The sequence below is a fragment of the Lactuca sativa genome, chromosome 9, assembly GCF_002870075.4.
Source record: "Lactuca sativa cultivar Salinas chromosome 9, Lsat_Salinas_v11, whole genome shotgun sequence".
Classification (NCBI taxonomy): Eukaryota; Viridiplantae; Streptophyta; class Magnoliopsida; order Asterales; family Asteraceae; genus Lactuca; species Lactuca sativa.
Window position 1 is genome coordinate 133,263,799 of NC_056631.2, and position 72,089 is coordinate 133,335,887.

The window sequence follows — 72,089 nt, forward strand, 5'->3', positions numbered from 1 at the left end:
GTCTTATCTCACTCATAGAATCATGCTAGAGTCGAATCAAGGGCTAAGGAAGTGATTGTGGCTCAAAATGGACACAATAGGGAGTTTACGGTCCTTAGACCACTCCTTGAGGAGTTTACGGCCGTAAACACATGAGTTTATGGTCGTAAACTCATGTTAGTCCATTTCTTTTTTGCTTTGGTGGTTCTAGGCTATGTAGGCAAGGTTCTACTCACTTATATGAGCATAGGAAGGTGTTAAAGGCACTTAAACACCTTGGAAAGGTGTTTACGGTCTATGAAGGTGTTCTTGGTGAGTTTACTACCTTAAACACATGAGTTTACGGTAGTAAACTCATGTTAGTCCATGAATCATGTGTTTTGGTGCATCACATGAAGGATTACAAGGCTCTAGGCACTCATGGAAGCTTTTGGAGGTGTTTGAGGGGTAATTTAACACCCAAAAAGGTGTTTATGGTCCTTGAAGATGGGTTTACTGTCCAAGAATGTTCTTAGACCGTAAAATCATGTTAACTCCCCATTTGTTAAGATTTTGGTGTTCTAAGTCCTTTCATGTAAGCCCCTAAGTCATAACTAAGCTCCATAAGAGGTTTGGAAGGGTTTTTGGGCATTAAAACCCCATTTATGAGTGTTTACGGCCCAAGAGTGTTCTTGGACCGTAAACTCATGATCTTGAGGGTTTTGGGTAATTTAAACATGAATTTGTAAGTTAAATGAGCTAGACAACAAGTTAGGATAAATCAGTTACTAGTTTGGGGCTTGAAAGAGGCGATTTTGGACCAAACCCGATTTGTAGAGAGAGAGACTCCTAAGGTGTGAAAAGGGTTGGAATGAAACCCACTCAACCCTTATATAGGGTGGAATTTATGGCCTGGTTGGGGGTCTACCTGACACCAACCGCGAGCGGGGTTTTTCACGACTACCGTTAAGCACAAAAATTTTAAAATTAGACCGCCTTATTTTGGTTTGCTTGACGAATATTAATTAAAATATTCCAACGGGTTTAATTCCGGTCACAAATATTTTTGGGATAATAAATCACAAAGTACGTACATCTAGATCTCCTTAACCTAAAACTATGGTAAGTGACGAGCCAAACCGATAAAACAATGTTGCATACTCATCGGGAGTGTGTAAGATCCTTAAACAAGGCTTAACAGGGTTTACAGACCTTGCATTGCGAAGCCAGACACCCACAAATGTCACACACAAAACCTCTCTCAATCGTTTTCACTTTATCTCTCTTTATCGAGAATCTCTCCTAAATCTCTCTAAGTATGTGAAATCTCTCCCAAAACTCTCTTTGTATGAGAAATCTCTCCAAGAATGTGAAATCTCTCTTTATATGAGAAATCTCTCTTAGAATGTGAAATCTCTCCCAAATCTCTCTAAGTATGTGAAATCTCTCCAAGAATATGAAATCTCTCCCAAATCACTCTCAAAAGTTCCCGTAACTTTTTGAAGTCATTCGGGTCATTCCGACCCTTAACCGGGTCGAAAACCGCTTAACACGGGGCAAAAACGGACAAAAAGGGCTTAAGGACCCGAAACCCCTCTTAAGGTCCCGAAACCCCTCTTAGGGCCGAAAGTCCTCTTAGAGACCGAACCCTCCTGAACCGAACCTGAAGGCTGCTGAACCGAACCTGAAGGGTCCTCTCAGGACTGAACCTCGCACATGCCTGAGCCCGAAGTCACAATTCACTTCGGTCTATTTCGCTTCTGTTGACTTCGGACCGAGCCTCCTCTTCGCTCCTTGCTGTCTCGCTTCGCTTCGGACCCAGCACCAGAAGGGACCGAGCCTTCGGCCCCCTTACGAGAAGCCTCGCTGGAAGACCTTTTCCTTCCGGTTTTTGACTACGACTTTATTTTAGCTTCGTTTTTAATTATTTTAACGCGGGATTTTCACCCAAAAATTTATTTTAACATATAAGTATTAATTATCCACGTTTTTGAGGATAAACCTTATCCAAGAAGAGTGGGTGAAGTACAAGAGGTGGAGTGTTGGCTTTCCTTTATTCTATGACACAAGCAACCACTCCCATACCCACTCCATGTCACTATTCACCATCATCCCATCCCTAGTCACTTCATAGTCCTTTCTCATTATTTCCAGCCATTTCCCACGTTCTTAGAAGCTGGAACATCCACCCTCTCTCCTCACACTTCACTCATTTTCTCATTCTTTCACCAAGAAGACCAAACTCTTTTCCTCTCAAACTTCCTCCCTCAAATTCGAGATTCAAGGCTGATTATCAAGCTTTCTCACACTCTTGGTAAGTATAATTCATCCACCATATGACTATTTCACTTCCCTCTTTCTCAAATCAATGATTCCTTACACAAACATCATCACATTCTTGTTAGATCTTCGAATCTTCAAGTGATTCTTCAAGTGTTCTTGAGTTGGACACTTCTCTTCTTCAACACTCATCTACTGAAATGACATAAAGTGAGTTCATACCCCTACATTTTCATGTTTTCTCAAGTTTTTAGGGGGGGGGGAATACAAGTTAAAACACCAAGAACATAACTAAACCTTTCTAACAGCCTTCATCAGAAAAGTTCAACTCCATTCACGGACTGTTTTGGACAACTTAAACATTTTTGTTTTCAAAACTGTTTTAGGTGTAAGTAGTTCCAGTTCTTAGCTTTAAAATGACTACTTGCACATCTCCATACAAATTTTCTACAATTTATGGTGATTTTTACAAAACTGCCTATCATTTCAAACACCAATCCGGACCAGTCTGTGATTATGGACTTTTTCACCCAAGTTGGAGGTCATTAAAAATCATGGCAAAAATTATGAGTTAACTATACACATTTTGGGAACTCTCAGAATTTACGGATTTAGTTTTCGACTTCGTATGATTTTTCTATGACTTTTCTAAAACAGCGCAAAAAGGCTAAATTTAGTTAACAGCATATAAATTTCATAACACTTTGTATTATGTTGAGCAAAGTGCCTAACAATGAGTTCTAAATATTGAATGTGTTTCCTTTTTAGTTTATCATCATAAACTGAAACTTAGTCATTCATGATAAGATTATTCATTCATTTAGAACACGTATATTAAGCTATAATAAGCATAGTTTATGGATTCATAACACTAATGCATTTTCATAAAAGAGCTCTTATACATCACAAACATTTTGGATAAACTATAATATGTATAGTTTATGATTCATCACATAACACACTCGTACAAAAAGGGTACATTCATATAAAAAGGTTTTACACTCACGCACACCACACGTAAACTTGTTAACCTAAATTGTGAGACAATCTTTTTCCGTACGTCCGAGTGCGGGATCTAAATTCCTGGTAGTTATAATCAGAGTCCCCTGGAGGGAGAACGTGGTAGTTGTGTATAGATCTATATTGGGTTAGACACCCCACACATGAGCTGCATGCAACAGCTAGACCGGCAGGTCTATGGTGACAAGTGTCATTTCAGTTTCGCGACGCCTGAGAAACGTCGTGGCAGGTTTATTCAGTCATTAGTATGATTATAGCGGCTCACATAGGGATTTAACAACATAAAGTTAACAGGGATTTTCATAAATAAAAAGGGGTTTTATGTCGATTTAAAATCACTTTTTATATCAATAATTACAGATATTATGGTATATTTTCAGTCTTGGTATCTAAGACTACACATCATTCATTTCGGGATTTTTCTCAAATCAGAAAGGGTTTTACGCCAATTTAAAACCACATTTGTATCTTTAAGTCTGACAAATACTTGTTCATTTTCGGTCTTGGTATTTAGGACCACATAACTTTTATAAGGAAAATATTGGATTTTTCTTGGTAACATACATCTCTTTACAAAGATCGATTTTCAAACTCATACTGTCAGAAGCTTATGAACTCACCAACCTTTGTGTTGACACTTTTCAAAACTACTTGTATTCTCAGGAATTCAGTGAAACAGGAAATCAACAATGTTTTGAGGATGGGACGATAAATCGTCAAACAGTTCATTTTGTATCATAATGTAATTGACTTGAATCATGTAAACATGTACTTTGGTGTAACTTTTTCAATTATATTTATGATGGTTGTAATTAGTTTGAGCACTATTATACTCGTTGTTGTGATACTTTACATGAAGTCCTCCACCCCTGGACATTTCCGCCATCCTTGGTTTGGGGGTGTGACAGAGGGTTTCATCGGATAAAAACTTTTTAAGTTTAGAAACGTGGAAGACAGGATGGATGTTGCTAAGCTCTTGAGGTAGTCAGAGTTTGTAGGCTACAGGACCGATCCTAGCAAGGATCTCGAAAGGTCCTACGTACCTCGGGTTAAGTTTTCCGCGCTTTCCAAAGCGTATCATACCTTTCCAGGGTGAGACTTTCAACAGGACACGATCTCCAACCTGGAATTCCAAGGGTTTTCATCGTTTATCGGCGTAACTCTTTTGTCTGTCTCGTGAAGCTTTCAGCCGTTCTCGGATTTGAATGATCTTCCTGGTGGTTACGCGGATGATTTCAGGACCAGTGAGAGCACTATCGGGGACTCGACTCTTAGCTAGCTGCGTGTCCCCTACCTCGGCCCAGCATAGAGGGGATCTGCACTTTTGACCGTAGAGGGCTTCGAACGAGGCAGCCTTGATACTGGTGTGGTAACTGTTGTTATACGAGAACTCGATCAAGGGTAAATGGGTGTCCCACGACTTTCCGAAATCGATGACACATGCTCTCAACATGTCTTCCCAGGTTTGGATAGTTCCCTCACTCTGTCCGTCTGTCTGAGGATGATAAGCTATACTCATATCTAGCTTAGTTCCAGAGTCTTCTGAAGGGACTGCCAAAACCTTGAGGTAAACCTGCTATCTTGATCGGAGATAATGGACACAGGTACACCGTGCAGTCGTACTATCTGTTGGATGTAGATTCGCGTGAGTCTTTCCATCTTGAACGATTCTTTAGTCGGAAGGAAGTGAGCGGATTTTGTCAATCGGTCGACAACTACCCAAATGGTATCGTACCCACTCGGATATTTGGGTAACTTGGTGATGAAATCCATAGTAATCATCTCCCATTTCCACTCAGGTATCTCGGGCTGCCGGAGCAGACCCGAGGGCTTCTGATACTCGACCTTTACCTTGGCGCAAGTCAGGCACTTGCCCACGAAGGTAGCGATTTCGGCTTTCATGTTTGGCCACCAGTATTGTTTCTTGAGATCCAGGTACATCTTATCCGAACCCAGGTGCACAGAGTATCTGGTCTTGTGAGCTTCGCTCAAAACAACTTCCCTGAAACCTCCGAACTTTGGGGTCCAGATTCGATCCATGAAATAGTAGACTCCGTCACCTCTGATCTCAATTTTCTTATCCATTCTCCTCAAAGCTACATTCAATACGTTCTTTGCCTTGTTGCTTGAGCTTTCCTTTCGAATAAGGGCATCTGCTACCACATTGACCTTGCCGGGATGGTAGCGGATTTCGCACTCATAATCACTGAGCAACTTTACCCATCACCGTTGCCTCATGTTTAAGTCTTTCTGATCGAAGATATGTTGCAGGCTTTTATGGTCAGTGAAGATCATACACTTGGTTCCGTAGAGATAATGTCTCCAAATCTTCAGTGCGAAGACCACTGCTCCTAACTCTAGGTCATGAGTCGTATAGTTGACTTTGTGTGCTTTCAGCTGTCTCGAGGCCTAAGCAATAACTTTTCCCCTTTGCATAAGCACACAGCCTAAGCCCTGATTGGACACATCGCAGTAGACAACGAAATCCTCTATCCCTTCGGGCAGGGACAGGATAGGTGTGCTGCACAAGGCTCGCTTCAACGTTTGGAATGCAGTGTCTTGCTTTTCACTCCAACAAAAGGGTACACCTTTCTGTGTCAGAGTGGTTAGGGGGTTTGGCGATTCTAGAAAATTTCTGGATGAATCTGTGATAGTAGCCGGCGAGACCCAAGAATTGACGGATTTCTGTGGGTGTCTTCGGTGCCGACCAATTCTCTATCTCCTTGATTTTGGACGGGTCCACGTGTATACCCTCCTCGCTTACCATGTGACCAAGGAAAGATACCTTCCGAATCCAAAATTCGCACTTGGAAAATTTCGCGTACAACTTTTCTGATCTAACACTAACCTTAAGTGTTATTTGTGATCTTCTTCGCTTCTGGAATAGACGAGTATGTCATCAATGAACACGATGACGAACTTGTCCAGAAAGGGGCGAGACACCCGGTTCATTAGGTCCATGAATACTGCATGTGCGTTGGTTAGACCGAAGGGCATCACTACAAACTCGTAGTGTCTATCGAGTCCTAAATGTTGTCTCAGAAACATCATTCTTGTGAACTCGTAGCTGATGGTACCTTGATCTAAGGTCTATCTTCGAGAAATAGCTGGCTCCCTGAAGTTGATCGAAGAGGTCATCAATTCGAGGAAGAGGATATCGGTTTTTGACGGTCAACTTATTCAGCTCGCGGTAGTCTATACACATCCGAAAGGATCCATCTTTCTTTACAAACAATACCGGGGCTCCCCATGGTGAGGAACTCGGTCTGATGAACCCTTTACTACGTAGCTCATTGAGCTGACTGGATAACTCCTGCATTTTTGCTGGCGCTAATCGATACGGAGATTAGGCCATGAGGGTAGCTCCAAGGATTAGGTCGATGCGAAACTCGACTTGACATTCGGGAGTAATTCCTGGGAGCTCTTTGGGAAAGACATCAGGAAAGTTGCAGACTTCGAGGATGCTTTTGAGGTCTTTAACTTCCTGTTTTTCATTGATTACATGAGCTAGGAATGCGTAACACTCCTTTCGCAGAAGCTTTTGAGCTTTGATGCACGAAATGATACGGAGGTTGGAACTGAGTTTATCGTCGTAGATCATGAGTGTCTGGCCAGAGGGGAGATTGAGACGGATGGCTTTCTCGTAACAAAGGATATCAGCATGATTGGGACTCAACCAATCCATGCTAATGATAACATCAAAGCTATGAAAACTGGCATTAGGTCAATGGGGAAAGAATGATCATTCAGGGTAAGGGTACAGCCTATGAATATATCGTTAGCATTCTCTTTCTCACCATTAGCCATCTCGACGGTAAACGTTTTGGTTAATGGTTGAGGATTAGGTTTAAGATGATGTTTGAATGAATGGCTAACAAAACTTCGTTTAGCACCAGAATCGAAAAGAATGCAAGCATAAGAGTTGTCGAAAAGGAACGTACCCGTGACAACTGTGGGATCGGCGACTGCCTCATCTCGTCCCATAGTTAGAACTCTTCCAGTGTTGCCAGCTGTTTTTGCCTTGGGGTAGTTTCGCTTGAAATGCCCAACTTCACCGCAACCGTAGCAGGCCTGACCGAAACCTGCTCCGGAAGCTTGATTGGTTGATTGGGTTGGTGTTTTGCAGAATCGAATCGTATTCCCCTTTTTACCACAATTGGAGCATGACAGTTCACGACATGGACCGGGGTTATGGTGGAAGTTACACTTGTCGCACCGAGGAAGGGTACCAGCATACTTACTGGTAGGTGCTTGAGCTGTAAAAGCGACGGCAGAAACAGCAGCAGGAGTAGTAGCAGCGTGGACTGGCATAGTTTGCTGCTTCTTTGAGGGTTCTTACGAAGATTGACCCTTTTGCTGCTTCCAAAATTTTCTTTTTTCACCACTCCTTTTTGCCGGTTTAGGAGCGGTGGCCACTTCATCAAGGTCATCTCCATGGTCGATCAGGGTTTGCGCCAGGCATTTAGCGCTATCGAATGTGTTTGGCTTCGCAGCCAAAACATTAACCTGGGTTGGCTGGGTCAGCCCCTAGATGAATCTTTGAATCTTTTTACTTTTCGGGGTAACCATTCCCGGACAGAGAAGCGCCAGGTCTTCAAATCTGGAGGTGTAAGCGGCGACATCGGAACCCTTCATCTTTAGGTTCCAGAGTTCATGCTCTAGCTTCTGCATTTTGCCCTGCGGGCAGTATTCTGCAAGTAGAAGCTCCTTCATACTCTCCCAACCCATCACATTGGCTACAGGTAAGGTCAAGGATTTGACTCGGCCGTTCCACCAAGTCAAGGCTTTATCAGTGAAAGTGCAGGCGGCGAACTTCACCTTGTCAGTTTCTGAACAGGCATAAATTTCAAAAATAGATTTGATTTTCTCAAACCATCTAGTCAGAGCAATAACACCTCCGGTGCCATTGAAAGGGGTGGGTTTCGCGTTCATAAAATCTTTGTAGGAACACTCCCTCCGATGTCCCTGACTACCTTCCTGGTTTTGGGGCTGAGTACCACCTCCTGGCCCGCCTGAACCACCAGAGTTCATTTGTGACATAGCAGCAGCAACAGTAACGACTGCTTGGAACATGGCGGGATCAAATGGAGAGGGAGGTGGTGGAGGAGGATTGTTGTTCTTTGAGCTGGGTCTTTTCTTTGGAGGCATCTTGATCTAAAATGATCAGGAAAGAGAGGATGGAAAGTCCTCTGAATTGAATCAAGAGATATGGAACAAGAGATATCTCATTATGACAGATAAAGTGTTCTACTATGCGATAATATAGAAAAGCTACCCAAGCAAGGGAATTTATTGCTAAAGGAAATTAGTAGCAACACTTGAACGAGGATTTCTATAACGAAGTTGATTCTAGAAAATACTCCCATAGTATTTTACGTTTCGCTGCGACCATGACTCGTTGTTTGGATATTAGGTAAGTTTTAGGCCTGCTGCACACCATAGTCACTCCCAAGCACATGTTGGTCGTGTCTCGAATGAATATAGTTGATCAGGCTATATTGACCCTAGACACGACTACATAACTGCCCAGGTTTAACCACAGTGCACAACACCCAATTACTTATGTTTTGTTTTACTCAGGGTTACGGTTTCTGGCGTTTAGGTATTCTTGTATACTTGGAGTAAAAATACTTATATTTTTAAAGTATACATTTAGTTCAGAGAGGTTCGACCCCTTAGTGTTTATAGTTATATACCATGTAAGGTTCGGTATACTTAGTTCACTATAAACAAGGGCTCTGATACCAATCTGTCACACCCCGAAACCGATGGCGGAAACATTCCCAGGCGGAGGACATCATGTAAAGTATCACAACCAATGTACATAGCAAGCATAGTAAACACAACCATTACATTACATAGGAATATTTACATTTGTTTAAAAGCAAAGTAATACATGTTATATATATATATATATATATATATATATATATATATATATATATATATATATATATATATATATATATATATATATATTAGTATAACAAAACTAAAGACGTGACTTCTATACGCTCCGTCTTCTCCAAAAGAACGTGGGATACCTGTCTAACGGGAACCTGAGAATACAAGCAGTTTTGAAAATATCAGCATAAAGCTCGTGAGTTCATAAGCGGTTTGTTTCTGGTAAGAGAACAAATTTCCTTTGGTTTTCTGAAAAAGTTGATATCCAAGAAAATCCCATATTTTCTTATAAGAGAAGTTTAGTTATCCATTTGTTAAACAGCCTAGTTAAGAAGGTTAAGTTATTCCAGGAAAAAACCTTATTTTCCTTAAAAGTTGGTGATTGGTTGTCGATTCGGAATGCAGTGTACATCTATACACTCAAGTCACGCTCTCTGTCCAGGAGATTCTGGTTACAGGGGCGGTCCTCCACTCGCGTATCTTTGTGGAGTGTTACAGAGAACGTGTCTCCAATATTAAGAATAACGAATTTACAAGTAATAATTCGGAAATCCTGTTTGATGAATGGCATGAAATCCTTTATGAAACATAAAATATAACATTTTATATTGGGTTTCGCAATTAGTTTGAAAACTAACTCTGCAAGTTAAACAGTTGGTTAATACGGTTTTCTGAGTTAAAAGCATACGGAATATGAAACATTTCATACGAAATAATAAGTTTGAGTACAAGATTTCCTTGTACTTTTGCTTGTATTCCCCCCTGAAAACATGAAAACACGGAAAAAGGTATAGGGGTATGAACTCACCGGTCGGGAAATGTGTCGGATAGGATGCTAAGTGTCTGTTTAAGGCTTAAACACGCGCGAGGATCCTATGTAACCTGAGGAGATACATAATTGTATCTAATAAGACTTTAAGCTACTAGTTTAGTAAGATAATACACTTCGAGGTGCGAAAACACTTTATCTCAAGTGTTAGGAATGATCAGGGTTGCATCTAAGGGTGGTGTAGGGCCTAGATATGGAGTTTGCTCTTCAAGTGTAAACTCTTAGGGGAGATTACGGCCCAATGACCATATCCCCATGAGTTTACAGCCGTAAACTCATGGGTGGTGTGTTCTTGGATGCTTAAAGGTCTTACAACACTTGGGAAATTAAGCTAGGTTCAATTCTAGGGCATAGGAAGTGAGTAAATCATCAAATGGACCATTTATGGGAGTTTACGGCTGTAAACATAGAGTTTACGGCCGTAAACTCTTACTTGTTCCTTCCTTGCATGATTTGGGGTATCTAATGGAAGAATACAAAGTTCTATGCATTTATCCAAGCCATAAGGGGAAGTTAGGGCACCATTTGACCTCCTTAAGGGAGTTTACGGCCAAAGAACCATTCCCTTGGGGGGTTTACGGCTGTAATCCCTTTATGTTCATGTTTTCTTTCAAGTTTAAGGTCCCTAATTGGATGGTGGTTGGTTCTAGACATTATCTCAAGCCATAGGAGGTGTTTAAGGGGCAATTTAACACCTTAAATGGTGTTTACGACTTATAAATGAGTGTTTACGGTCCAAGAATGTTCTTGGGCCATAAACACAAGACTTTGAGGGTTTTGGATGATTTAAACACGGATTTGCATGCTAAACAAGCTAAACTACAAGCTAGCATAGATCACTTACCAATTTGGTGCTTGAAAGGGGTGTTTTTGGATCAAAATTAGCTTGTAGAGAGAGAGAGAGTTGAGAGAGAGTGTTAATGTCACATCCCAAAACCGGAACGGCGGAAACGTTCTGGGGTGGATGACGTCATGTCAAGTGTCACAACATATGCAGTATAGTAATCAAAGTACAACAACCATTGCATTAATAGTAATAGTTTTACATAAGTTACATTTCGTAGCAACATCAAAGTAATACAAGTAATAATATAGGTGCAGTTTGGTACTAGGCTGTCTCCACAAAAGCTCCTGGGGTGTACCTGTCTATCGCTGGCCTGAGAATACAAGTTATTTTGAAAGCGAGTATCAGCATTTTTATAAATGCTGGTGAGTTCATAAGTATTTAGTGTCATTTGTGTAAGTAAGCATTTTTATTCAAAATAACTTTATGAAAAGTAGTAGTTTAGAATCTACGGTGTATTAGCATCCTTTCCAGAAAATCCTATATTTTCTAACTAAAAGCAGTCTTCTACCATGACCCGACAGAGTTATGTTTTAAAGTGTAATTTTCCTTGAAATACTATCATTATCAGAAAACAGTATTTACTTTAAATAAATAATGAGAAAATCACAAGTAAAAATACCAAGGGAAAAATAACATATCCCTCAACAGTAATACTGCTGATTAAGGCAAAAGAAATCAAAGACTCCAGGGGAATATCAAATGAATAATACGCCTGGCTCAGTATAACAAAAGGAACACAGACCCCAGACGGTATCAAATGAACGATACGGCTAGCAAGGCCTAAAACAAAGAAACACAGACCCCAGACAGTATCAAATGAACGATACAGCTAGCATGGTCTAAAACAAAGAAACACAGACTCCAGATAGTATCAAATGAACTAAACAGCTAGTAAAGTCTACAACATCCGTTAATCCTAAGTGGGTTGTCTCGAAGTACAATATTGATTCTCGTTACCTTAAGACCATGAATTATAAGGTAAACATGGAGATACTCGTAACCATACTGATTGACACTAGAGCACTTGACGCCCTGCAAGCGTCAAAATAAATATGACATTTGTCACCCCTTGGCTTGGTAGGCTGAGGACTGTAGCTAGCAGTTAGGGTGCGGGAGTGTCAGTCCCATATAGATCTATACACACAATGCTCGCTCTCCCTCCAGGAGACTCTGGTTACCAACTTGACAGCGGGGAAATCTGTGTCCTGAAGATGTATCTCGTATTTTGAATTATGTTAGAGGCGTTGGAATAATGATATAGACTCACGAATGAAATGACTCCTTTGAAATTTTCATACTATAAAGAGTAAATAGAATCTCCTAACTATTACTATAATAGTTACTAGTGTCTCTGATCTATGAATGATGAATGGAAGGATGCCCTTGCTACCCAAGGGAAATGAACTAGTCGATGTAAACCTTTATGTCCATACATGTATACATGATATATAACTAATGTTTAAACGACCTTCGGACGGATATCCGATACCCACCAGACCACATCCCAACGAGGAAAAGGAAATATGGCAAACTAGCATTCCTAAGTCTTTTAAACATTATTTATATAACTATACAAGTACAGGCATGCATTTAACGAAGTAGAAGCCTAGAAGCATAGAAGAAAACTTTGGTAAAACCTTTGGAAAACCTTTAAAAAATAATAATTTACCACTTGATATCGTTATGTAAAACAAGCTTTGAAAACTGTTCATAAACACGTTTTGAATATAATTTGATAACACAATATAAGTAAAGAAAACCTTTGTTGAAAACACTACTGTAACTGGTTTAGAAGTAAAACATACAGCGCGAGAGACAATTTGAGAAAATATTTAAACAAGTAAAGATGTTTTGGAAAACCATCTATAGTATTATACTTGGTAAAACAGCTGAAAGTGTGATAAATCCTTGTGCATGTTGGTTATTAATCACATATGGTTGATATGATCACTAGCATGTTTTAACTTGTATTCCCCCCTAAAAGCATGTAAAAACGTTTAAAAGGTTAATTCAGGGGTATGAATTCACCTGTTGTAAGTGGATCGGATGGAGGTGCCGGTTGGGTGCTCGGTGTCAAGTGAAGACTTGAACACACTTAGTGACCTATTAACATATAGTGACATATGTTTACATACAATTAGTGTTTATAATACTAATTAAACACGTAAACGCATCCTAATGTGCGGAAAACACTTTGGTCAAGTGCTAGGAGTGCCCCGGGTAGCATCTAAGGGTGTGTATGACTTATATATGGAGTTTGCTCATCAAGAGGAAACTCCTTATGGAGTTTTCGGCCCAAATGACCAACTCTCCATGAGTTTATGGCCGTAAAATCATGGTGGGGGACACTAGGATGCTTAATGGTCTTAAACTCTTGAGGGGTGATGCTAGACTTAGTTTTAAGGCATTGGAATGGAATTTAAACAACATAAGGACCATTTGAGGAGTTTACGGCCGTAAACTCTTACATTCCCTTTCCTTATTCAGTGCTTAATAACCTAGATTACATGTCAAAACAGCAAGAATTGAGAGTTTACCGCCCAAGAACGCCTTGGGGAGTAAACTCTTTTGTAAGGGCCAAAGTGTGCCCAATGTCCCTCCAAACCTTGGAACTGAACCTAGAAACTACCCATGGATTATTTAGACATCAAAAACATTAAGAATCAAGGGCTAAAAGTGAGTTCACGGCCAAGGATGTTCTTGGGCCGTGAACTCCATTTTAAGGTGTCAAAATGCCCTAAAAGCTTTCCTTGAGCAATGAAACTAGTTTGGACTTGTACCCTAATGTGTTTAGGACTAGCAGACACTATTAGAACACCAAGAGTAAGGTGTTCACGACCCAAGAAGTTCCAGGGCCGTGAACTCCAACATTAGGGCCAAAAGGTGCTATAACCTCCTCTAAAGCCTTGTACAATAGCCTAGTTTAGTTCCTAGTTAAATTAGGGACTGGAAAACACCACAAACACCCTTCCAAGGGAGATTACGGCAGTAATCTCCATGGGATTTGGTCCCAGGGCCGTAAACTCCTAAAAAGAGTTATATAATGCCCTAAACTCTTCCATAGACCAAGCCATTAAGTAGAAATGCTTCTTAGGGACTTGTAGAGCATCAAACACAAAATGGACATATAGGTGTGAGCATATGGCCGTGAACTTCATGATGGAGTTTTCCTTGAGCCCTACACACAATAGCTTCCCTTACAAACACTTAGATGCAATCCTAGAGGCTAATAACACTTGATAAAGGTGTTTAGCATGTCCTAGGGTGTCTTAACTTGTTTATTAGTTGTTTATTGACTAATTTGTTACATATATGTGATATTATATGTTAACTAGGATCATAGAGTGTTTCAAGACTTCACTTGACACCTAGCAGTCCTACCTCTTCAGTTCATCCGTATCACCCACAACAGGTGAGTTCATACCCCTTAATCAATGTTTTAAATGTTTTTAAATACTTTATGGGGGGATACAAGTAGAATCATGCTACTTGTTATATCAATCACATGTGATTAATAAGCAGCATTCAAAAGATTTACTACTCATTAGTCGTTTTACCAAACAGTTTCCTTCAAATGTTTATTGTATGTTTCATTTCAAACTCATTTACAATTGTGTTTCAAACAAATGTTTCTTTATACTTAAACTGCGTTATCAAACCCATGCTTTCAAACCGTTTTATAGATTGACATCAAGTCGATCTTTTCTTAGATAATAAAACTTATTTTATGCTTTTATTTTATCAATTGCATGCCTATATATGTATAGATATATAAGAAATGTTTAAAAGACTTAGGAAGGCTATCCACCCTATTTCCTTTTCGCGCTTGAGATGTGGTCTGGTTGGACATCGGGTATCCGTTCGAAGGTTGTTTAAATATTAGTTATATATCATATGTATATATATAGTCATAAAGGTTTTTCCCAGTTTATTCAACACCCTTGGGTAGCAAGGGTATACTTTCATGTTCATACGTGCCAGTTACATTACTAGTAAGCTACCGTATGGGTAGTTTAGGAAGTTACTAGAACTATTACTAGAACACGATATCATACAATGGGTCAGTTCATTCATGAGTCGATACTTGCTAGATAGAGAGAGAACACGTCACAGCTAGTACACACAGTACATTACTATACTATCACATAGATATGTTTACATGATTACATTTACATCGGTACATTTACATAGATACATTTACATAATTACATTTACATGAGTACATGTACATAGATACATTTACATGAGTACATTTACATGAGTACACTTACATGACTACGTTTACATAGATAACATATGATGAATTAATAGTACATTTTATATTTATAAATTCTGGTATATAATCCTCATTCTTATCTTCACTTTGTGATACAATCACATAATCGGAGAGATAGATTGGATTTAACATCCTAGTATCAAAGGATACTTTGCGGGATTAACCATTCCTAGAATCTCTGTTAGCTACAGAGGTAAAAGCACATCCACGGATGTCAATGGTTGATACCATTACAGGTATACTTTAAGGGGCTAACTATTCCTGCACCCAACTGTTAGCAACAGAGGTAAATGTACATCTACGGAAGTCTTCAGTTAACACTGTTAGTTACCCTAGTACCAAAGGGTAATACTTAGGTTATTTATATTATTACCTATATCTTGTGACCCATTCACATAAGCGATGAGGTGAATTATATTTGAGTATCTTAGTACTAAAGGATACAATTTCATATAATAATAATAATAATAATAATAATAATAATAATAATAATAATAATAATAGCACAGTTAAGTCTTGGTAGAAGACTACATTTAGAACAGTTAAGTCTTGGTAGAAGACTCCATTTTAATATAGTAGGAATCATAGGGATTTCTAGGGTTTTTCGAATGTTTATAGTTGTTTTACAAACATGTTCATACTTACACAAACTTTCTTTCAAAACATTTTCAAGTCTTTCATTCCATGTCAAACAAATACTTACATACAAATTAAGACACATTAATACTTATGATCTCACCAGCTTTAAAGTTGATACTCTCTTTCAAAATAACTTGTATCCTCAGGTCAACAGTAGACAGGTACCGATGCAAGGTTTTGAGAAGATGGAGCTCGTTCAAGACTCATCTTTCATTTTGTTTATACTTTAGTGTCTATTATAATTTGATAGAACACTTGTATTAAAATTATATTATTAATGCAATGGATGATGTTGTTGCTTGTTTACTACTTTTCATTGTTGTGATACTGTACCCGCCGTTCTTGGTTTTGGGGTGTGATAGATTGGTATCAGAGCATTGTTTATAGTGAATTAAGTATATCAACCCATAAAAGATATACTAACTATAAATACATAGGGATTAAAAATTACTCTGACCAAGAGTTTATACTTTAAATAGTAAAATATTTAATTAAGTATACGTGCCTGCATTCATACTAAAATCAGTGTCACTAGGACAGTACAAAAGAATTATGATTGTTGGGCAACACAGGTGGACTTAGAGACATATGGTTAAAACTGGGAAGATATAGCCTGATCACCTATATTATCCGAGGGTTGACTAGCATGTGCCTAAGTGTAGTTGTGTGGTTGCAACAAGTCAAAAATCTTACCAAGAATACCGCAATGAGAACAGTAGAACACAACATTAAACATAAAAATAATATAGGAGTTTTTGGTGTTACTATAAGTACTTTATACTTAAGAACTAAAACGGGATCTTCATTACAAAGTTGATAGTTGCTAAGTGGATACACTAAGGCTATATGTATTAGGATGTTATAGACTTAGAATCTGTGAAAATTTTACTTTACCCCTATTCTGTGTGAATTTGGAGTTAAGGTCGTTTATTTGAAGGCCTATCCTGTTTTGATTACATATAACTGGTATGCACTTCACAAATGGCGATGTAACTAATGAAGATTTTCTAAATAATTATCTAGATAGTTCGTCTAATGATTATTTTCTTACCCCAATTCTCGCGTAGATAACATGGCTGGACTCCATCCCCACGGCAAGCAATATCTTTCGAACGAAGTCATTGCTGGTTGGTTTAGAGAAGAACCAGAGAATGATCATCCTATCCCTTTGAATGATCACCATGATGAAGACCTTTCGGACGGTGCTAACTCCGAACCTGAGGTTGAGAACCTACCCCAGGCAGCTCCCATTCCAATTCCTAACCCTCGTCCGACTTTTCATGGCCCGGCGCCTGAGTGGGTAGAATGCTTGGAAACATGGAGCCAAGGACAAGATCAGCCCATGCCATTTAATGGTGACCGAAGTTTTTATGACCTGAGCAATGGGGGCTCAGCAGACAGAATCTTGCCAATCTTGGTCCGCAGAGTGGCCCGAAATGAGATTCAAGGCAGGACAACCCTACATCAAATCACATAAGTTGTCGCCAATGCGAGAATGCATACCCTCCACACCATTCGTCTAGAAGATGCTCGCGAGAGATCTGAGAGAAACCATGAAACCCTGCTGCAAGCACTGGCTGAATCACGAGTCGAAGTCATTAAACTTCGAGTACGCCAGAGGGTGTACGAAAGACACCTACTTGATATGGAACGTCAACTGGCTGAACTGAGATTTCACCAGAGGGATGACCGTCGTCGGTAGTAGATGCTTTACTTTATTTTCCTTATTAAAAAGGAATCGTTTTCTGTCTATGCCCGATGTGGCATTTTTTAATGAAATTATCTTGTATCGTAAGTACTTTTGGTTAGGTCGTTATGCTGTCAAGGACTATCTTCTCTGGATATGATGTAAGACCTTTTTACAAGGTCATTTTCCCGAACTTGTATGTCATGAATACCAAAGATATTGACAGTCGGCTAACTTCTGTGTCATTCTTTATTCAAGTACTCTTATCATATTTTCATTAGAGTCTATCTGAAACATGCTTTAGTCAAGTCATTGGACTATGGTAATTTAACTCTGGAGACATATCCAAGTCTCTTTCAGTGGTTGGATCATGTTATTCACCAACCAACGATACCTCGGCTTGAACGACAAACGTCTTGAGACCATTTCACGAACTTTTTGCCACTCAGTACTAGGGCTGCATCATAGGGATGTAGGTCAAACCTTTGCGAACATACTTCCAATCCATATTAGGACTGCATCATAGGGATGTAGGTCAAACGCACGAGAACATACTTCTACTCTTTACTTGAACAATCGAAGTACATCTAGAGTCAACCAGAATCGCTCACAAAATCCTTATCTTCCATATCACAGAATCATGTCGTCATCCGGAAACAATCAGTCGAGCAACGAAACCCCTATCCTCCATATCGACGCCGCTACATTACAAGCTGCAGTAGCAGCTGCTGTGACAACTTTCCTTACACACATCAACTCAGGCTACACAAGCAAGACCGACGAAGGAGTCGAGAGTTCCAATGGTAGTACCAAACCGGGAAACCAACAAATTGCAACAGTCATGGACTTGCGAAGCCGTAAGACCGAAAGGAAGAGACGATATCGTCAAGCCCTAAAGAACGCAAGAGATCCCAAAGACTTGCCATGCAACAACAACATGTGGCAACCCCTGCAAAACGCTTTAGGAAGCAATTTCCAAGGTAGAGTAATGAGGAAGGCACTCATATCCACATAACACTGGCTAAACACCGCACTCCCGCCACCAATGCTAGTACTAGCCAGTCATGCCACCAATGCGGTGAGATAGGGCGCTTCAAGAAGGATTGCCCTATAGCAAAGAACTCTGGCGCAGACGGGAAGATTCTCAAGATCACAGCTATAGGAGAACCTGCTCCGGACCCATGTTAATGTAGTTTAGGCATTTCGTTGTATCAGACTTATGAAACATCCAGAACTAGTGCAACTAGAGTCTTACCTTTTTGCGAGATCCTGTCGGTATAGGGATGCTCGTGCTGCGTATACTTGTCTTTTGTAGTATACCTTGTTCGCAGCAATAGTCTTGTAGTAAATCTAATGTATTGTAACTCTGTTGATGGTTGCACGGTTGTGTTTTGTCTGTAAACGTCTTATGTTCAAATCTAATGTCTTTAAGTTTCAGTATGATTCCGACATTATCATACGACTCTATTCAATTTGATCCCCACGAAAACAGCTTCATACGTACATCTCTTTCTTCAAAATCGCCTTTCCAGCGAAGCCGTCATATTAGAACACCGAAGTACTCATGCATGGAGTACCTCATAGCCCTTTTCCTTTCCGAGGATATCCCTGAAGTACCACTCGTGCAGTACGTATCCAAGGATTCATACGGTTGATCTATCACCGATGAATGTATACATAAGAGTGATATATAATCGAGGTTCTACAGGTTTAGAATTGATGATTCCACTTTAACTTCTTTTCCTCGATGGGAGGTGAGCTAAAGAAGAATCAGTTATTCGACTACCTTTTCAGTCTTAATTATATACGACTCATATACACGAGATTGTGATCGTTGAACCATATATAAATTCTAATATGAACTTCAGGACGGAGAACTGCCCAAGACTACGAGTAATCGCATCGTCATGTGAACAAACTTAGAATCCAATATGACTCCTGTAAATAGATCGCCCTACAGTCTAAACACCTACGTAGATACAATAACAGTCCGGACAACTTAGCAAACTGCACAGAAATAGAATTGGAAGACTAGGCTTCTCACCCTGGAGAGCCCCGTTCTTATTCTTCCAAAGGTCGACGGATTGCATTGTATGTACCTCGGCTATCGAGGACTCCGTAAGGATTTCCATTAGAAATCGTTATCTCTGCCTCGCATAGATGAATTGGTTGAGCAAACGCAAGGAAATAATTACTTTCAGAAATGGATCTGAGATCCGAATATCATCAGTTCGAGTGTTAGGGAAGGATGTCCGGAAGACTACCTTCTGAACTCGATACGGACACTTCTAGTCCGTAGTGATACCCCTCGGATAGGACCAATACACCCATAGTATTCATGAGCTAAATGAGTAGGGTACGTCTTTCTTACTTGGATCAGTTTGTCATTTCTCCATGTAATGACTTACTTATCTACCCTCATAGTAAGAAGGAACCCATGGAAACATTACCCTCGAAGGAACTTTCGCGAAGTTCTCTAAGCACGAGTTTTGAAATTGAAGAGTCAGATTCCTATGACACACTATTAGTGATGTGGGAAATTTTGAGTACTCTTTCAATTTGTCAAAACCGTTGAGAATTTGTCGACACCAGAGACGCCGACAAACATTCGCCAAATTCTAGGTCTTACAGACCTACTATCATAGTTCATTCAGAACTCCTCGCAAATTACAGAAACCCTTTCGACTTTGACCCAACAAGGGGTGGCCCTTGACTGGGAAGTTTAGCAAGAGAAAGAACCTTTGGAATTCCAAGTGAGAGACCAAATTCTTTAGGAAATCTCACTCTAGGAATGGCTTAATACGCTTCGTAAAGCGTGGAAAGCTAAATCCAATATAGTTAGGACCTCCGAGATTCTTACTAGAATCGATCTTGTACCTCGCAAACTTGACCCACTCCACAAACTCAGTAACGTACATTTTACCCTTCGCTTCTCGATTTTGAAACCATACCTTTCCGTTAGGACTCTTGTAAGTCCACTCGTCGAGATCCTCACCTTCGTATTAGAACCGTAGTGACCCTCGTCAGAGAGGTCAAGCGGACAAAGCAACGTTGTCGCCCGTTAGTGAAGGTTCGTTGGGATACCAACCGAGGACCCGATTTCACTTAGGAGCGCGAGAACTAATCGATTAGGAAGTTTCCACCTCATGACTCGATCATTTAAACCAACTTCCTTACCTAAATTCTAATTTCGAGACGAAATTCCATTTAACAGGGGGATGATGTGACAACCCGAAATTGCCATTCTGTACAAACCATATCAAGTCAGTAAAAGATTAGAACTGTTGCAATAAATTTCCAGACTTCTGGGTATAAATTGAGTATTTTAGGATTTACACTTAAGGAGATATCAGGAGAATGGATGCACTAGGGTTTTGTGCAACACTGTTATTCCAAAACTCTATGATATTAGAGTTCATTTCGGGAATAAAATATTTTCTGCCAAAAACATCCCAGGACTATATATAGAATTCTGAGCCATATTTATTCATTAGTTCCATTTCCAACTAGAGAAAAGTAGATTCTCTCTCATAGATCTTCGGACTTTCATCCCAAAACGTGAGTACATCTATCTAGTTGTATTATATAGCTTATTCAGTGCTTAATAACCTAGATTACATGTCAAAACAGTAAGATTTGAGAGTTTACCGCCCAAGAACACCTTAGGGAGTAAACTCTTTTATAACGGACAAAGTGTGCCCAATGTCCCTCCAAACCTTGGAACTGAACCTAGAAACTACCGATGGCTTGTTTAGACATCAAAAACAATAAGAATCAAGTGCTAAAAGTGAGTTCACGGCCAAGGATGTTCTTGGGCCGTGAACTCCATTTTAAGGTGTCAAAATGCCCTAAAAGCTTTCCTTGAGCAATGAAACTAGTTTGGACTTCTACCCTAATGTGTTTAGGACTAGCAAACACCATTAGAACACCAAGAGTAAGGTGTTCACGACCCAAGAAGTTCCAGGGCCGTGAACTCCAAACATTAGGGCTAAAAGGTGCTATAACCTCCTCTAAAGCCTTGTACAATAGCCTAGTTTAGCTCCTAGTTAAATTAGGGATTGGAAAACACCACAAACACCCTTCCAAGGGAGATTACGACAGTAATCTCCATGGGATTTGGTCCCAGGGCTGTAAACTCCAAAAAATAGTTATATAATGCCCTAAACTCTTCCATAGACCAAGCCATTAAGTAGAAATGCTTCTTAGGGTCTTGTAGAGCATCAAACACAAAATGCACATATAGGTGTGAGCTTACGGCCGTAAAATAATGAGTTTATGACCGTAAACTCATTTGGTAGTGTCATTAGGGCCGTGAACTTCATGATGGAGTTTTCCTTGAGCCCTACACATAATAGCTTCCCCTACAAACACTTAGATGCAATCCTAGAGGCTAATAAAACTTGATAAAGGTGTTTAGCATGTCCTAGGGTGTCTTGACTTGTTTATTAGTTGTTTATAGACTAATTTGTTACATATATGTGATATTATATGTTAACTAGGATCATAGAGTGTGTTCAAGACTTCACTTGACACCTAGTAGTCCTACCTCTTCAGTTCATCCGTATCACCCACAACAGGTGAGTTCATACCCCTTAATCGATGTTTTAAATGTTTTTAAATACTTTATGGGGGGGATACAAGTAGAATCATGCTACTTGTTATATCAATCACATGTGATTAATAAGCAGCATTCAAAAGATTTACTACTCATTAGCTGTTTTACCAAACAATTTCCTTCAAATGTTTATTGTATGTTTCATTTCAAACTCATTTACAATTGTGTTTCAAACAAATGTTTCTTTATACTTAAACTGCGTTATCAAACCCATGCTTTCAAACCGTTTTATAGATTGACATCAAGTCGATCTTTTCTTAGATAATAAAACTTATTTTATGCTTTTATTTTATCAATTGCATGCCTATATATGTATAGATATATAAGAAATGTTTAAAAGACTTAGGAAGGCTATCCACCCTATTTCCTTTTCGCGCTTGAGATGTGGTCTGGTTGGACATCGGGTATCCGTTCGAAGGTTGTTTAAATATTAGTTATATATCATATGTATATATATAGTCATAAAGGTTTTTCCCAGTTTATTCAACACCCTTGGGTAGCAAGGGTATACTTTCATGTTCATACGTGCCAGTTATATTACTAGTAAGCTACCGTATGGGTAGTTTAGGAAGTTACTAGAACTATTACTAGAACACGATATCATACAATGAGACAGTTCATTCATGAGTCAATACTTGCTAGATAGAGAGAGAACACGTCACAGCTAGTACACACAATACATTACTATACTATCACATAGATATGTTAACATGATTACATTTACATGAGTACATTTACATAATTACATTTACATGAGTACATTTACATAGATACATTTACATGAGTACATTTACATGAGTACACTTACATGAGTACGTTTACATAGATAACATATGATGAATTAACAGTACATTTTATATGTATAGATTATGTTATATAATCCTCACTCTTACACTTTGTGATACAATCACATAATCGGCGAAACAGATTGGATTTAACATCCTAGTACCAAAGGATACTTTGCGGGATTAACCATTCCTAGAATCTCTATTAGCTACAGAGGTTTAGCACATCCACTGATATCAACGGTTGATACCATTACAGGTATACTTTAAGAGACTAACTATTCCTACACCCAGCTATTAGCAACAGAGGTAAATGTACATCTACGGAAGTCTTCAGTTAACGCTGTTAGTTACCCTAGTACCAAAGGGTAATACTTAGGTTATTAATATTATTACCTTTATCTTGTGACCCATTCACATAAGCGATGAGGTGAATTATATTTGAGTATCTTAGTACCAAAGGATACAATTTCTTATACTAATAATAATAATAGTAGCGCAGTTAAGTCTTGGTAGAAGACTACATTTAGAACAGTTAAGTCTTAGTAGAAGACTCCATTTTAATATAGTAGGAATCATAGGGATTTCTAGGGTTTTTCAAACGTTTACAGTTGTTTTACAAACATGTTCATACTTACACGAACTTTCTTTCAAAACATTTTCAAGTCTTCATTCCATGTCAAACAAATACTTACATACAAATTAAGACATATTAATACTTATGATCTCACCAGCTTTAAAGCTGATACTCTCTTTCAAAATAACTTGTATCCTTAGGTCAACAGTAGACGGGTACTGATGCAAGGTTTAGAGAAGATGGAGCTCGTTCAAGACTCATCTTTCATTTTGTTTATACTTTAGTGTCTATTATAATTTGATAGAACACTTGTATTAAAATTATATTATTAATGCAATGGATGATGTTGTTGCTTGTTTACTACTTTTCATTGTTGTGATACTGTACATGACGTCCTCCTCCCCAGAACGTTTATGCCGTTCTTGGTTTTGGGGTGTGACATAAACGTGGAAGACAAAATGGATGTTGCTAAGCTCTTGAGGTAGTCGGAGTTTGTAGGCTACGGGACTGATCGTAGCAAGGATCTCGAAAGGTCCTACGTACCTCGGGTTAAGTTTCCGCGCTTTCCAAAGCGTATCATACCTTTCCAGGGCGAGACTTTCCACAGGACACGATCTCCAACCTGGAATTCCAAGGGTTCATTTGTGACATATCAGCAGCCACAGCAGTAGTAACGGCTGCTTGGAACATGGCGGGATCAAATGGAGAGGGAGGTGGTGGAGGAGGATTGTTGTTCTTTGAGCTGGGTCTTTTCTTTGGAGGCATCTTGATCTAAAATGATCAGGAAAGAGAGGATGGTAAGTCCTCTTAATTGAATCAACATATATCTCATTATGACAGATAAAGTGTTCTACTATGCGATAATATAGAAAAGCTACCAAAGCAAGGGAATTTATCACTAAAGGAAATGAGTAGCAACACTTGAACGAGGATTTCTATAGCGAAGTTGATTCTAGAAAATACTCCCATAGTATTTTATGTTTCGATGCGACGATCACTCATTGTTTGGATATTAGGTAAGTTTTAGGCCTGCTGCACACCACAGTTACTCCTAAGCACATGTTGGCCGTGTCTCGAATGAATATAGTTGATCAGACTATATTGAACCTAGACACGACTACATAACTGCCCAGGTTTAACCACAGTGCACAACACCCAATTACTTATGTTTTGTTCTACTCAGGGTTACGGTTTCTGGCGTTTAGGTATTCTTGTATTCTTGGAGTAAAAATACTTATATTTTTAAAGTGTACTTTTAGTTCAGAGCGCTTTCGGCCCCTTAGTGTTTATAGTTATATACCATGTAAGGTTCAGTATACTTAGTTCACTATAAACAAGGGCTCTGATACCAATCTGTCACACCCCGAAACCAATGGCAGAAACATTCCGAGGCGGAGGACATCATGTAAAGTATCACAACCAATGTACATAGCAAGCATAGTAAACACAACCATTACATTACATAGGAATATTTACATTTGTTTAAAAGCAAAGTAATACATGTTATATATATATATATATATATATATATATATATATATATATATATATATATATATCAGTATAACAAAAGTAAAGACGTGACATCTATACGCTCCGTCTTCTCCAAAAGAATGCGGGATACCTGTCTAACGGGAACCTGAGAATACAAGCAGTTTTGAAAATATCAGCATAAAGCTGGTGACTTCATAAGCGGTTTGTTTCTGGTAAAAGAACAAGTTTCCTTTGGTTTTCTGAAAAAGTTGATATCCAAGAAAATCCCATATTTTCTTATAAGAGAAGTTTAGTTATCCATTTGTTAAACAGCCTAGTTAAGAAAGGTTAAGTTATTCCAGGAAAAACCCTTATTTTCCTTAAAAGTTGGTGATTGGTTATCGATTCGGAATGTAGTGTACAAGTATCTACCATACTTGTAGTGTTTAAGTGAAGTATCCTGAAAGCCTGGTTATCCTTGAAAAGTACATTAGGTTTAACACGTATATCAAACTAATAAGTAGGTAGTAAACTAATTCCTAAGGGTGTTAGTTCACTAGGTTCATTATTACTAAAAAGTAAATCTCTATTATTCAAGTTTGCGAGTTCCATAACCATACGATAGACTAGATATGGCAATAAGAAGTCCATTATCATTTTATGACTTTTGTCACCCGTAGACCTGTCGGTCCCACTGTAGCTAGCAGTAAGGTGTGGAGTAGTCAGCCCAATATAGATCTATACACTCAAGTCACGCTCTCCGTCCAGGAGATTCTGGTTACAGGGGCAGTCCTCCACTCGCGTATCTCTGTGGAGTGTTACAAAGGACGTGTCTCCAATCTTAAGAACTACTAATTTAGTAAGATAATACACTCCGAGGCGCGAAAACACTTTATCTCAAGTGTTAGGACTGATCCGGGTTGCATCTAAGGGGGTGTAGGGCCTAGATATGGAACTCTTCAAGAGTAAATTCTTAGCGGAGATTACGGCCCAATGACCATATCCCCATGATTTTACGGCCGTAAACTCATGGGTGGTGTGTTCTTGGATGCTTAAAGGTCTTACAACAGTTGGGAAATTAAGCTATGTTCAATTCTAGGGCATAGGAAGTGAGTAAATCATCAAATGGACCATTTATGGGAGTTTACGGCTGTAAACATAGAGTTTACGGCCGTAAACTCTTACTTGTTCCTTCCTTGCATGATTTGGGGTCTCTAATAGAAGAATACAAAGTTCTATGCATTTATCCAAGCCATAAGGAGAAGTTAGGGCACCATTTGACCTCCTTAAGGGAGTTTACAGCCAAAGATCCATTCCCTTGGGGGGGGGGGTTTACGACCATAATCCCTTTATGCTCATGTTTTCTTTGATGTTTAAGGTCCCTAATTCGATGGTGGTTGGTTCTAGACATTATCTCAAGCCATAGGAGGTGTTTAAGGGGCAATTTAACACCTTAAATGGTGTTTACGGCTTATGAATGAGTGTTTACGGTCCAAGAATGTTCTTGGGCCGTAAACACATATTTGCATGCTAAACAAGCTAAACACCCTGGTCCATGCCGAGAACTGTCATGCTCCAACTGTGGCAAAAAGGGTCACACTGCGAAAAATTGCAAGGCACCAACCCAATCAACAAATCAATCTTCCAGAGCGGGTGTCGGTTAGGCCTGCTACGGATGTGGTGAAGTTGGGCATTTTAAGAGGAACTGCCCCAAGACGGCAACAACTGTTAACACTGGGAGAGTACTAGCTTTGGGACGAGAGGAGGCAGTCGCCGATCCCACCGTTGTCTCGGGTATGTTCCTTCTTGACAACTGTTATTCTAGTATCCTTTTCGATTCTGGTGCTAAACGTAGTTTTGTTAGCCATTCATTCAAACGCCTTCTTAAACATAGTTCACAACCATTAACCGAAACATTTACCGTCTAGATGGCTAAGGGATAGAAAGAAAGCGCTAACGATATATTCATAGGTTGTACCCTTACCCTAAACGACCATTCTTTTCCCATCGATCTTATGTCAATCTCCATAAAGAGCTTTGATCTTATCATTGGCATAGATTGGTTGAGTCCCAATCATGCTGATATCCTTTGTTACAAAAAAGCCATCTGTCTCAATCTCCCCTTTAGCCAGACTCTCATGATCTATGGCGATAAGCTTAGTTCCAATCTTCGCAATATTTCCTGCATCAAAGCTCAAAAGCTTATGCGAAAGGAATGCCATGCATTCCTAGCCCATGTGATCAACGAGAAACAGGAACTTAAAGACCTCGAGAGCATTCCCGAAGTCTGTAACTTTCCCGATGTCTTTCCCGAAGATCTCCTGGGAATTCCTCCTGAACGTCAAGTTGAGTTTCGCATTGACCTAATTCCTAGAGCTACCCCCGTAGCCAAGTCTCCATATCGCTTAGCTCCAGCAGAAATGCAGGAGTTATCCAACTAGCTCAATGAGCTTCTCGATAAAGGGTTCATCAGACCAAGTTCCTCACCCTGGGGAGCTCCGGTATTGTTTGTGAAGAAGAAAGATTGATCTTTCCGAATGTGTATAGACTACCGCGAGTTGAACAAATTGACTGTCAAGAACCGATATCCTCTTCCTCGAATAGACAACCTCTTCGATCAACTTCAGGGAGCCAGCTACTTTTCGAAGATAGACCTTAGGTCAGGGTACCATCAGCTACGAGTTCATGAGAATGATGTTTCCAAGACATTATTCAGGACTCGATATGGTAACTACGAGTTCGTAGTGATGCCCTTCGGTCTAACCAACGCACCGGCAGTGTTCATGGACCTGATGAACTGGGTGTGTCGTCCCTTTTTAGACAAGTTCATCATCGTGTTCATTGACGACATACTTGTCTATTCCCGAAGAGAAGAAGATCACAAACAACACTTGAGGGTAGTGTTGGAAACGCTGAGAACGAAGAAGCTATACGCGAAATTCTCCAAGTGCGAATTCTGGATTTGGAAGGCAGTCTTCGTTGGTCATGTGGTAACTGAGGAGGGCATACACGTGGACCCTTCCAAGATCAAAGCGATAGAGAATTGGTCGGCACCGAAGACACCCACAGAAATCCGTCAATTCTTGGGTCTCGCCGGCTATTATCAAAGATTCATCCATAATTTCTCTAGAATCGCCAAACCCCTAACCACTCTGACACAGAAAGGTGTACCCTTTTGTTGGAGTGAAAAGCAAGAAACTGCGTTCCGAACATTGAAGCAGGCCTTGTGCAGCGCACCTATCCTGTCCGTGCCCGAAGGGACAGAGGACTTCGTTGTTTATTGCGATGCGTCCAATCAGGGTTTAGGCTGTGTGCTTATGCAAAGGGGAAAAGTTATTGCTTATGCCTCGAGACAGCTGAAGGCACACGATGCCAACTATACAACTCACAACTTGGAGTTAGGAGCAGTAGTCTTTGCACTGAAAATTTGGAGACATAATCTCTATGGAACCAAGTGCACGATCTTCACTGACCATAAGAGCCTGCAGCACATCTTCGATCAGAAAGACTTAAACATGAGGCAACGACGATGAGTAGAGCTGCTCAGTGACTATGAGTGTGAAATCCGCTACCATTCCGGCAAGGCCAATGTGGTGGCAGATGCCCTTAGCCGAAAGGAAAGTTCAAGTCGCAAGGTGAAGACACTGACGATGACTATCCATTCCCACTTATCCATACAAATCTTAGAAGCCCAGTTAGAAGCCCTCAAACCAGAGAACGTGTCGAACGAAGCCTTGAGAGGAATGGATAAGAATCTTGAGATCAGAGGTGACGGAGTCTATTGTTTCATGAATCGGATCTGGACCCCAAAGTTCGAAGGATTCAGGGAGGTTGTCATGAGTGAAGCACACAAGACCAAATACTCTGTTCACCCGGGTTCAGATAAGATGTACTTGGATCTCAAGAGACAATACTAGTGGCCAAACATGAAAGCCAAAATCGCTACATTCGTGGGCAAGTGCCTGATTTGCGCCAAGGTGAAGGTCAAGTATCAGAAACCCTCGGGTCTGCTCCAACAACCCGAGATACCCGAATGGAAATGGGAGATGATTACCATGGATTTCATCACCAAGTTACCCAAATGTCCGAGTGGGTACGATACCATTTGGGTAATTGTCGATCGTTTGACAAAATCCGCTCACTTCATCCCGATTAAAGAGTCGTTCAAGATGGAAAGACTCACACGAATTTACATCCAAGAGGTAGTCCGACTGCATGGTGTGCCTATGTCCATTATCTCCGATCGAGATAGCAGGTTTACCTCTAGATTTTGGCAGTCTCTCCAGAAGGCTCTTGGAACTAAACTCATGAGCACGACTTACCATCCTGTCTTCCATGTCTCGAATCTTAAGAAGCGCCTATCTTATGAAACCCATGTAATCCCCCTTGATGAGATCGAAATCAACGAAAACCTGAACTTCGTGGAAGAACCAATCGAAATCATGGATCGAGAGATCAAATGTACGAAACAAAGTTGCATCCCGATAGTGAAGGTTCGCTGGAACGCCAAGCGGGGACCCGAGTTCACTTGGGAGCGCGAAGACTCGATAAAGTAGAAATATCCGCATCTCTTTCCAATACCATGATTTGTATCTTAATTTTAAATTTCGGGACGAAATTCCCTCTAACGGGGGGATAATGTGACAACCCGAAGTTTATTCTGTCATTGTAACCCGTTTCCGTCAATAAAACTCGTCTTTATCGAATTGTTTCGTTTGTGTTTATGGATTAAGTCATTTAAATTGGGACTATTATTATAACTTCATGAGTGTCCAAACACATTAGAAACGCGTGAAAACACCCCCAATTCTTATTTGGGAAAAACTTTTAGTTACGACCACGTTGGGTTACAAACAACTAAATCGAGTACGACGATAAGCCTCGTTTAACGTCAGTATCGGGTAGATTTCCACCGGGCCTCAAACTCAAACCATATATAAAGTTGAGTGGGCTTCATTTGAAGCTTTTTCACTCTCTCTCTCTACTCTCTCTCTACAAATCCAAATCTTGATCTAAAACACCCCATTTCAAGCTCCAATTTGGTAAGTGATCCATCCTAGCTCATAGATTAGCATGTTTAGCTTTCAAATTCATGTCAAAATCATCCAAAAGGACCAAAGACTTGTGTTTACTGCCCAAGAACAGTCCCAAGCCATAAACACACATAAATGGGGTTTTGGAGCCCCCAAACCTTTCCAAAACACTCCTGGAGCTTAGATATGACTTAGGGGCTAACAAGATTGGACTTAGAACACCAAAACCTTAACATTTGAGGGGTAAGCATGAGTTTACGGCCCAAGAACATGCTTAGACCATAAACACCCTTTCTTAGGCCGAAAACACCTTTTAAGGTGTTAAGATGCCCCTTAAACACCTCCTAAGCCTTGGAATAATGTTTAGAACCATCCACCTTTGTGTCACACCCCAAAACCAGAACGGCAAAAACGTTCTGGGGTGGATGACGTCATTTCAAGTATCTAAACACATGCATTATAGTAATCAAAGTACGACAAAACATTACATTAATAGTAATAGTTTCACATGGTTTACTTTACAATACATAAAGGTAATACAGTTAAATCTAATAAGTACAGCATGGTACTAAGCTATCTTCATCAACAGCTCCGGGGATGTACCTGTCTAATGCTGACCTGAGAATACAAGTTATTTGAAAAGCGAGTATCAGCATTTTTTACAAATGCTGGTGAGTTCATAAGTATTTAGTGGCATTTTATCCAAATAACTTTAATAAAAGTGGTAGTTTCAGTGTGTCTAATACATTAGTGTCTTTTCCGGAAAATCCTATATTTTCTTTAATAAAAACAGTCTTCAACCAAGACCGGGCGAAGTTATGTGGTAAAAAGTAGTTTTTCCCTTAATCGCTATCATTATCAAAATGCAGAATTTGGTTATTAAAGAAAGCAAGAGGAATTAGGGAAAATAACATATGCCTCAGCAGTGAGGACTGCTGACTAAGGCAAAAGGAATCATAGACTCCAGGAGAGTATCGAACAAACGAAACGCCTGGCTCACTCTAACAAAGGGACACACAGACCCCAGCCGGTACCAAATGAAAGGTACGGCTAGTAAGGTCTAAAAACAGTGAATACAGACCCCGGACAGTATCAAATGAAAGATACAGCTAGCAAGGTCTAAAAACCGTGAACACATACCCCAGACAGTACCAAATGAAAGGTACATCTAGCAAGGTTTAAAACAGTGAATACAGTGAATACAGTGAACACAGACCCCAAACAATATCAAATGAATGATACGTCTAGCAAGGTCTAAAACAGTGTGACTCCGAGAGTGGGTTCCAGCATACAGTGTAAATTGCTGGTGAAAAACCATTACCTTAAGGCCATGAATTATAAGGTAACCTGGGATACTCGTAACCATACTAACCGACACTAGAGTACCTGACGCCCTACAAGCGTCTAGAGAATATGACATTTGTCACCCCTTGGCTTGGTAGGCCGTGGACTATAGCTAGCAGTCAGGGTGCGGGCGTGTCAATCCCGTATAGATCTATACACACAATGTTCGCTCTCCCTACAGGAGACTCTGGTTACCAACTAGATGACGGAGAAGGCAGTGTCCCGAAGATGCATCCCAAATAGTGGGTAGTGTGTTTCCAATACAGTGTTGAACTAGAAGTGGAGACTCATAACTAAACTGACTAAAGTAAACCTATATGTCTATGCTTGGGTACATAATATATAAGTAATAAATCAAACGACCTTCAGATGGACATCCGATCCCACCAGACCACATCTCAACGAAGAAAAGGAAATAGGGCGGACAAGCCTTCCTAAGTCCTACAATCATTACTTATATGCATCTAAACAAGCACATACATACATCTAACTACGCTTGAGTGTGTAACAAGTGGAATCATATCGTGAAGTATAACCGAACCGTATGGAATAACCGGATCGTGAAGTATAAGCGTACAGTGTGGAATAACCGAATCGTGATGTATAAGCATAAATTGTGGAATAGCCGAATCGTGATGTAAAAACGTACAATGTTGAATAGCTGAATCGTGATGTAGAAACGTATAGTGTGGAATAGCCGAATCGTGATGTATAAGCGTATAGTGTGGAATAGCCGAATCGTGACGTATCAGCGTTATCAATTATAAGTGTATCACGAAGTGGAAACGTTATCAAGTAGGAGTTTAAACTAAGTAAAAGCGAAGCAGCGGTATCTAACAAGTAAGAAAATACGGCATGAAAGAGAACCTTGATGAAAACCTTGGAAAACCTTTATGCTTAAGAAAATCACAACTTGGTGTTCTTTGGTAAAATAAGTTTGAAAACTTTTAGAAATTCTTTGGAAACTTGTCGTAAACCAGTTTAAAATGAACTTTGATAAAACAGTATAAGCAAGAGTTTTGAATAAGTGAAAACCTTTTCGGAAAACCATTCATAGTATCCTACTTGGTAAAACAGTTTACAGTGTGGTTAAATCCTTGTGCATGCGGGCTATCAATCACATGTGATTGATATGATAACTGGCATGTTTAACTTGTATTCTCCCCCCCTATAAAACATGTAAAAACATTTAAAAGTTTCATTCAGGGGTATGAACTCACCTGGTGTAAGTGGATCCGGCGAAGGCGCCGGTTGGGTGCTCGGTGTCAAGTAAGGACTTAGACACACTTAGAGACCTATTTAACATATGATAACATATGTTCACATACAATTAGTTTATTATATACTAATTAAACAAGTATACGCACTCTAAGGAGCGGAAAACACTTTGGTTAAATGTTTGGGGTGTCCCGGGTAACATTTAAGGGCATAAATGACTTAGGAATGGAGTTTAATCTCCAAGAGTAAACTCACCATAGGGTGTTTATGGCCTTGTGACTACTCCCCATGAGTTTACGGCCGTAAACTCATGGTGAGGGTGTTCTAGGGTGTTTAAAAGCCTCATTTCAATTGTGGAATTTCGCTAGACTCAAATATCAAATGTGTGAATGGGTTTAAAGCGTCAAATCGACCCTTTGAGGAGTTTACGGCCCTAAGCAAGGGAGCTTACGGCCGTAAGCTCCTATACACTCTTTCTTTTGGTGTTAAGGCTTAAGTGGTAGAGGGTAAATTCCTAAGCATTTTTCCAAGTCAAATGGGGAGTTTAGGGCACCAAATAACCCCTTTGTAGGAGTTTACGGCCCAGGTACCCTTCCATGAGGGGTTTACGGCCATGAACTCCTTATGGAGTTGTTTTAATTACATTTAAGGTCCCTAGCTTATTGTTGGTCGTTTCTAGAATTTAATCCAAGGCCATTGGTGTGTTTAAGGGCATTTTTAACACACAAATATGAGTTTACTCCCCATGAAGAGGAGTTTATGGCCCAAGCGTGTTCTTGGGAAGTAAACTCATGTTTACTCCCCAAAATGCTAGTTTAAGGTGTTCTAAGTCCGATTTCATAAGCCTACAAGTCATATCTAAGCCTTAGGGACAATTTGGAGGGGTTTTGGGGCTTAAAAACCCCATTAAATGGTGTTCACGGCCCAAGAGTGTTCTTGGGCCGTAAACACATGTTTATGTCCCTATTTTATGTTTTAAACTCGAAATTGCAGGCTAGATAAATTATACAACGAGTTAGGATAGTTTACCTACTCGTTTGAGGCTCGAAACAGATGATTTTTGGCTCGAATTTAAGTTGTAGAGAGAGAGAGGGTTTAGAGAGTGTAAAAAGTCTCCAATGGACTCCACTCACCCTTATATAGGGTTTGGAGTTGGGGCTCAGTGGGATTCTACCCGATACTGCCGTTAAACGGGGCTTCTGGTCGCACCCGATTTCGTGGTCGTAATAATAAAAACTAACTTTTTCTAAATTACTATGGAAATGTAATTTAAGTGTTTTCATTTACTTTATTACGACTATCACGACATAAAACATAAATAAATAAATATAACATTTATTTATTTGACGACCTCTTATTAACAGAACTTTTATACAGTGGAATATTCCGTTAACGGAAACGGGGTAATGTAATGGAATAAACTTTGGGGTTGTCACATCATCCCCCCGTTAGAGGGAATTTCATCCCGAAATTCAGGTCTAGGCAAGGAATTAGGTATGAATGACCGAGTAGAGGCAGGAGGGTACTTCCTATTCTATTTGTCCTCGCATTCCCCTATGAATCTTTGGTCTATGTTTGTCATTCCAACAAACCTTCACCTACGGGATGCGGATTCCGTCTCGTGTAGTTTGTGGTTTCCGACCGGTGTATCTATGAGGTTAGGGTTCTCAATGGTTTCTACCATGATGTGTGGGATACGAAGAGTGACGTCGGGCAACACTGATCAAGTCTAAGAAGTGGATCGATCCAAGATGAGGCTTGTGGAATATCCGAAAGTAGTAGTGGTCTGACGAGGGTTGGACCAAATCTCCGTGAGGATTTTCGGATGGTTCTAAGCTCTCGGAAGGGTAGAGCTTTTCAGTTGCTAGAACATAGTGTACTTCTATGGCAAGATCATCACTAGCGTGATCGCCATTCCGAAGTTCCTAACGTTCTCTCCCGTACTGGTAGCGTAGTCCTTCAGGTTGGTTCTTAGGAATCTCGGGTTGTCTTTGGTTTCGTGTTTCCTGTCAATTGGCTTTTTAGAGGCTTTCTAGGTCATCAGATGGGTTGTGTATCTACGGTTATCTGTCTGCTGTAGAGTGTCTATCTCAAGCTCGTGCAAAATGAACCTGCACTAACGAATCCTGAGATACGGAAACCTTCAGGGTCGGGGAGATAGGGTTTCACCAGACGAGTGTTGGACTATCTCGGGAGGTGGTTCTACTATTTCTGCGCGAGATAGTATTCATGGAACACCTAGTAGTCCAAAAAATCTCTAAGACTTTGGTTTATTCTAGTGCTGAAAGCGCATGCTCCTGCATAACCCCTCGACTAACATCAAGGCTGGTGTTAAGTCTATAATCTCTTCGGGATCTGGGTCATGAGGCTTAACGCAACTACTTTCGCACTTTGATCAATTATTCTTAGCTGCGGAGGGTATCTTGTGGTTCTCGGTATTCTATTGTTCACTTCGGAGAATGCAGTCTATCGTCTACAGGGCGACGGTGACTTCCTCCATGCGAGGGGGCGGAGGGTCCTAGGCACTACTAGTCTGTAACAGGGTGGACAAAGTGCCTGAGTAGTGCGAACATCTTCAGCAACTACTCTTCCGAAGGTTCTGAGTTTTCTCGGTCTAGGTCAAATCTAGTGAGCATAGGGTTCCTTCACTCGGAACTTTAGTCTTCTCATCCACTCTTCTCAGAGTTTAATTTATCGCAGCTCTCGGATTTCCGGGATATTCGCCGCGATGCTTAATTCGGGGGATTAAGCGTGAATGGATGGTCGTAGTCAATGGTCTTGACTCCTATGACTCAGACTTCTTTACCAACTGAGGGTGTTAGCTACTATGTTGGCTCAAGCGGAATGATAACAACTTCGGATTTGTGATCATTATAGTTGCTCATTCTGTAGGGGTTCTCTTGACTCTGGTTCCCGTTCCATGGGATAGGATGAAGGGTCTTTCTAGGGAATCTACTAGCTATGCTTTGGGTGGTTATCGTCTTTTGGAATGCATGCAGTGCCTTTCGCTTTGGTTCCTATCTGTCTTAGGAGGGTTAGCTAACAGCGCACGGTACCCCTCTCCTGGGTACTTCGAAAAGTTTGAAATAAAAGTGACGACTGACGGATCGCATTAGTCTTTATTATTTTTATTTTGTTTAGGTTTGGAGAAACCTTTCTTTGCCGAAAGGGCTATGGAGAAAGTTCTTTTTACACAACACTAAGGATTTACACATGGCTGAACGAAGTCAAACCATGATTGATAGAGTCGTCGAAGTTGGCACACTTTGACATGATATAAAACGAGGGTCAATAGAGTCATGCGCCGAACAGGCACACAAGTTCTAGGCGTCTCGGGTTTCGTCCTGTGTATCACTGCTGCGAATACTTGGACCGATAGAGTCGACGCGGAACTGTAGAGAGTCCTAAGTGTTTCTGAGTAGAGTACCTTTTTATGAATGGATTCTCACGAGGCATTTCTATAATCTCCTAACATATACTAGTCATGTATAATTAAGGTGGGGAGGACTGTTGACTGAGCGACTCCGCCCTAAATCCACAACCAAACGAGGAACAGGAAATGAGGCGACACTCACTCGCCCTAGGTCTATCCATCTTAACTATACATGGCCATAATGTATATGTTTAGCCATTATAGTTTTACCTGATGAATTTTAAATTTTATAACAGTGTTGCGACTTTCGCCTTAATGGGGAAGTATTTACATTGAATTAGCCTTTTAATGTTTTGCGTTAGTTATCTGGGATCGAGAGGCGTACCAAAATCTACCAGGTTTCTTGATGCTCCTCCCTAAGCATTAGAGTTAGACTCCTCCTGTGTCTTTGTCTTTCCCTTCGGTTGGGCAGTCCTTCTTGAAGTGTCCCACTTCACCACATAGGTGGCAAACTGTATGGGTCGCCACATTGGTGGTTGATGTAATGAACTCAACCGGGGTTCTGCAGACGTAAGCAGTATGCCCCAACATGTGGCACCTAGCACAATAGAGCTCCCGGCAGACACCATGATGATGGTAGCTGCACTTGCTGCAATGGGGAAGGTTTCCTAAGTACGGTCTCCTAGGTGTAGGGATGGAAGGGTTGGCAGGGAATTTGACCATCTCAGCTCGTTGCCCTTCGGAAGGTCCTTGAGCCGAGATACTTCCCTCCTCGATCTTGATCTTTCTCTTCAGTGGATTTGAGTGAGGTCCTTGGGCGGTTGGGTATGCAGAGGTTGGTTGCTGCTGTCCACTACTAGGATCGGAATTCCCGATAGGGCCCTTGCTAACATTGGCGTTGTTAGCATTCAGGTGAGCCATGACAGCTACTACGGCTGTCGAGACTACAGCTTGGAACGTAGCTTCGTCGAATAAGAGAGTAGGTTTCTTGCTTGCGGACTGGTTACGCTTCTTCGGTGGCATGGTTTTTCCTACACGGAAAGGAATTCAAGATGATGAGAGACGATGGTTAGCCCTGGACATATCTGTCCTGACTGTATTAGGCATAAACTTTCCCGTGCCTCGGATGTTGGTTGTCTGAGTGTCGACCTATATCCCTATGATGTAGTCCTGGTGTACAAGGTAGGAGTGTGAGTATCGGAAAAAGGCCATAAGATGCAAGTCGTTCCTACTAAGTTACCTTTATACTGGGAAAGGTTTCACTCTCCGGTCTGGAGAGATTTGAGAACTGTTCGGAACGAAGACCGCAGGAAAAGAGAGGCTCATGATGACTTATGGCTAGATACTTTCAATAGAGGTGCGGGGATCCGCTCTAATCATGTAACTGGCAACGGGAAACGACGATTTACCTAACACATAGCATGAGTAGTGTAACCACTAACTCACTAAATTGTATTCTTTTAAGGGTGTATTAGCGTGACGAACACGAGGGTAAGACACTTCTTGGGTTCCATGTACTGGCTCCCTCTGTCTGCCTCGTATCTTTGACTGGAATCGGCGTTGGTTTCCTTCGGGTAGTTACCTAGGGTTCTCTCCTCGTATGGACATATTAAATTTCTACTCCGCCTTCCTTCTGATTCCGACTCTGGGTGTCATCACTTCATGATGGATGACTGGGAATCTCCAAAGTTTAGGCGAATTTCTCACCGATGTCCCTAAAAGATATAGGCACTTGGTGAATTCAATAGTCTCGACCTAGTTCATTCGTTTCCGAGCTGGAAATCTTCTCAATGAACTTCTTCGGGGTCGGAATCAACTCTTCTGTTAAGCACTGAAGTGGATAGGGTTTTCTATAGGGTTTGTGCGAGAATGGAAATGTCTAAAGAATCCTAAGAGATCATTAACATTTCACTGGATGATCCATATCGAGTCCTGCTACGATTGCACAGGGTATACAAATCATATATAGCTTAGAACCGATAGGCCTTCGAATATGTGATACTACTCTAGATCCACATCCCAACGAGGAAAAGGAAATAGGGCGAAACCACACATTCTTAGCCTATGGGATCCTTATTATAACCTTGGGAGTATACCCTCTGTAGTTGTAGGTATATCAATATGGATGTTTTTAGTTCTTCACACCAGGTTGGTTATGGATCCTAAAATACCCCTATGGTATTTTAATTCTTGTTTGTTTCTTACCTTCTGATTATGATTATGGGATTAGTGTGAATCTCTTAGTGTTCCAAAATACTCCTATAGTATTTTGACTTTATGTTTGGCTCTAGCATTCCTAGTTGGTAAGATTCAGACCTGTTGCAACAACACTATCACTCCCAAACACATGTTCATCGCATCTCGAATAAATGTAGTAGATTAGGTTACATTTATTCCAGCTTACGATTACATAACTGCCTAGGTTTGACGGTAATGTTCAACATCCGAAGACTTTTATCACTGTTCTTTTTGTGATATTTTTTTTCAGGTGTTTAGATTCTGGATGTTCTTATACTTTGGTAAAATATGGTTATATTTTAAAGTATAATTCTTGGTCAGAGTGTTTTATCCCTTTGTATTTATAGGCTGTATATCTTTTATGAATTGATATACTTAGCTCACTATAAACAATGCTCTGATACCAATCTGTCACACCCCAAAACCGGAACGGCGGAAACATTCTGGGGTGGATGATGTCATGTCAAGTATCACAACACATGCATTATAGTAATCAAAGTACGACAAAACATTGCATTAATAGTAATAGTTTTACATGGTTTACTTTACAATACATAAAGGTAATAAAGTTAAATCTAATAAGTACAGCATGGTACTAAGCTATCTTCATCAACAGCTCCGGGGATGTACCTGTCTAATGCTGACCTGAGAATACAAGTTATTTGAAAAGCGAGTATCAGCATTTTTACAAATGCTGGTGAGTTCATAAGTATTTAGTGGCATTTTATCCAAATAACTTTAATAAAAGTGGTAGTTTCAGTGTGTCTAATACATTAGTGTCTTTTCCGGAAAATCCTATATTTTCTTTAATAAAAACAGTCTTCAACCAAGACCGGGCGAAGTTATGTGGTAAAAAGTAGTTTTTCCCTTAATCGCTATCATTATCAAAATGCAGAATTTGGTTATTAAAGAAAGCAAGAGGAATTAGGGAAAATAACATATGCCTCAGCAGTGAGGACTGCTGACTAAGGCAAAAGGAATCATAGACTCCAGGAGAGTATCGAACAAACGAAACGCCTGGCTCACTCTAACAAAGGGACACACAGACCCCAGCCGGTACCAAATGAAAGGTACGACTAGTAAGGTCTAAAAACAGTGAATACAGACCCCGGACAGTATCAAATGAAAGATACAGCTAGCAAGGTCTAAAAACCGTGAACACATACCCCAGACAGTACCAAATGAAAGGTACATCTAGCAAGGTTTAAAACAGTGAATACAGTGAATACAGTGAACACAGACCCCAAACAATATCAAATGAATGATACGTCTAGCAAGGTCTAAAACAGTGTGACTCCGAGAGTGGGTTCCAGCATACAGTGTAAATTGCTGGTGAAAAACCATTACCTTAAGGCCATGAATTATAAGGTAACCTGGGATACTCGTAACCATACTAACCGACACTAGAGTACCTGACGCCCTACAAGCGTCTAGAGAATATGACATTTGTCACCCCTTGGCTTGGTAGGCCGTGGACTATAGCTAGCAGTCAGGGTGCGGGCGTGTCAATCCCGTATAGATCTATACACACAATGTTCGCTCTCCCTACAGGAGACTCTGGTTACCAACTAGATGACGGAGAAGGCAGTGTCCCGAAGATGCATCCCAAATAGTGGGTAGTGTGTTTCCAATACAGTGTTGAACTAGAAGTGGAGACTCATAACTAAACTGACTAAAGTAAACCTATATGTCTATGCTTGGGTACATAATATATAAGTAATAAATCAAACGACCTTCAGATGGACATCCGATCCCACCAGACCACATCTCAACGAAGAAAAGGAAATAGGGCGGACAAGCCTTCCTAAGTCCTACAATCATTACTTATATGCATCTAAACAAGCACATACATACATCTAACTACGCTTGAGTGTGTAACAAGTGGAATCATATCGTGAAGTATAACCGAACCGTATGGAATAACCGGATCGTGAAGTATAAGCGTACAGTGTGGAATAACCGAATCGTGATGTATAAGCATAAATTGTGGAATAGCCGAATCGTGATGTAAAAACGTACAATGTTGAATAGCTGAATCGTGATGTAGAAACGTACAGTGTGGAATAGCCGAATCGTGATGTATAAGCGTATAGTGTGGAATAGCCGAATCGTGACGTATCAGCGTTATCAATTATAAGTGTATCACGAAGTGGAAACGGTATCAAGTAGGAGTTTAAACTAAGTAAAAGCGAAGCAGCGGTATCTAACAAGTAAGAAAATACGGCATGAAAGAGAACCTTGATGAAAACCTTGGAAAACCTTTATGCTTAAGAAAATCACAACTTGGTGTTCTTTGGTAAAATAAGTTTGAAAACTTTTAGAAATTCTTTGGAAACTTGTCGTAAACCAGTTTAAAATGAACTTTGATAAAACAGTATAAGCAAGAGTTTTGAATAAGTGAAAACCTTTTCGGAAAACCATTCATAGTATCCTACTTGGTAAAACAGTTTACAGTGTGGTTAAATCCTTGTGCATGCGGGCTATCAATCACATGTGATTGATATGATAACTGGCATGTTTAACTTGTATTCTCCCCCCCTATAAAACATGTAAAAACATTTAAAAGTTTCATTCAGGGGTATGAACTCACCTGGTGTAAGTGGATCCGGCGAAGGCGCCGGTTGGGTGCTCGGTGTCAAGTAAGGACTTAGACACACTTAGAGACCTATTTAACATATGATAACATATGTTCACATACAATTAGTTTATTATATACTAATTAAACAAGTATACGCACTCTAAGGAGCGGAAAACACTTTGGTTAAATGTTTGGGGTGTCCCGGGTAACATTTAAGGGCATAAATGACTTAGGAATGGAGTTTAATCTCCAAGAGTAAACTCACCATAGGGTGTTTATGGCCTTGTGACTACTCCCCATGAGTTTACGGCCGTAAACTCATGGTGAGGGTGTTCTAGGGTGTTTAAAAGCCTCATTTCAATTGTGGAATTTCGCTAGACTCAAATATCAAATGTGTGAATGGGTTTAAAGCGTCAAATCGACCCTTTGAGGAGTTTACGGCCCTAAGCAAGGGAGCTTACGGCCGTAAGCTCCTATACACTCTTTCTTTTGGTGTTAAGGCTTAAGTGGTAGAGGGTAAATTCCTAAGCATTTTTCCAAGTCAAATGGGGAGTTTAGGGCACCAAATAACCCCTTTGTAGGAGTTTACGGCCCAGGTACCCTTCCATGAGGGGTTTACGGCCATGAACTCCTTATGGAGTTGTTTTAATTACATTTAAGGTCCCTAGCTTATTGTTGGTCGTTTCTAGAATTTAATCCAAGGCCATTGGTGTGTTTAAGGGCATTTTTAACACACAAATATGAGTTTACTCCCCATGAAGAGGAGTTTATGGCCCAAGCGTGTTCTTGGGAAGTAAACTCATGTTTACTCCCCAAAATGCTAGTTTAAGGTGTTCTAAGTCCGATTTCATAAGCCTACAAGTCATATCTAAGCCTTAGGGACAATTTGGAGGGGTTTTGGGGCTTAAAAACCCCATTAAATGGTAGTTTAGTGTATCTAATACATTAGTGTCTTTTCCAGAAAATCCTATATTTTCTTTAATAAAAGCAGTCTTCTACCAAGACCGGGCGGAGTTATGTGGTAAAAAGTAGTTTTTCCCTTAATCGCTATCATTATCAAAATGCAGAATTTGGTTATTAAAGAAAGCAAGAGGAATCAGGGAAAATAACATATGCCTCAGTAGTGAGGACTGCTGACTAAGGCAAAAGGAATCATAGACTCCAGGAGAGTATCGAACAAACGACACGCCTGGCTCAGTCTAACAAAGGGAGACACAGACCCCAGCCGGTACCAAATGAAAGGTACGGCTAGTAAGGTCTAAAAACAGTGAATACAGACCCCAGACAGTATCAAATGAAAGATACAACTAGCAATGTCTAAAAACAGTGAACACAGACCCCAGACAGTACCAAATGAAAGGTACGTCTAGCAAGGTCTAAAACAGTGAATACAGTGAACACAGACCCCAGACAATATCAAATGAATGATACATCTAGCAAGGTCTAAAACAGTGTGTATCCGAGAGTGGGTTCCAGCATACAGTGTAAATTGCTGGTAAAAAACCATTACCTTAAGGCCATGAATTATAAGGAAACCTGGGATACTCGTAACCATACTAACTGACACTAGAGTACCTAACGCCCTACAAGCGTCTAGAGAATATGACATTTGTCACCCCTTGGCTTGGTAGACCGTGGACGGTAGCTAGCAGTCTGGGTGCGGGGGTGTCAATCCCGTATAGATATATACACACAATGTCTGCTCTCCCTACAGGAGACTCTGGTTACCAACTAGACGACGGAGAAGGCCGTGTCCCGAAGATGCATCCCAAATAGTGGGTAGTGTGTTTCCAATACAGTGTTGAACTAGAGGTAGAGACTCATAACTGAACTGACTACAGTAAACCTATATGTCTATGCTTGGGTACATAATATATAAGTAATAAATCAAACGACCTTCGGACGGACATCCGATCCCACCAGACCACATCTCAACGAAGAAAAGGAAATAGGGTGGACAAGCCTTCCTAAGTCCTTCAATCATTACTTATATGCATCTAAACAAGCACAGACATACATCTAACTATGCTTGAGTGTGTAACAAGTGGAATCATATCGTGAAGTATAACCGAATTGTATGGAATAACTGGATCGTGAAGTATAAGCGTACAGTGTGGAATAACCGAATCATGATGTATAAGCGTACAGTGTGGAATAGCCGAATCGTGATGTATAAGCGTACAGTGTGGAATAGCCGAATCGTGATGTATAAACGTACAATGTGGAATAGCCGAAAGCGTACAGTGTGGAATAGCCGAATCGTGATGTATAAGCGTTATCAACTATAAGTGTATCATGAAGTGGAAACATTATCAAGTAGGAGTTTAAACTAAGTAAAAGTGAAGCAGCGGTATCTAACAAGTAAGAAAATACGGCATGAAAGAGAACCTTGATGAAAACCTTGGAAAACCTTTATGCTTAAGAAAATCACAACTTGGTGTTCTTTGGTAAAATAAGTTTGAAAACTTTTAGAAATTCTTTGGAAACTTTTCGTAAACCAGTTTAAAATGAACTTTGATAAAACAATATAAGCAAGAGTTTTGAATAAGTGAAAACCTTTTCGGAAAACCATTCATAGTATCCTACTTGGTAAAACAGTTTACAGTGTGGTAAATCCTTGTGCATGCGGGCTATCAATCACATGTGATTGATATGATAACTGGCATGTTTAACTTGTATTCCCCCCCTATAAAACATGTAAAAACATTTAAAAGGTTCATTCAGGGGTATGAACTCACCTGGTGTAAGTGGATCCGGCGAAGGCGCCGGTTGGGTGCTCGGTGTCAAGTAAGGACTTAGACACACTTAGAGACCTATTTAACATATGATAACATATGTTCACATACAATTAGTTTATTATATACTAATTAAACAAGTATACGCACTCTAAGGAGCGGAAAACACTTTGGTTAAGTGTTTGGGGTGTCCCGGGTAACATTTAAGGGCATAAATGACTTAGGAATGGAGTTTACTCTCCAAGAGTAAACTCACCATAGGCTGTTTACGGCCTTGGGACTACTCCCCATGAGTTTACGGTCGTAAACTCATGGTGAGGGTGTTCTAGGGTGTTTAAAAGCCTCATTTCAATTGTGGAATTTTGCTAGACTGAAATATCAAATGTGTGAATGGGTTTAAAGTGTCAAATGGACCCTTTGAGGAGTTTACGGCCCTAAGCAAGGGAGCTTATGGCCGTAAGCTCCTATACACTCTTTCTTTTGGTGTTTTAAGGGCTTAAGTGGTAGAGGGTAAATTCCTAAGCATTTTTCCAAGTCAAATGGGGAGTTTAGGGCACCAAATAACCCCTTTGTAGGAGTTTACGGCCCAGGTACCTTTCCATGAGGGGTTTACGGCCGTGAACTCCTTATGGAGTTGTTTTAATTACATATAAGGTCCCTAGCTTGTTGTTGGTCGTTTCTAGAATTTAATCCAAGGCCATTGGTGTGTTTAAGGGCATTTTTAACACACAAATATAAGTCTACTCCCCATGAAGAGGAGTTTACGGCCCAAGCATGTTCTTGGGTAGTAAACTCATGTTTACTCCCCAAAATTCTAGTTCAAGGTGTTCTAAGTCCGATTCCATAAGCCTACAAGTCATATCTAAGCCTTAGGGACAATTTGGATGGGTTTTGAGGCTTAAAAACTCCATTAAATGGTGTTCACGGCCCAAGAGTGTTCTTGGGCCGTAAACACATGATTATGTCCCTATTTTATGTTTTAAACTCAAAATTGCAGGCTAGATAAGTTATACAACGTGTTAGGATAGTTTACCTACTCGTTTGAGGCTCGAAACGGACGATTTTTGGCTCGAATTTAAGTTGTAGAGAGAGAGGGTTTAGAGAGTGTAAAAAGTCTCCAATGGACTCCACTCACCCTTATATAGGGTTTGGATTTGGGGCTCAGTGGGATTTTGTGACAACCCGATATTTCAACTCTTAGTAATGACCTAAAAAGTCAACTATTATAGCTACTTTTGAAATAATGAAATTAACTTCGAAGATGAAATATGTAAAAATCTTTATAAGAATATCTATTATGTTAGACATTGTGTCAAGGTTTACATAAATACTAAGAACACTAAAATCCGAGTTACAACGAAGAAATTATGACCATTCTAAGATTTCCGACAAAACTGACAACACTGATTAAACGGAAAACGCGAAGTTTCAATACAATAGCATTTAGCCTTAGTTATCTAAATAAAAGTTATAGATAACATTAAACCGTGAGCGTACACAAAAAGAACGTCCAAATCTGACTTCGTATGAGGAAGTTATGATTTTTCCAAGATCCGAATATAGCAGTAGACAGCTAAAAACTCGAAATAGAGCTCGAGAGACTTTTGACCAAAACAACCTAAATGAGAGTCGAAGGTCTCAACATTAGTAGCGCAACAGCGAAAAGTCTGACGAAAACGGACATCGGATGAAGAAGTTATGGATTTTATACGGACTTTTCGTGTCCCGGCCTGTTAAAAATAAATAATTAAAAATAAAGTCAAATTTTGATGATGAAGTCTAAACGAAAGTTGTAGATCATAGTTTCAGCTACGTGTGCATATAAAGAACGTCGAAAACGGAGCTCGTACGCGAAAGTTATGGATTTTACAAGTTCGGGGTCCAAAATCCGAGGCTGTCAGGCCTCCCCACGACGTGGCACTGTTTTGCCGCGACCCGGCAAGTGACTGAGGGCGTCCAATCAATGGAAGAGGATAGACTTGCTTCCCACGACGTGCCCAACCCTAGCCACGACGTGGCACTCAAAAACACCCCCTATAAATAGAACTCTTGGGGTGCCGGGTTTAGGTGCTCCATTCTTCCCTCTCTCGTGCTGAAACTCTGTGGTTAAGCTCCCGAAGCCCTCCCGAAGCCCCGGTTTTCACACTCAAGTTCCGAAGGAAGGTTCTACTCTCCCGAGATTCCCGAGAATCCCGAGAAAATCGACTTTCACAAGCCGAAGTTCTGCTTGATTTTCATCTCGTTTTCCCCAATCTATCAAGTGAGTTCATACCCCTTAATTAACCCTTTTTAATTATTCTAAATGCTTTTATATGCTTTCTAAGGGGGGGGGGGGGAGGGGGGGAAATACAAGTAAAACACACGACTACTATCGGGTGTATTATATAAAGAATTTATACACTTTTATTAAGTAGAATCATATGTGATTTATAAACTATATAGGGAACTTTCATATATATAAAATATGTTATATTCCATCTTTTGAAATATAAATTGTTGTAATGCATGTATAAACTAAACATTTTCTTAGATTATATGTATACTTGCCTATCTTAGACTCTACACCAAAAATCTATGCTTTCATAACAAATGATTCCTTTTCTAGGTATTTCTAAACAAACGAGACACACTTTTAGAAAACTATAATAGGTATAGTTTTACGAACAAATTCCTAACTCTTATGTACTAGAAACATGAATTTCAAGAAGTCACTTTCGTATACAAGAACAAACGTAACATTTTAACAAGTAAATATGTTTTTATACCACGGTTTTTGTGAGACACTAACTTCACGTACGTTCGAGTACACATTTCAAGTCCTGTATTATATACCAGAATCCCATGGAGGGGGAGCATGGTGTTTGTGTATAGATATACGGGCTTGACAACCCGCGCCCTGACTGTTAGCTACAGTCCACCGTTTGGGGTGACAAACATCATAACATTCCAACGCCTGAAGAACGTTGTGTATAGGCATTCCGAGTCAATAGTATGGTTATAAAACTCACATGGGGTATTAAAAATGCATTGATTTATAAGGTTTTCAAACACATTGGTTATTTTACACTACATACATTTTAGAAACAAACATTGGTCTTGAGCGAAGGCTACTTTTATACTAGTAGAAAATATAGGATTTTCTAAACACAAACAGACAAAGACAAAACATTTCATTTTATACAAACATTGTCACTTAAATACTTATGAAACTCACCAGCTTAAATGCTGATCTACTCTTTCAAAATTACTTGTATGTCCCAGGGAATCAGTAATTTCAGGTATCATTATGCTTTTGATGAAGGGATGCTGCGGCGCCAGTTTAATCTCATATTTTGACATCATATTGTAATTGGATTTGAACATGTAACTTTTGACAAATGTAAACTTTCAATTATATATATGATGGTTGTATTGATTTCTTTACTATGCATTCATTTGTTACGTTACCACATGAAGTCATCCGCCCCCGAACGTTTCCGTCGTTCAGGTTTGGGGGTGTGACAGATTGGTATCAGAGCAATGTTTACAGTGAACTAAGTATATCGAACCACATAAGATATACAAACTATAAATGCTTAAGGGACTAATACTCTCTGACAAAACAATTCTTCTTTTTACACTTAAGCAGCGTTGCGTTTAACTTAAATTGATACTTCATTTAAGTACAATTACATGCATACCACAAATTATTTTCGTGATATCCAACTATACAAGTATTTAGACAAGTTGACACTACGATTGAGACTCGATATATGTAATCAGATTTTGGACAAATATAGCGTGATCAACTATATTTGCCCGAGATTGGACCAACGTATATCGAGGAATGATCGTAGTAAGCAATAAGTCAAAACTTACCAAACCATTACTAGAATCAAACACAAGAATGTAAATACTATAGGAGTATTTGCTAACTAAACTAGTTTAACTTACATGTTTTGATTGTTTCAACTTTATTCAATTCTTATAACCCTATTTCTCGTACAGTCAAATGGCTGGATTTCACCACCCTGGCGACCCTACTTTCCCAACCAAGGCAACGGAGGATGGATCGAAGATGATCCCGAAGAGGATGAGGAACCCATAGAAGTGGGTGATGACTCTGGTACCGACTCAGAGCCGGAAGTGATCGATCCACCACCCATTCAACCTCCCATCTTCGTAAGGAACTTTCAAGGACCGACTCCTGCCTGGGGAAGTCACCTCCATCATTGGAGCCAACAACAAGGCATACGCCCTCCCTCCGACATGTGCCGGGACTTCTATGATGTCCACGGTGGAGGTTCAGCTGATCGAGCACTCCCAGTAATGGTGGGTAAGCTAGCCAACCAGTCCTATCAGTCCGTAGTTCAAGCTAGCCGACTCCGGGATGTCAACGTGGAAGTACAGGTTCACACTTCTGACATCCGTAGGCTGGACAAGATACAAGACAATGCTCAACTCCAAACCGAGGCATTCCAAGCGCAAATGATTGCAGCCCTCGCTGAACTGAGGGAACAACAAGCCGCTTTTGATAGGCATCTAATGGATTCGAAGCAATCAAATGTAGAGTCAAGCTCCAAGCGCAACCTGCGTCGCAAGTAGTGCTTGTCAAAGACTCAAATTTTGTTATAGCTTAGGACCTCGGCTAAAAGTCTTTAAATTTCTCGAACTTTGTAATCGGAGACCCTTATAGGGGTCAAATTTTCATGATCGTTGTAACAACTTTTATATTAATATAAGTGACACTATTACTACTACGTTGAGTAGTTCGTTCAAACCTTGAAAAGTCTTTGAGAAAACAGATACTTGTTTCATACTTTCAGTCTTACAAATAACTTTCAAGACTCATACTATCATCTGTTGTTGAACTATAGCGATTTAGTTCATGAGACACATACATTTTCTATTCTATGGAATTCTTATCTTTACCTTTTCAACCTATAGTTGAAGGATGTCTCCGCGTAGGAATCCAAGGCGAAGCAACGGTGGGGAAGCACCTGTACCACCACCACCTCCACCACCTCAATTTGATGATGTTATGTTCCAAGCAGCAGTCACCGCAGCGGTGGCAGTTGCCATGTTACAGATCAATAACTCGAGTACTAATGGCTCGGGATCTGGCACACACCCATCCAACCATGGCGAGAGTCATGGACCACCTCGAGAATGCACCTATAAGGACTTCACTAATGCCAAGCCCCGGATGTTTTATGGAACTGGTGGTGTGATGGCCCTGAGGCAGTGGATTGAAAGGACGGAGGCAGTCTTTGAAATCTGCTCCTGTCCCGAGCACAGCAAAGTCAAATTTGCAACTTTCACCCTTATTGATAAAGCTTTAACTTGGTGGAATGGCCACGTTAAAGTACTTACCCTGATAGTGGCAAACTCCATAAGCTGGGAGAGCCTAAAAGCCATGATGATGAGAGAATACTGCCCACGGGGAGAGATTCAAAAGCTCGAACACGAACTATGGACTCTCGGAATGGTTGGTACCGACATCGCTACTTATACCAACAGATTCTGCGAGCTGGCAATCCTTTGTCCAGATATGATTGCTCCCGAGAGCAAGAAAATAGAAAGGTACATATGGGGACTGACGCCCCAAATACGATCAAGCGTGTTAGCTTCCAAACCTGACACCTTTGAAAGTGCTAAGGAACTGGCACAATCTCTGATTGACTACGGAGGTTATCAGAACTCAACCACTTCTGCACCAGAACCACAGAAAGGGAGCAACAACAACAACAACAACAGGAAGAGAGTATGGAATAAAGGGAAGGGTGGGTCTTCCCAAGAGCCCGCAAAGAAACAACTGGTTTCAGTGAATGCTGCCACTGTACCTACTACAGCTCCTACAAATACCTACCCAACAAAGCCTTATGTAGGTAACCGTCCAAAGTGCACCAAATGCACTTACCACCACCATGGACCTTGTCGGGAAATGCAGTGCGCCAACTGCAACAGAAAGGGACACACAACCCGTTTCTGCAAAGACCCCGCAAAGCCGATCACTGAAGTTCCCAGTGCGGGTGTAGGGCAGACTTGCTACGGTTGTGGCGAGGTGGGCCACTACAAGAGGAACTGTCCTAAGGCAGTAGGCATCGGCGGTGTGGGACGAGTTTTGGCAATAGGCCACGACGAAGCTGTAGCTGACCCAACTATAGTTGCTGGTACGTTCCTTCTCGATAATTCATATGCATGCATATTATTCGATAGTGGAGCGGAGAGAAGCTTCGTGAGTCAAAACTTTATTCATTTACTTAAACCTAAACCTAGCAAGTTAGAAAAATCATTCACTGTAGAGATGGCCAATGGAAAAACCAAAAACACTAACTGCATATACATGGGTTGTACGTTAACTTTAGACGGCCATTCTTTTCCAACCAATCTCATGCCGGTCCAAATTAAATATTTCGACGTCATAGTCGGCATGGATTGGTTGAGTCTTCTTCGCGCCAACATCATGTGCTTTGAGAAAGCAGTCCGTCTTAATCTCCCTAACAACGAAACATTAGTTATTTACGGCGACAAATCAAGTACAAACCTTCGCATCATTTCGTGCATCCAAGCTCGAAAGTGCTTGCGGAAGGATTGTCGAGCATTCCTAGCGCACATCGTTGATACAAGTCAAGAACTGAAGGACATCAAGAACATCTCGGTAGTATGCCTTTCCCGATATCTTTCCGGAAGAACTACCAGGATTACCACCGCAATGCCAAGTCGAATTCAGAATCGACTTAGTTCCAGGGGCTACCCCAGTAGCGAAGTCGCCTTATCGTCTCGCACCAGCGGAGATGCAGGAACTTTCCAGTCAACTTAATGAACTCCTTCAAAAAGGATTTATAAGACCAAGTTTCTCACCTTGGGGAGCACCGGTCCTGTTTGTAAAGAAGAAGGACGGATCGTTCCGTATGTGCATCGACTACAGAGAGCTGAACAAACTTACTGTCAAGAACCGTTATCCTCTACCCCGTATTGACGACCTATTCGATCAACTTCAAGGAGCGAACTACTTCTCAAAGATAGATCTACGATCCGGATATCACCAATTACGAGTTCTAGAGGGGGATATTCCAAAGACAGCTTTCCGAACTCGTTATGGACACTACGAATTTGTAGTGATGCCGTTCGGATTAACCAATGCACCAGCAGTATTTATGAACCTAATGAATAGGGTATGCCGTCCTTACTTGGATCAGTTCGTCATCGTCTTTATCGTACTTGTCTACTCCCGAAGTGAGGAAGAGCATAGTCAGCACCTACGAAAAGTCCTAGAAACACTGTGAACGGAGAAACTCTATGCGAAGTTCTCTAAATGCGAATTTTGGATTCGAAGAGTCGAATTTTTAGGCCACGTTGTTAGCGAGAAAGGTATACACGTGGACCCCTCCAAAATTAAGGCCATTGAGAACTGGTCGGCACCAAAGACACCTACAGAAATTTGTCAATTTCTAGGTCTCGCTGGCTACTATCATAGATTCATAAAGAACTTCTCTAGCATTGCGAAACCTCTTACTACATTAACCCAGAAAGGCGTGGCCTTTGGCTGGGAAGCGAAACAAGAAAAGGCATTCCAGACGCTAAAACAGGCCTTGTGCACCGCACCGATACTATCCCGCCCGAAGGGATAGAAGACTTCGTAGTGTATTGCGATGCGTCAAATCAAGGACTTGGTTGTGTTCTTATGCAGAGAGGGAAGGTTATTGCTTATGCCTCCCGACAGCTTAAGACACACGAAGTGAACTATACGACACACGATCTTGAGTTAGGAGCAGTGGTATTTGCTCTGAAGATCTGGAGACACTACTTATACGGAACAAAGAGTACTATTTTCACCGATCACAAGAGCCTTCAACACATTTTCGATCAGAAGGAACTCAACATGCGACAACGACGATGGGTTGAGTTACTGAATGACTACGAATGCGAAATTCGTTATCATCCTGGCAAGGCCAACGTGGTAGCTGACGCCCTCAGTCGAAAGGAATACACTGGTCGGAGGGTCAAATCCCTGACTATGACTATCCATTCCCACTTATCCACACAAATTAAGGAGGCACAAATGGAAGCTTTGCAACCTGAAAATGTGGCGGGTGAATCCCTGCGAGGAATGGAAAAGAATCTAGAAGTCAAGGGTGGCGGAGCCTACTATCTCATGGACCGAATCTGGACCCCGAAACATGGTGGTTTCAGAAACGTAGTCATGACCGAAGCACACAACTCAAGATATTCCGTTCACCCAGGCTCAGATAAAATGTATCTGGATCTTAAGAAACTGTACTGGTGGCCTAACATGAAAGCAAAAATTGCTACCTTCGTAAGTAAATGCCTTACTTGCGCTAAGTTAAGGTCGAGTATCAGAAACCGTCAGGATTACTACGACAAACCGGAGATACCAGAATGGAAATCGGAGCGGATTACTATGGACTTCATAACCAAGTTACCCAAGACGACAAGTGGACTCGATACCATATGGGTTATTGTCGACAGATTGACCAAATCCGCGCATTTCCTACCCATCAAGGAGACTGACAAAATGGAAAAGCTTACAAGAACTTACTTAAGGGAAGTAGTGCGACTGCATGGTGTTCCGATATCCATTATCTCCGATCGAGATAGTAGATTCACTTCAAGATTCTGGCAGTCACTACAAAGTTCCCTGGGGACTAGGCTAGACATGAGTACAGCCTACCACCCACAAACAGACGGGCAAAGTGTGAGAACGATACAAACTTTAGAAGATATGTTGAGAGCCTGTGTGATTGACTTTGGAAAGGCATGGGATATCCATTTACCCCTTGTCGAATTTTCATACAACAATAGTTATCATACAAGCATAAAGGCTGCTCCGTTTGAAGCCCTCTATGGTCAAAAGTGCAGATCCCCTCTGTGCTGGACTGAAGTTGGCGATACCCAGTTAGCTAGAGGAAGAGTTCCTGAGAGCACTCTCACCGGTCCGGAAATCATATGAGAAACGACAGAGAAGATCGTTCAGATTCGTGAACGATTGAAAGCCTCTAGAGACCGACAAAAAAGCTACGCTGACCAAAGGAGGAAACCTTTGGAATTCCAGGTAGGAGACCACGTCTTATCGAAGGTCTCACTGTGGAAGGGTTTAATACGCTTTGGAAAGCGTGGGAAACTAAATCCAAGATACATAGGGCCTTTTGAGATTCTTGCCAGAATCGGCCCTGTGGCTTACAAGCTTAACCTACCGCGTGAACTTAGTAACATACATCCAACCTTCCACGTCTCGAACTTGAAAAAGTGTCTGTCCGATGAGACTCTTGTTATTCCACTCGACGAGATCGAGATCAACGAGAGCCTCAACTTTGTGGAAGAACCAGTAAAAATCATGGACCGAGAGGTCAAACAAACAAAACAAAGTCGCATACCCATCGTGAAGGTTCGCTGGAACGCCAAGCAAGGACCTGAATTCACATGGGAACGCGAAGATCAGATGAAACAAAAGTACCCTCATCTCTTTCATGTTCACTAGTATCTTTACTAATTTAAATTTCGGGACGAAATTCCCTCTAACGGGGGGATGACGTGACAACCCGATATTTCAACTCTTAGTAATGACCTAGAAAGTCAAGTATTGTAGCTACTTTTGAAATAATGAAATTAAATTCGAAGATGAAATATGTAAAAATCTTTATAAGAATATCTATTATGTTAGAGATTGTGTCAAGGTTTACATAAATACTAAGAACACTAAAATCCGAGTTACAACGAAGAAATTATGACCATTCTAAGATTTCCGACAAAACCGACAACACCGATTAAACGGAAAATGCGAAGTTTCAATACAATAGCATTTAGCCTTAGGTATCTAAATGAAAGTTATAGACAACATTAAACCGTGAGCGTACACAAAAAGAACGTCCAAATCTGACTTCGTATGAGGAAGTTATGATTTTTCCAAGATCTGAATATAGCAGTAGACAGCTAAAAACTCGAAATAGAGCTCGAGAGACTTTTGACCAAAACAACCTAAATGAGAATCGAAGTTATGGATTTTATACGGACTTTTCGTGTCCCGACCCGTTAAAAATAAATAATTAAAAATAAAGTCAAAATTTGCCAATGAAGTCTAAACGAAAGTTGTAGATCATATTTTCAGCTACGCGTGCATATAAAGAACGTCGAAAACGGAGCTCGTACGCGAAAGTTATGGATTTTACAAGTTCGGGGTCCAAAATCCGAGGCTGTCAGGCCTCCCAACGACGTGGCACTGTTTTGCCGCGACCCGGCAAGTGACTGAGGGCGTCCAATCAATGGAAGAGGATAGACTTGCTCCCCACGATGTGGCCAACCCTAGCCACGACGTGGCACTCAAAAATACCCCCTATAAATAGAACTCTTGGGGTGCCGGGTTTAGGTGCTCCATTCTTCCCTCTCTCGTGCTGAAACTATGCGGTTAAGCTCCCGAAGCCCTCCCAAAGCCCCGGTTTTCACACTCAAGTTCCAAAGGAAGGTTCTACTCTCCCGAGATTCCCGAGAATCCCGAGAAAATCGACTTTCACAAGCCGAAGTTCTGCTCGATTTTCATCTCGTTTTCCCCAATCTATCAAGTGAGTTCATACCCCTTAATTAACCCTTTTTAATTATTCTAAATGCTTTTATATGCTTTCTAAGGGGGGGAAATACAAGTAAAACACACGACTACTATCGGGTGTATTATATAAAGAATTTATACACTTTTATTAAGTAGAATCATATGTGATTTATAAACTATATAGGGAACTTTCATATATATATAATATGTTATATTCCATCTTTTGAAATATAAATTGTTGTAATGCATGTATAAACTAAACATTTTCTTAGATTATATGTATACTTGCCTATCTTAGACTCTACACCAAAAATCTATGCTTTCATAACAAATGATTCCTTTTCTAGGTATTTCTAAACAAACGAGACACACTTTTAGAAAACTATATTAGGTATAGTTTTACGAACAAATTCCTAACTCTTATGTACTAGAAACATGAATTTCAAGAAGTCACTTTCGTATACAAGAACAAACGTAACATTTTAACAAGTAAATCTGTTTTTATACCACGGTTTTTGTGAGACACTAACTTCACGTACGTTCGAGTACACATTTCAAGTCCTGTATTATATACCAGAATCCCTTGGAGGGGGAGCATGGTGTTTGTGTATAGATATACGGGCTTGACAACCCGCGCCCTGACTGTTAGCTACAGTCCACCGTTTGGGGTGACAAACATCATAACATTCCAACGCCTGAAGAACGTTGTGTATAGGCATTCCGAGTCAATAGTATGGTTATAAAACTCACATGGGGTATTAAAAATGCATTGATTTATAAGGTTTTCAAACACATTGGTTATTTTACACTACATACATTTTAGAAACAAACATTGGTCTTGAGCGAAGGCTACTTTTATACTAGTAGAAAATATAGGATTTTCTAAACACAAACAAACAAAGACAAAACATTTCATTTTATACAAACATTGTCACTTAAATACTTATGAAACTCACCAGCTTAAATGCTGATCTACTCTTTCAAAATTACTTGTATGTCCCAGGGAATCAGTAATTTCAGGTATCATTATGCTTTTGATGAAGGGATGCTGCGGCGCCAGTTTAATCTCATATTTTGACATCATATTGTAATTGGATTTGAACATGTAACTTTTGACAAATGTAAACTTTCAATTATATATATGATGGTTGTATTGCTTTCTTTACTATGTATTCATTTGTTACGTTACCACATGAAGTCATCCGCCCCCGAACGTTTCCGCCGTTCAGGTTTGGGGGTGTGACAGATTCTACCCGATACTGCCGTTAAACGGGGCTTTTGGTCGCACCCGATTTCGTGGTCGTAATAATAAAAACTAACTTTTTCTAAATTACTATGGAAATGTAATTTAAGTGTTTTCATTTACTTTATTACGACTATCACGACATAAAACATAAATAAATAAATAAAACATTTATTTATTTGACGACCTCTTATTAACGGAACTTTTATACAGTGGAATATTCCGTTAACGGAAACGGGGTAATGTAATGGAATAAACTTTGGGGTTGTCACACTTTGTGTTAGGGACCTTAAACATGAGAGAAACCATCCCCTTAGGAGATTACGGCCGTAAACCCCCCAAGGAATGTTTCCTGGGCCGTAAACTCCTATAAGGTGGTCAAATGGTGCCCTAACTTCCTTCCATGGCTTGTACCTTGGACTAGAAACACTAGTGCTTAACCTAGGGACACCAAAACACATAAGGAAAGAGTACATTAGAGTTTACGGCCGTAAACTCCTAGTTTACAGCCGTAAACTCCTTTATATGGTCCATATGTTGATCAAACCCCTCCCAATGCCTTAGAACTAAACCTAGCATCGCCCCACAAGTGTTGTAAGGCTATTAAACACCCAAGAACACCACACCCATGAGTTTATGGCCGTAACTCATGGGGATATAGTCTATGGGCCATAATCTCCTTTAGGAGTTTACTCTTGAAGAGCAAACTCCATATCCAAGCCCTACACACCCTTAGATGCTACCCGGATCATTCCTAACACTTGAAATAAAGTGTTTTCACGTCTTGGAGTGTATTGTCTTACTTAATTGGTAGTTCAAAGTCTAATTATGTCACACCCCGAAAACCGAAGGCGGAAACATTTCCGGGGCTGACTCCATGTTGTGTATCAAATCCAATGCACATACTAAGTAAAGTAAAACAACCAGTACATTACATATAGGAACGTTTACATTTGTTTCAAAAGTAAGTTGTATAGTTGTGATACATAGTATATATAAACAAAACGAGACAAGTCTTCTGCATATTCCGACCTGGAACAAAATGATCTTCGGGTACCTGTTCTAACGCTGACCTGAGAACACAAGCGATTTGAAAATCAGCATAACGATGGTGAGTTCATAAGCGGTTTTTGTTTTGTGAAAGTGTTCAAGTTTCCTTTCTATTTCTGAAAATGTTACATACACCAAGAAAATCCCATATTTTCTTAAAAAGATTGGTTTTTGTTCTCAACATGTAAAGTATAGTTGTACATTGAAAATACGTTTACTCTTGTGAAAATGTACAGTTATGTTATCTGGTTTGTTATACTGTTCTGGTTACGTACCAATGTATCCCCAGGAAAGTCCAATACTTTCCTAATTGTGTTTTTACCAATTGTAACAGATGTAAAGTTATCCGTTTTGTTACACTTTTCTAGTTATGTAAACATTTCCTAGGAAAGCCCCATACTTTCCTGAATTTTGGTTATCAATGGAAAAGATGTATTCTGAAACGTGGTTATCTTGTAAAATGTGTTAAGTTATTCCTTATTACTATTAAGTAAATCACTGATATCCTAATTGTGAGTTCCATAACCATACGATAGACTAGATATGGCAATAAGTAGTCCACATCACCTTATGACTTTCGTCACCCTTGAACCATTTCGGTTCGGCTGTAGCTAGCAGCCAGGTGTGGGGTAGTCAGCCCCGTATAGATCTATACACTCAAGTCACGCTCTCTAAACCCAGAGATTCTGGTTACGGGTGTAGTCCTCCACTCGCGTATCTCTGTGGAGTGTTCACCGAGGATGTGTCTCCAATCATATAGGACTAACAAATTTACTAATAATAATATGCTAATCCTCCACTCGCGTATCTCTGTGGAGTGTTACCGAGGACAAAACAGTGTACAAGTTCTATGTTCAAAGATTCAATGTCATACTTTTAACTGATAAAATGTGGAAAATCATTTGTGAAATATATGTAAAACATAACAGTTTAAATTTCATTTCACAAATATATGTTTACGTGATCTGCATGTTCAAACGATTATCGGTTGTAACGATCAGTGTTAATAGCATATAAAATGTGAAACACACACATGAAAACAAGTTTTGAGTACAAGAAACCCCTTGTACTTTGCTTGTGTTCCCCCTGAAAATAGTTAAAAAAAAACAGTGAAAAAGGGTAAGGGTATGAACTCACCAGTTAATGTAGAGATCGAGTGTCAACGGATGCCCTGAACTCCTATGGCCCCTATTTTTCATGTGATGACACATAAATAAGTTAGAACTAAGGTTTTCCAAGACTAAACATGATGGGAAAACATCCTTAGGGCTTGGAATTACTAAGAATAAGTGTCCTATGATCCAAACTTAATGATTTATGCAAGTTTAGGGCCAAAAATGGGTATTAGAGTGGGTGTATGGTCTTGAAAATGAGTGTGTGGCTGGGGAGTGCGACCAGGAGTGTGTGTGAGGCAGCACACAAGAGTGTGCGGCCGTACAGAGGGTGTGTGCGGCCATACACAGGAGTGTGCGGCCATACACTCCTCATTTGAGTCCATATGTTGATTTTTGAAGTGTATGCTCTTCATACTTGGGAGTTTTGAATGTGTGCTGCCCCCATATGAAGGTGTGCGGCCGTACATCTTCATGGGATGATGAATATGATGAACATAATGAGTTTTAAGCTTGGGATTCAAGTGTTTACCAATATACTTAGCTTGAAGATGAAGTAGATCATGATTATGAAGCCTTCCAAGTGTTCTTAGTTGATGATTTAGAGAGAGAAAGTAGAGAGAGGGAAGAGAACATCTAAATGAATGAATGAAGAGGTATCCATCCATAAATTGAATTGGGTGTGAGGTTGAGGGTGTTTGTGGTTGGGTGTGTGGCCGTACACACAGGTGTGTGGCCGCACACACAAGTGTGTGGCCGTACACACCTTATTTGGTGAGTTTTGGCCCGATTTTGTGATACTAAACACTCTCCAACCCTTCCTAAGACTCATATCTAAATTATACTAAGTCTAAAGCACCCAATATGGAATCACAAGATTTAATAAAAGACAATGAACTCAAGTTTTAGTGCTGAAACACAGATCAATTACATGGGTTAGAAGTTTCGGGTTGTCACAAATTAGATACAATTGTGTATCTTTTCATATTACATAGGAACCTCGTGTGTTTTCAATCCCCGAACTGACACTTAGCATCCTAGCCGACACATTTCTCGTCTGGTGAGTTCATACCCCTACACCTTTTTCCGTGTTTTCAATGTTTTCAGGGGGGAATACAAGCAAAAGTACACGAATATTTTGTACTCAAACTTATTATTTCATTTGAAATGTTCATATTCCGTATGCTTTTAACATTGGAATCAGTATTAACCAACCGTTTAACTTGTAAAGTTAGTTTTCAAACTGTTTGTGAAAGTCGTTATAAAATGTCATATTTTATATTTCACAAATGATTTTTCCATGTCATTACTGTTAAAAGCATTAGCTTAGTACTTTTGATTCGTCCTCGGTAACACTCCACAGAGATATGCGAGTGGAGGACCACCTTTTTGTAACATGATTTTCGCATTATTACTTGTAAATTTGTTATTCTTAAAAATCGGAGACACGTCCTCGGAAACACTCCATAGAGATACGCGAGTGGAGGACCGCCCCTGTAACCAGAATCTCCTGGAGGGAGAACGTAACTTGAGTGTATAGATCTATATGGGGCTGACTACCCCGCACCTGGCTGCTAGCTACAGTCGGACCGAAAGGTCCAAGGGTGACAAAAGTCATAAAATGATGTCGGACTTCTTATTGCCATATCTAGTCTATCATATGGTTATGGAACTCGCAATTTGGATAACAGAGATTTACGTGTTAGTAATAATGGACCTAGTAACTAGTTTACTTCTTACTTATTAGTTTTATATACATGTTAAAACTAATGCACTTTACAAGGATAACCAGGTTTTCAGAACACATCTCTTAACACTGCAAGTATGGTAGATACTTGTACATTCCATTCCGGATTGGTAACCAACTTTTAGGAAACTAAGGGTTTTTCCTGGTATAACTGAACTGTTCATAACCAGATTTGTGTAACAAACGGATAACTAAACTTTACTTATAAGAAAATATGGGATTTTCTTGGATAACAACTTTTACAGAAAACCAGAGGAAACTTGTTCATTTTCAGAAAACAAAACCGCTTATTAACTCACCATCTTTATGCTAATTTTCAAACTGCTTGTATTCTCAGGTCTGCATTAGACACGTACCTCATGATCTTTTGGAGGAGACGGAGCGTCTAGAAGTCACGTCTTAACTTTTGTTCATTTTGGATGTATATATCTATAAACATGTATAACTTCGTTTACAAACAAATGTAAATACTTCTATGTAATGTAATGGTTGTGTTTACTACGCTTACTATGTACATTGGTTGTGATACTTAACACGACGTCACCTCCGCCCCGGAACGTTTCTGGCTTCGATTTCGGGGTGTGACACATGGCCATCCCACCACGTCAGGGCCCTTTCAGTGAAGGTGCAAGCAACGAACTTTATCTTGCTTTCCTCGGGGCATGAGCACACTCGAAAACGGCTTCAGTTCTTTCAATCCATTGGGACAGTGCAATGATCCCTCCGTTCCCATTGAAGAATGTTGGTTTGCAGCTCATGAAATCCTTATAGGTACACCCCCGTGTATGCGGATGGATTTCACCATGCCTATAGTTGGTGCCCATTCCGGCTCCACTTGCATCACCGGAATTTATTTGGGTCATAGCTGCAGTCACAGCTACGGTTACAACTGTCTGAAACTTCACCGCATCGAACTGCGGAGGAGGAGGAGGAGGAGGTAGAGGTGGTGGTGTAGTTTGAGTTGCGGGTCTGCCCCTGTTTGGACGTGGACGAGGCAACATCTTTTACTGAAAGTTATGAAAAGTGATGGTAATAGTGAGAATCGACCATGAATATGATGAGAGTGTTTCATGGACTAAATCACCATAGTCCAACTATTAGATAGAGTCATAACACAAAGTAGAGGAATATACGAGTATAGACTTTTCTAACAGGTTAGATAACTGCCAATATTACTGGTATTATTGATGCAAATAAGTTCGGGAAGAACGACCTAACAGTAGGTCTTACATCAAACCATAAGGGAAAATGTTGGCAGCTTAGAAGTCTAGTTGGAGTACTTTCAAGTTTAGGAATGTTTACAGACAAGTGCTCTACCGAGCATAGAAAAGAAAAGGCTATTCCTTAATAAAAAAAAAAAGATGAGTTGACATCTTCTACTGGCGACGGGTATCTCTGGGGCGAACCCTAAGATCAACCAGTTGGCGTACAACTTCTTGAAGATGTCGTTCCTGAGCCCTCTGACGCACTCGGAGTTCCCTGACTTCGGCTTGGGATGCAGCTAGTTGTTGCTGCAGAGCCTCGTTGGTCCTCCTAGTCCTATCCATAGCTTCTTTAAGTTGGCGGATACGGACAATGTTAAGGTTAGAGTTGGCATCAATTTCCACAACTCTGCCGATGGCTGCAGGACCTTGCTCGATGTTCCTAGCAATCCTACGGACCATGATGGGTAGGGATCGATCAGCTGAAAGGTAAAGGTTGGCCCTACTCATCGCTCCATCGATTCAAGGTTGTTGCCTACATGGGAGTGGGACCTTGAAATGCTGGATGGGGGTTGGGGTTTGGAGCTATTGGGGGTAGGCTGTTAACTTATGGTTCGGAGTCGGAGCTATCCAAAAAGCCTTCTGTACGGTGATCATCCAAAGGGATCGGGTGATCATCTTCTGACTCTTCATCGAGCCATCCTCCATTGCCTTGGTTCGGATCGTCAGGATGGTGGAAGCCAGCTATGCTATCTATGCGAGAATGGGGAAAGAAAAGTTAATAGACATATTAATCTAAGTTACTTATTAGACGATCGTTATTAGTCGACCCAATACTTGCATAGTGCATACCAATTACATGTACCTGAGAGAGGATAGACCTTCAAATAAGTGACCCTAACTCTAAATCCACAACCAAACAAGGAACAGGAAGTAAAGCAAAGATCACAGATTCTAAGTCTATAGCGTCTTAGTCACATGTAACCGTAGAGTATCCACTTAGAAACTATTGCCTAACTAGTAACGACCCTTTTAGTTCTCACATATGTAAATTTACAGAATGTAGAATACTCCTATAGTATTCTCGTTTCTATGTTCTTTTAGTAGTGTTGGTAATTTTTTAGACTTGTTGCAACACCACAACCATTCTTAGGCACATGTTAGTCACTCCTAGGAAAAATGTAGTTGATCAGGCTACATCCACCCAGATTTGAATATATGTCTCTAAGTCTAATTGTGTTGTTCAACAATCTTAATACTTTTGTTCTGTTCTAGTATGATACTAACCCTTTGTATTAATGGGTGTATATATATACTTAGTTAAATATTTTATTATTTAAAAGTATATATTCTTGGTCAGAGTGTTTTAATCCCGATGTGTTTATACTTTGTATATCTTTTATGGGTTGATATACTTGATTCACTATAAACAATGCTCTGATACCAATCTGTCACACCCCAAAACTGAGAATGGCGGAATACGTTCTGGGGTGGAGGACGTCATGTACAGTATCATAACAATGCATAATAGTAAAGACAAGCAAAAATATGCATTGCATTAATATAATAATTGTAATACAAGCGCGTTCTATACAGTTTGTTAGACACCAAAAGTATAATCAAAATAAAGAGGAGTCTTGTATGTGCTCCATCTTCTCAAAAGTTGCATCTGTACCTGTCTACTGATGACCTGAGAATACAAGTTATTTTGAAAACGAGATCAGCATAAAGTTGGTGAGTTCATGAGTATTTAGTGTCATTGCTTGTATAAAAGTGTTTACAATCATGTAATATAATAGTTGTCATCAATGTTTGAAAATAGTGTGTTCCCTAGAAAATCCTATATTTTCCACTAAAAGTGGTCTTCTACTAAGACCCGGTTATTTGTATGTTTAATCCTTTTGAAAGCATAAAATTTTTCCCAGTGAAACTATGAGTATGTAAATATAGTTTTAGACTTCATTCATGTAAAGCAAATGGGAAAATAATGTTTTACCCCAGCAATGTCACTGCCGACTGAGTGAAATAGAAATGCAGACCCCCTATTAAATGCACAATACACCTCGGGGAGCCCGTTTTGCCTTTAGTTCTTAATGTGTTCATTAAAGGTCTGAATGTGAACTCGTATGTAACCATCCCGATTGACGACCGAATAACTGATAACCCTCCATGTCATACATAGTATGGTGACATTTTGTCACCCCTGGGCCTAGTCGGCTCGGACTGTAGCTAGCAGCCGGGATGTGGGAGTGTCTGTCCCGTATAGATCTATACACATAATGCCCGCTCTCCCTCCAGGAGACTCTGGTTACGAGGTGATAGCACAATGAAGTGTCGTATCGAGAAGTAGTATGTCACATCCTGTTCTAGTATATTCTCTTGTATTAGTGTATAATGTACCTAATGGTATAATGTATAGAGTGTTCTCTTGTATAATATATAGTATTTTCTTTACATAGTATTTAGCATGTATTGACTCGTAATTGTACTAACTCTGGTAAGTGTCATAGTAATAGTAATAATGAGCGGTAATCCTTAACTATACCTATTATAGTTAAATAAAAATGTTAATCTCATGCCTTTGATACACAAGGTATTGCACTGAAGTGAAGAATACCCGACAACAATATATATGATATATAACTATGAATTCAACGACAGTCGGACAGATAACAAGATACCCTAAGTCCACAATCAAACAAGAACAGGAGGTAAGGTGAGCTATCCGTCCTAAGTCCTTCAAGTCTTACTTATATAAATATATTGATGCGGATATGGTTTGGGAACAAAAGAGGTTTTAAAAGAGTTTGGAAATAGTTTTATAACAATTTAACATGAAAAATGGGTTTGATAAACATTTAAAGCAGTTTTGTTGACAAAGCAGTTAAAAGTATAGAAAATCCTTTTTGGTTGCAAGTCATAAATCACATGTGATTGATACTATAACTTGTTGGATTCAACTTGTATTCCCCCCCCCCCCATTAAAGCATTTAAAAACATTTAAAAGGTCGATTAAGGGGTATGACTTACCCGCAGCGAGTAGAGTGGATGGAAGTGCCGGGTAGGATGCTAGGTGCCAAGTGAGGACTTGGACACACACACAGATCCTATGTAATATGTAGTGATACATAAATGTATCTAATTAGTTATTTAATCACTAATTAAGTAAGTAAAGACACTCTAATACATGAAAACGCTTTGCTTCAAGTGCTAGGAGTGCTAAGGGTTGCATCTAAGGAGTGTATGGCCTCACTATGGAGTTTACACTTCAAATGGTAGTCCTTAGGGGTGTTTACAGTTTTTGAACCATTTCCCCCATGAGTTCATGGCCGTAAACTCATGGGAATGGAGTGTTTGAGTGCTTCAAGGTCTCATGCTTCACAAAAGAAGGTCCTAGGGTTGAATCAAGGGCTTAGGAAGTGGTTAGGGCTCGAAATGGTATACTTTTTGGAGTTTACGGTCCTTGGACCATTTTTGGGGGTTTACTCCCATAAACCCATGAGTTTACTGCCATAAACTCATGGTCACTCCATCCATTTCATGTTTTGTGGTTCTTAGATCATTCATGCAAGTTCCTAGTTCATTAGCCAAGCATTGGAAGGAGTTTGGGGCATCAAAACCCCTTTTAGGGGTGTTTACGGTTTTAGGAGATGCCCAAACCGTAAACCCATGTTCTTGGGGTAAAATCCATGTATTTGCAAGCACACTAAGAAGATAACTAGCTAGGAAGAGTATACTTACTTATAGGGAGCTTGCAAGGGTGTTTTAGGACCCAAAACACTAGTGTGTTCTTGGTGTTTTGAGGATGCTTGAAGATCTAAGTAAAATTAAAAAATCCATGGATGAAATGTTGTATAAACACTAGATTTAGTGTTATATGAACGAATTTAGGGAAGAAAACTTACATTTTTGGTGGATTTGGAAGGATAAACTTATGATAGTTGAGAGAAAAGTGGGGTGTTCTTGAGTGGGAAGTGTAAAAATGAGGACAAGAGGGTAAACTCATGCTATATGCATGAGTCTTGGGGAAAAGGGTGTTTACGGCCCAAACACCCCTTGTTTGGCCGTCAACACCTAGCTAAGGTGTTGAATTGTTTTGCTCATTACACGTCACTAATAACGACACTTCCTTTTATTTAATCGCTCGACGAAAAATAAAATAAAACACCAAACGGACTTAAACCTGGCCAAAAATGTATTGAAATATTATTGACTAATATTTGGAGTGTTTGAATGTGGAATTTATACAATTGAAAATTTCGGGTTGTCACAGAATGGTACTTCGGGGAGGTTTGCTGAGATTTCTTTGGAAAGGATAAGAAACATGAGGTACTCCATGCATGAGTACTTCGGTGTTCTGGTATGACGGCTTCGCTAGAAAGACGATTTCGAAGAAAGAGATGTGCGCACGAAACTGGTATTGCGAGGATCGAATGGACTCAAGTTGTATGATAATGTGGGAATCATATGGGAACTAAAGACATTAGATTTGAACATAAGGCGTTACAGACAACAGTGCAACCTTTAACAGAGTTACATTACTTTAGATTTACTACAAGACTATTGCTGCGAACAAGGTATACTACAAAACGATAAGTATACGCAGCATGAGGGTCCATTTGTCACACCCCAAAACCCAGGGCGGAAACGTTCCGGGGCGGAGGTGACTTCATGTTAAGTATCACAACCAATGTACATAGTAAGCGAAGTAAACAAACATTACATTACATATTAGAATTTACATTTGTTTGAAAGTAAAGAGGTTACAAGTGTTATACATATGTATATATGATCAAAAGTAAAGACGTGTCTTCTACGAACTCCATCTTCGCCAAAAGAACTGCTGAGGTACCTGTCTAATGCAATCCTGAGAATACAAGCAGTTTGAAAATTAGCATAAAGCTGGTGAGTTCATAAGTGTTTTGTTTTCTGAAAATGAACATGTTTCCTTTAGTTTTTTGAAAAAGTTGTTATCCAAGAAAATTCCATATCTTCTTTTTAAGACAGTTTAATACGTATAACTTTAGACTGAAAACCATGGGAATACCATCCCGTATCACAGTAGGTAGTTTTAAAACATAAAACTATAGATTCAAAACAATGGGAATACCATCCCGTACTAGATAACTTTAATACTTAACACTATTAAAAACATGGGAATACCATCCCGTAATAGATCAAAGATAGATATAACAATCCTTGAATAAACTTATATTAATACGTATTGTGAGTCGGGTAACCATGCTGATATGACAACGACACCTCCTTGACGTTCGTCAGATGTCGGACGATATCCAGAATTTGTCACCCCAGAAGTGCCCGCCCAACTTTAGCTAGCAGTTAAGGTGTGAGATTGTCAGTCCCGAATAGATCTATTCAAAAATTCCACGCTCTCCCTCCAGGAGACTCTGGTTGCACTTCCGGGGAGGATTTACTGATAACCCAAAGGATTTACTGAAGACGAATCTCACAAGCAAGTATTAAATTATTCATGATGTACTTGGTTGCTATCGAATATCATAATCGTTTTGGAACATAATAAAGTATAAATGATTTAAATCAGACATAATTTATCTATTAACATTGCATCAAATCTGAATTCATAAAACGAGAATTGAAGATCCCAAATTATTCCCATATTAATGAGATTAGTTTGATTATTTCCTTTACTGAAATCCATGTAGTTGTATTCGATAAAACATCCCTTATGCTTCGCATAATACATAAGGGGTAAAGATATCAAAAGTTTGCCAGATATTTGTAGAGTTACATCAGTTTTAAGTTCCGAAAACATTTATAGTTTGCTTATATTCCCCCCTGAAAACATTGAAAAACACTGAAAAAAGGTGTAGGGGTATTGAACTCACCAGTCGAGGAACGTGTCGTCTAGGATGCTAAGTGTCAGATCGGGGCTTGATAACGCGTGAGGTTCCTATGTAATATGAAATGATGCACAATTTTAATTAGACTTCAAACCACTAATTAGATAAGAGTAAACACTTCTAGACGCGAAAACACTTCAATTCAAGTGTTTGGAGTGACCCGGGTAGCATCTATGGACGAGTATGGCTTGGATATGGAGTTTACTCTTCAAGAGTAAACTCCTTTAGGAGTTTATGGTCCAAATGACCCACTCCCCATGAGTTTACGACCATAAACTCATGGTGGGGGTGTTCTTGGTTGCTAAATAGCCTTATAACTCATGAGGGGTGATGATAGGCTTGGTTTCAATGCATTTGAATGAGATTTGAACATCCTAAGGACCATTTGAGGAGTTTACAGCAGTAAACTATGAGTTTACGGTCGTAAACTCTTATGTGCCGTGTCTTAAGGTGTTTTGGTGGTCCTAGGTCACTACAATGCATAAAGGAAGGTTTTAGGGTTGATTCCATGGCTTAGGAAGTGATTGGGACTTGAATTGACCTTGGAAAAGTAGTTTACGGTCTATGAAGATGTTCTTGGGAGTTTACTACCTTAAACACATGAGTTTACAACCGTAAACTCATGTTTGTCCATGATTCATGGGTTTTAGTGGTTGTAGGTTAAGCATACAAAGTTCTAGGTCCAATTCCAAGCCATACAAGGTGTTAAAGGCACTTTAACACTAATTGGAGGAGTTTATGGTCTAAGGAGGTGTGTTTACGGTCCAAGAATGTTCTTGGGCCGTAAACTCAAGTTTGTCCCATTTGTGTATGTTTTGGTGCATTTCTTGAAGGATTATAAGGTTCTATGCACTCATGGAAGTTCATGGAGGCTTTTGGAGGTGTTTAAGGGGCAATTTAACACTTTAAAAGGTGTTTAAGGTTTATGAATGAGGGTTTACGGTCCAAGCATGATCTTGGGCCGTAAACTCATGTTTACCCCCTAAATGGTAAGATTTTGGAGCTCTAAGTCCATTCCTGCAAGTCCAAAGGTCTTTACTATGCACTAGAAGTGGTTTGGAGGGGTTTTGGGGCTTCAAAACCCATTAGATAGGTACCCGACGATCTCTTTTGGCGAAGACGGAGTGCGTAGAAGACTCGTCTCATTTTGTTCATATATACTATGTATCACATGTATAACTTTACTTATGAAACAAATGTAAACTTTTTTATATGTAATGTAATGGTTGTTTTACTTTACTTACTATGTGCATTGGATTTGATACTCAACGTGGAGTCAACCCCGGAAATGTTTCCGCCATCGGTTTTCGGGGTGTGACAAGAAGTCTATGCAATTTAGCAAAGCTTTGACGAGCATTGCTTAATTCTTGAGTTCCACAATAGAAGTTGTCTTCATAATTTAGCAAAGCTTTGATGAGCATTGTTTAATTCTTGAGTTCCACATTAGAAGTCTATGCAAATTAGCAAAGCTTTGATGAGCATTTTTTCATTCCTAGCTTCCACATTGGAAGTCTATACAATTTAGCAAAGCATTGATGAGCATCGTTTAATTCTTGAGTTCCACAATAGAAGTCTATGCAATTTAAACAAAGCTTTCATGACCATTGTCTGATTCTTGAGTTCCACAACAGAAGTCTATGCAATTTACCAAAGCTTTGATGAGCATTGTTTAATTCTTGAGTCCACAATAAAAGTTGTCTTTGCAATTTAGCAAAGCATTTATGAGCATTGTTTAATTCTTGAGTTCCACAATAGAAGTAAGTGTATGCCATTTAAGCAAAGCTTAGATAAGTATTGTTTCATTCTTTTTTTTTTTGAAAGAGCCAAAGCTCAGCAAACTTTATTAAAAAGAATAAAAGAATACAAACACCAAAACATCAAACAAAATACAAATATAACCATCCTATCCATAACCAACTACCAAACCATTTCCTAATAATAAGAAATAACCACTCATAACCCCAAAACACCCTAAAATCCTTAAAGGTAACCCAAAGACTTATTGAAAGAGGGAAAAAAGGTAACTTCACCCCTTGCTCCTACCAAATCTCCAAAAGAAAAAGAAACCAAAGCAAGGGGTAAGGCCCTTAAAAAAACCCTCAGTCCATAAGCTAACCTTTAAGAAAAAAACCCTCAAGTTCAAAGCCCATATAACACAAAAAACAAGGAAATCCCAATAATCAAAACCACAACTAAACATAACAAAAAAACGAAAATAGAAAAGCCCCTCACGACAACTAGTCCCAAAGCTCCTGTCCCAATCCTTGTCCTCTACATCCTTCGAAGTCCTCATCATGAAATCCATAAACTCTCTACAGCTATTGCCCACCACCAACCTTTGCTTCACCTTTCTGCACCACAAACTCAAAAAGGAACACAAGAAAATAATACCAGAATACCAGTGAATCAAATTAAGTTTCATACTAGACATGGCATCAATCACATGTCTAGGATTCTCTATTTGGGTAATCTCAATTAAGATCATATCCAAACAGAAAATCCCATAGGTACAAGTCACATGATATAAGAGAAAACTCTCAAACCAGTGACAAATTCCGTCAATTCCTTTGTGCATATTTTTATTCCCAAAATACCCCCACCATATACCATTAATAACATCATCCTTATTAAACTTCCACCACTGCCAAACCCAAAACCATAACCAACCACACTCCAAACAGCAAAACCAGAAAATGATCTCCATTATTCTCCATTCATAATTCCCGAAATACCCCAGATCAAATAAATCTTATTATTGATCATTTTAGTTCTTTTCCTTAATCCCATCAGCTTCAAATCTCATTCTCAATACTAGCTATAATCCCCTCAACTGATATTATGCTAGAACCAAAAAGTCTAGAATTTCTCTCTCTCCAAATATGAGACACACAGCTAGCAATCATACATTTGATGATCAAATTCTCACCAGTCTTCAGTTTAAGCATACTGCTCAACATAAAAATAAGATCATTCCATTCAACTGCTGACAAATTTAGACCCACTTTACTGCAGAAATATTTCCAGATTCTGGATGAATACTCACAATTAAAGAATAAATGGTTATGCGAATCAGGCATATTATCACAAAAAGGACACAGCAAATTACCAGCCACTTCCCATCCTCTAACCCTATCCTGAGTTTTTAATCTGTTCAGGACAGCCAACCATAAAATAAAAGAGTTGCGAGGAATGCAATTATTATACCAAACAAGATCATACCAAGGCACAATATCCCCAAAGTTATTCAAATCATTCCACACCTGTTTGCATGAGAATTTTCTGCATATACCTCCCTTATCCCTCCATCCAACAACATCATTCAAATTAGAATCAATACAGAACATAGGAGCTTCAGTCAATCCAAGGAACTTATTAACCCATTCAACCGGCCATGAATAAGAATCAAACTGAAGAACATCACAAACTAAAGCAGAATCACTAAGACCATTACTAATCCACTCTCTCCTAGGGATAATAGTACAAAGAATACCTATTGGATGCCACCAATCATGCCATAAAGAAGTGTTCCTCCCATTACCCACACATGAAATAACATGAGGCCTAACAGTTTTCCTTATCTCCAAAAATCTCTTCCATGTCCAGCTCATACTCTTTTTCTGCAAAATATCCCAAAAATTCCTGCTGCCTATATAATTGATTCTCACCCACTGCACCCACAGGGAATTTTTGTTATTAACCACATTCCAAACATGTTTAGCAAGCAAAGCATCATTCCATCTCCTCAAATTCTTTATTCCGAGCCCACCATACTCCTTAGGTTTGCAAATTTCAAGCCACTTAACTTTAGCTTTATCTTTGACTATCTCACCATTAGCCCATAAAAAACTCCTGCACATCTTTTCAATCTCATTAATAGTAGCAATTGGAATTTTAAAATAGAAGCCCAATAAACATGAATAGAAGTTAAGACCGAATTAATGAGTTGCAATCTACCAACAAAAGATAAGGTTTTACACTTCCAATTGAAAATTCTCAACTTAATCTTTTCAATCAACTTTTTACAATCTCTATCAAACAATTTAGTAACACACATAGGAACCCCCAAATATTTAAACGGAAATCTCCCAACCTCATAAGGAAGAATACCCAAAATAATCCTTCTCATATTAGGCTTAACACAACTGAAATAAATCTGACTTTTTTCCATACTTACCTTCAGCCCTGAAATCTTATTGAAATCATCAAGGGCATTCCTTATAATTCTGGCCGAATTCCCATTACCATAAGAAAAAATTAACAAATCATCAGCAAAACATAAATGGGAAATTTTGAGGCTCAAACACTTACTATGGAACTTAAAATTCAGAGAATCTTCAATAAGCTTACCCATAATAATATTGAACACCTCCATAACTATAGTAAATAGGTAAGGAGATAAAGGATCTCCCTGCCTAAGCCCACGCTTTCCTTCAAAATACCCATGATCTTCACCATTAAAATTGAGCATGAACCACGGGGAAGAAACACAAGCCATAATCTATTTAACTATGACTGGATGGAACCCAAATCCCTGCAGAACTCTATTAAGAAAATCCCAATCCACCGTATCATAAGCCTTTTGTATATCAATCTTTATCGTACATTTAGGGGTACCTCTTTTTTTTTTGTACCCCACCATCAACTCCTGAGCAAGAAGAATATTGTCCAAAATAGATCTACCAGGTATAAAAGCTGATTGGTTATTACTTACAATATCACCCAAACAATTTCTAATTCTATTCACTATAATCTTACTGATACACTTATAAAAAGTGTTACAGCAAGCTATAGGTCTAAAATCAGACACTTTCCTCGGAACCTCAACTTTAGGGACCAGGACAATTCTCGTGGCATTAATCCCCTTCAACAATTTACCAGTCCAAAAGAATTCTCTCACAGCCTTACAAACATCTGGACCAACAATACTCCAAGAACTTTTAAAAAATTTTGAAGAATACCCATCAGGCCCAGAAGCACGATTGTCATCTATGTCAAACATTGCCAATTTAATTTCTTCATCAGTAACCACTCTAATCATATCAACAGCCACCCTACTGTCCAATTTTTTAGGAAAAAAACTCATCATTTAAGCCTGACAAATCAGTATCTTCCTTACATCCCAAAAACTTATTAAAGTGAGACACAAACTTCTCTATCATAGCCTTCCCACTCACCCAACGACCATCTTCATTCAGAACCATCTGAATACGATTACTGATACCCCTGCTTTTAACTATTTTGTGAAAGAATTTAGAGTTATTGTCCCCATCCTGTAACCATTTGATTTTAGCATGCTGAGCAAGAAGCTTTTCTTCATCATTACAAGCAATATTAATATCTAAGAGAATATTAGCATGCTCTTCCCTAATCTTGCAATCAAAAGGATTATTGTCAATATCTTGTTGTTTACATTCCAAATCCTTTCTTAACTTCTGAATTCTTTTTCCAGCACCCCAATATTTATTACACATCTCCCTGCAATGTTTCTTGAGAATCTTCAACTTTTGTGTCACTTTAAACATAAAAAAACCATCAATATTCTTATCCCAAACCTCCTTAACCAAAGGAAGAGATTCCTCCTTCCAGAGATAAAATTAGCAAATCTAAAAGAAGGTTTCCACTTCACTTTGTTACCAGGAAAATTTAAAATAGCAGGGCAATGATCCGAATTTCTGTATGGTTTAAAGACAGCATGAGCAAGGATGGTTCGAAATAAATTTTTGATTAACCATAACTCTATCAAGCTTCTTCAACAGCCCCATATTACCCATAGGAGTTTTGTTCCATGTAAACTGAAACCCATAAGACTTCAAGTCCTCCACTTCAATAAAACTCAAACAATCAACAAAATCTTCAACTCCTTTAGGAGTTCTAGAACAGCTTTCAGAATATTTCGAAGGT

The 72,089-nt window shown here is 39.8% G+C and overlaps 1 protein-coding gene across 1 annotated transcript in view; it reads right to left on the reverse strand.

Annotated features, from left to right (window-relative positions):
• Nucleotides 1–70,686: 70,686 nt before the first annotated feature.
• LOC128129111 (uncharacterized) overlaps nt 70,687–72,089 on the reverse strand; it is a 1,846-nt gene continuing 443 nt past the window's right edge. The window contains exons 1-3 of the mRNA XM_052767791.1: nt 71,918–72,089; nt 71,337–71,767; nt 70,687–71,239 (exon numbers count right to left, since the gene is read on the reverse strand). The exon at nt 71,918–72,089 is cut by the window's right edge and continues 443 nt beyond it. Of these exons, the coding sequence (XP_052623751.1) occupies nt 70,687–71,239; nt 71,337–71,767; nt 71,918–72,089 (1,156 nt within the window). The remainder of the gene's footprint in view (nt 71,240–71,336; nt 71,768–71,917) is intronic.